The sequence below is a fragment of the Podarcis cretensis genome, assembly GCF_951804945.1.
Source record: "Podarcis cretensis genome assembly, chromosome: 3".
NCBI lineage: Eukaryota > Metazoa > Chordata > Lepidosauria > Squamata > Lacertidae > Podarcis > Podarcis cretensis.
In genome coordinates, this window is record NC_137172.1 from 7,124,237 (window position 1) to 7,196,325 (window position 72,089).

Here is a 72,089-nt window from a genome sequence, read left to right on the forward strand (position 1 = left end):
ATGATTTATGATTTTGTGGTTTGCCTCAGGTGCCAAAATATATTGGGCCCTTCCTCCACCTGAAGAACAGCAATACAAAACATGAAATGGAAGGGGAATTGAAGGAAAGCAGCAGCAAATTCCAGCCCAGTGCCATCCCTTAACTTGCCACAGGGGGGCACAGATCTCTTATAAATCCGGGTGACCTACAAATCCAGTTTTTCAGCGTTAACATGCCAAGAAAAACCCTAAAAACAAAGCAGTGTGTTGGTGTTTCTGACATGTAGCCAAAGGCTTTCAACTGCTGGCTTGAGGAGGTGGGAGAGAAGGGGTTGATTTCAATCACAACGGTATTTTAAAACACCACAGCATTCTCCTTTTGTGGACTGCCTCAGAGGAAATGAAAAACAAAACCTTCTGATGAATGCTATTAGAAGTGAAGACTTACATTTTCAGGAGTGTTGACAAAGTATCAGGATTCCTGTTTTGAATTCTAGGACTTACAGAAAATCTCTCCCTCTGCTGCAAAGTCTCGTTCATAGATCAAAGAGTGTGTGTCGGCTGGAGGGGTGTATGACATTTCTGCTATTTGTAGGGGTGAAATTTTAGGGAGAGATGTGCAAACCGCCAGCTCTCCTCTCAGTTATCACTCAAATCTGACACCATTTTTAATCCCCTGAATATCACGGACCATTTTAATTGGGGTTTTGGTGATTAAAACTGTGACCAGTATCAGCGAATAACCAAAATAGGGATGGGATGGGTTAGAACCAGTGATCTTTGGCCTCCCCAGCCTTAAGATTTCCTCTCCACTTTTGTTGAACGGACTTTCACCTCTTGCCGAAAACCTGTCAAATTTGGGCTAATCTTTTCCCCTGCTGAAAGATGCCACATTTGCAGACATCTTTGTAACACACAGTAGGTCTGCCAACAGGCCTGAGGCCAGAAGCCAGTTCCCCACAGAACAGATCCTTGGGGATCCTGCCTGCCATCTTCCATTCCAAGGACATGACCCAAGCCAGTACAGTGGTACCTTGGTTCTCAGACATCTTGGTACTCAAACAACTTGGAACCCAAACACTCCAAACCTGGAAGTAAGTGTTCTGGTTTGCAAACTTTTTTCGGAAGCCGAACATGCTTTGTTTTTAGTGTTACACTTTTGATTTGAGTACCACACTTCCGTTTTGAGTGCCACACTTCCATTACGCTGTTACGCTGTCTGTTTTTGCTATTTATTTTGCATTTTTGTTTTTGCGGCTCTTTTTGTGTTGTTTTTGTAACTGTGTGTAACCTATTTCAGCTACTGATTGATTGATTGATTGATTGCGTGGCTGAGGTACATTGTTTATTGCTTTCTAATAATAATAATAATAATAATAATAATAATAATAATAATAATAATAATAATAAATTTGTACCCTGCATATCTGGCTGGGCTTCCCCAGCCACTCTGGGCAGCTTCCAACAAAATATTAAAATACAGTAATGCATCAAACATTAAAAGCTTCCCTAAACAGGGCTACCTTCAGATGTTTTCTAAAAGTCTGGTACAGTGGTACCTCGGGTTATATACGTTTCAGGTTACATATGCTTCAGGTTACAGACTCCGCTAACCTAGAAATAGTACCTCGGGTTAAGAACTTTGCTTCAGAATGAGAACAGAAATCGTGCTCCGGCGGCGCAGCAGCAGCAAGAGGCCCGATTAGCTAAAGTGGTGCTTCAGGTTAGGAACAGTTTCAGGTTAAGAATGGACCTCTGGAACGAATTAAGTACTTAACCTGAGGTACCACTGTAGTTGTTGTTCTCTTTGACATCTGGTGGGAGGGCGTTCCATAGGGATCAATGGTCTCATTAAGACAGTAAAATTCATGTTAAATTTCTGTTTTAGGGGTTGTTTTTAAAAGTCTGGAACAGATTTATCCATTTTACATTATTTTCTATGGGAAAGCACGCCTTGGTTTTGGAACACTTTGGTTTTGGAATGGACTTCCGGAATGGACTTCCGGAATGGATTAAGTTTGAGAACCAAGGGACCACTGTATAGGCATTACCCAGACAGGAGTGTGAACATGCTGGGAATGTGGACTTGGGAGAGCATGTCTATCTTTGAAACTCTGTCCTGCTGTGTGATACCTAACCAGGAGATGTTATCAACCTCCAAACCATCAGAGAAATGGAGTGCCATAGGATTTTCACATGCCTTGTCCATAAAAGAGGAGGCAAACCTCAGCCAAACCCCAGCACTGTGCCAGTGAAAACAATCTGCATTCCTTTATTTCTATAGTTCAGTCTCTTTGTTATAAGTATTGTTTTGATTTTTTTAAAATGTATTTTTTTGGCAAGGGAACAAAACTGGGCTGAATTGCTAAGCCACCTCACCTGTCCTTTTTTTTATATATATAAATGTTTATTAAGATTTTTTAAATACAAATTCAAAAATAATCACCAATATAGCATATATCATAACATATTTTCAAAACCTCTTTGGACTCCCTCACATCTCCCGCTCCCACTTACATCATCTTAAATTTTAACCAGCAAATTATTGTCTTATTTAAAGTCTTAAATCCCATTCTTCTAAACATAATCTAATCGTTCTCCCAATGGTTTATATTTTCCTCGATCTACTTATCATCCTAATTCCATCTAATTTAGTGGTGGTCAATTATTTATGATCTAGCATCCTTCTTAACATTCAACCACACCTCACCTGTCCTTTTGTTGACTTTGTGTAATGGAGAAACCACAAATCAAACACAAATTGCAGCTTGCTTAAGCCCATAGAAACCAATAGCTTGTAAAGTGTCTCACCCTCTGTTGGGTTGTAGTTGGGGCATTTCCTCCTTGGATAAAAGCCAAGAAGTAACCGCATATCCCAAACCCACATTTTGTTAAGTGACCTGCCAACTTGTCCCCCCACCCCCAAAAGAGCCAGTGTGGTGTAGTGGTTAGGAGCGGTAGTCTCGTAATCTGGGGACCCGGGTTCGCATCTCCGCTCCTCCACATGCAGCTGCTGGGTGACCTTGGGCCAGTCACACTTCTCTGAAGTCTCTCAGCCCCACTCACCTCACAGAGTGTTTGTTGTGGGGGAGGAAGGGAAAGGAGAATGTTAGCCACTTTGAGACTCCTGAAGGGGAGTGAAAGGCGGGATATCAAATCCAAACTCTTCTTCTTCTTCTTCTTCCTTCCTTGTACAAAAGTGTGCCCAGAGCCATTCGATAGCTGAAGTCTTGGACATTTTGGCACATGGAATGAAATGTCTAAATGATTCACGCCCACCCATCTTGTTTTAGAAAGCAATTCCTTGTTGCAAAGAAAATGCAGCACCAGAAATCAGAAGTAAACATGATCATGATGACACTCTCATGAAATCTGCTGCCTGAAGCAGTAATGACTTAGGACTCAGCTACATTTGAAAAGATAAAGTGCTTTACAGTCGTACCTTGAATCCCAAATGCCTTGCGACTCAAACATTTTGCTCCTGAATGCTGCAAACCCAGAAGTGAGTGTTCCGGTCTGCGAACGTTCTTTGGAACCCAAACATCTGACATGGCTTCCGCGGCTTCCGATTGAGTGCAGGAAGCCTTGGTTGTCAAACATTTTTGGAAGTCAAATGGACTTCCAGAACGGATTCCATTCAACAACCAAAGTACAACTGTATATGCATTATAACACTATGGCACCAGATAGCACTGTGGAATCCTGTTTTTCGCCAGCGGAACTTCCCTGTGTTAAGTTTACAATGTGTTTAACCAAATTGCTTCTTTGATGTGTCTAGATCCAGCCTTAAACAGTGGCATAGTGTGGGTTGCCAGCACCCAGGGCTGTGCAGAGTGAGAGAAATGGACAGAATATGCATGTGCATTCAATTGCCTAATGGTGTCTGTGTTTTCCAGGAGATTGTGGCCACAGAGATAAGAAAAGAAGAGTTGTTCTGTTGTCTGGAGAGGTCACTTCCTGGTTTGCACGGAGAAGCCGCTTTCAACAGAAAGCAGCAATGAAAGCACACACCTGTATTGAGACAGCACCAGATGTTGAAACTTTGCACTCCTAACATTTTTCCGCCTGGGGCAACTGCCTTTGTGCCCCCTCCATGCTACACCACTGGGCTTAACCTAGTTTTATGATCCTGTTTTCCCATTGGACTTCCTTGTGAACATTGCCTCCTTGTCTGGCTTCGTAAGAATCACTGGTAGAGGAAGGTGGAAGAGCTTCAAGGTGAAAAGTCTGATAGGACTTAGGCTCAGAGAAGAAACTACCACCAAGAGAAGGAAGGCTGGTATTTTAATGTAGCAAAAGTTGAGCTCTGAGTAAAGTCCCTTCGAAGGGGGGGAAATCCTGCAATTGTAGCACTGATAGCACTGATAGAAGCTATTGTGAGAGCAGAGGAACTTTCTGTCCTGGAAAGAAAGAAATAAAGATGTGTTCTGGAGATTGGAGATTGCCAGAGGGCAGGATCAAACTGAGTAGCTCCACTAATGGGAGACAGTGCAAGGGCTCTGATTAGTGTGACGGGGGCTTCCCCACTTTCCTGACCTATGCACCTCCCCATCAAACTTCTGGATGACCCTGCAAAATTGACCATGCTGGGGGGCACCAATGGTACTTCTCTCCTGGCCAATCCACCCACCCACCCAAATTGAAACAAACTGTCTGCGACCCTGAGTGAAGTGGTTTGGGGCCTAATTTTCACCGGCTTAATTGGATTAGCCCCATATCAGGTAAACCTGCATTTACAGGAGGAAAGAATTGAGACTGGTGTTGTGAGACAGTGGCAACTCAGGTTAAGAACTTAATTTGTTCTGGAGGTCCTTTCTTAACCTGAAACTGTTCTTGATCTGAGGCTTCCTGCAGCCAACTGGAAGCCGCGGAAGCCCTGCCAGACATCTGGCTTCCAAAAGAACATTTGCAAACCTGAACACTCACTTCCAGGTTTGCAGCATTCGGGAGCCAAAACGTTCGACTGCTAAAGCATTTGTCAACCAAGGTACGACTGTACTAGTATAAATAACATACACAAAAATTAGAATCATGGAATCATAGAATCATAGAATCATAGAGTTGGAAGAGACCACAAGGGCCATCGAGTCCAACCCCCTGCCAAGCAGGAAACACCATCAGAGCACTCCTGACATATGGTTGTCAAGCCTCTGCTTAAAGACCTCCAAAGAAGGAGACTCCACTACACACCTTGGCAGCAAATTCCACTGTCAAACAGCTCTTACTGTCAGGAAGTTCTTCCTAATGTTTAGGTGGAATCTTTTTTCTTGTAGTTTGGAACCATTGCTCCGTGTCCGCTTCTCTGGAGCAGCAGAAAACAACCTTTCTCCCTCCTCTATGTGACATCCTTTTATATATTTGAACATGGCTATCATATCACCCCTTAACCTCCTCTTCTCCAGGCTAAACATGCCCAGCTCCCTTAGCCGTTCTTCATAAGGCATCGTTTCCAGGCCTTTGACCATTTTGGTTGCCCTCCTCTGGACACGTTCCAGTTTGTCAGTGTCCTTCTTGAACTGTGGTGCCCAGAACTGGACACAGTACTCCAGGTGAGGTCTGACCAGAGCAGAATACAGTGGCACTATTACTTCCCTTGATCTAGATGCAATACTCCTATTGATGCAGCCCAGAATTGCATTGGCTTTTTTAGCTGCCGCGTCACACTGTTGGCTCATGTCAAGTTTGTGGTCAACCAAGACTCCTAGATCCTTTTCACATGTACTGCTCTCAAGCCAGGTGTCACCCATCTTGTATTTGTGCCTCTCATTTTTTTTTGCCCAAGTGCAATACTTTACATTTTTCCTTGTTAAAATTCATCTTGTTTGTTTTGGCCCAGTTCTCTAATCTGTCAAGGTCGTTTTGAAGTGTGATCCTGTCCTCTGGGGTGTTAGCCACCCCTCCCAGTTTGGTGTCATCTGCAAATTTGATCAGGATGCCCTTGAGTCCATCATCCAAGTCGTTGATAAAGATGTTGAATAAGACCGGGCCCAAGACAGAACCCTGTGGCACCCCACTAGTCACTCTTCTCCAGGATGAAGAGGAACCATTGATGAGCACCCTTTGGGTTCGGTCACTCAGCCAGTTACAAATCCACTGAGTGGTAGCATAGTCAAGACCGCATTTTACCAGCTTCTTTACAAGAATATCCAGCTCTGACAGGCACCTTGTCAAATGCCTTGCTGAAATCAAGGTAGGCTACATCCACTGCGTTCCCTTCATCTACCAGGCTTGTAATTCTGTCAAAAAATGAGATCAGGTTAGTCTGACATGACTTATTTTTCAGAAATCCATGCTGACTATTGGTGATCACAGTATTCCTTTCTAGGTGCTCACAAACTGTTTGCTTAATGATCTGCTCCAGAATCTTCCCTGGTATTGATGTCAGACTGACTGGGCGGTAATTATTTGGGTCCTCTCTTTTCCCCTTTTTGAAAATAGGGACAACATTTGCCCTCCTCCAGTCTGCCGGGACTTCGCCTGTTCTCCAGGAATTCTCAAAGATGAGTGCCAGTGGTTCTGAGATCACATCTGCCAGTTCTTTTAATACTCTTGGATGCAGTTCATCTGGCCCTGGAGACTTGAATACATCTAGACTAGCCAAGTATTCTTGTACTATCTCCTTAGTTATTCTGGGCTGTGTTTCCTCTGCTGAATCATTTGCTCCAAATTCTTCAGGTTGGGCATTGTTTTCTTTATCGGAGAAGACTGAGGCAAAGAAGGCATTGAGGAGTTCAGCCCTTTCTGTGTCCCCTGTTTGCATTTCACCATCTTCTCCTCTGAGTGACCCCACTGTTTCTTTCTTCTTCCTTTTGCTACGAACATACCCATAAAATCCTTTTTTGTTGCTTTAAACCTCTCTTGCAAGCCTGAGTTCATTCTGTGCTTTAGCTTTTCTGACTTTGTGACTACACGTGCTGGCTATTTGTTTGAATTCCTCTTTGGTGGTTTCCCCCCTTTTCCATTTTTTGTACACATCCTTTTTTAATCTTAACTCAGTTAAAAGTTCTTTAGATAGCCACCCTGGCTTCTTTAGGCACCTTCCATGTTTCCGTCTCATTGGTATTGCCTGAAGTTGTGCTTTTACTATCTCCCTCTTAACAAACTCCCAGCCATCATGAACTCCCTTTCCTTTTAGTATTACTGTCCATGGGATCTCACCCAGCACTTCCCTAAGTTTTATGAAGTCGACCTTCTTAAAGTCAAGAAATTGAGTCCTAGTATGCTTGGCTGCTCCTTTCCGCTGTATAGTAAACTTCAGAAGAGCATGATCACTCGCACCTTATGATCCTTCCACTTCTACCCCACTAACCAGGTCATCAACATTGGTTAGGACCCGATCTAAAATGGCTGTTCCTCTTGTTGCTTCTCCCACTTTCTGGACAATGAAGTTGTCTGCAAGGCCAGTGAGGAATCTGTTTGACCTTATGCTCTTGGCTGAGTTTGACATCCAGCAAATATCCGGGTAATTGAAGTCGCCCATTACTACTATATCCCTTCCTTTTGCATGCTTGGCCATCTGTTCCAGGAAGACATCATCTATGTCCTCTGTTTGGCTTGGGGATCTATAGTAAACTCCCACAATGAGGTCCCTGTTATTCATCTCTCCCTTAATTTTGACCCAAATGCTCTCACTTTGGCTTTGAGGTTCTAAATCCTGGATCTCTTCACAGGTATACACATCCCTGACATATAACGCCACTCCTCCTCCTTTCTTGTCTGGTCTGTTTCTCTGAAATAGATTGTAACCCTCCATTATTACATTCCAGTCGTGGGACTTATCCCACCAGGTTTCAGTGATGCCTATTATGTCATATTTAGTTTGCTGTACCAAGAGCTCAAGCTCATCTTGTTTATTACCCATGCTTTGCGCATTAGTGTACAGACATTGAAGTCCATTAATCATTCCCCCGTGTCTCTTATTTAAGGACTTTTTCCTCCCACCACTAGGTCTGCGTGCTGTTTGCTCCATTTGGTCTATGACATTTGGATGATCATGTTCATCAATTGATAGACTCCTACCTTCAGGAGCACTGTCTCCCTCCCCCACATTAGTCAGTTTAAAGCCCTCCTGATGAGGTTTCTGAGATTTTTGGCAAAAACATTCCTCCCAACCGTTGTGAGGTGCAGCCCATCGCTTGCCAGAAGTCCATCTTCAAGAAACTGCAGTCCGTGATCTAAGAATCCAAACCGTTCCTGTTTACACCATTTGCGAAGCCAGCTGTTCACTTCCACTATTTTTCTCTGTCTCCCTGGGCCACGTCGTTCAACTGGGAGGACAGATGAGATGACAATTTGTGCATTTAATTGCTTCAATTTCCTGCCCAGAGCCTCATAGTCTCTTTTGATCTTCTGGAGGCTATTGCTTGCAGTGTCATTGGTTCCCACATGAACCAAGAGGAAGGGGTATTTGTCAGTGGGTTTTATGATTCCTTGTAGTGATTCCTTGTAGTAATTGCATACTTTTTGAGAAAAGTGCTTTGCAAAAATACATTAGTTGTGGAAAATTGTATACAAATGTGTGTGTTAGGAGAACGTTGATGCAAAGATGCTGATGAATTTTCATAAGAAAAGACTGCTGGCCCACATAGTCCAGCATCCTGATCTCACAGAGGCCTGTGGGAAACCATCAAGGAGGATTTGAGTTTCCAGCAGCTGGTATGATATGGTTAGGGCACAGCCTGACTCCCTCCGCTGGCAACCTGCACAGAAATTTGCTTAACGGTTGCCACCAATTTGATTTTAATTAATTTTTATAATGAAATGTTTTTAAAATGTTTGACTATTTGATTGTTTGATTATTTGATTGTTGTTAGCCGCCCTGAGCCCGGCTTCGGCTGGGGAGGGCGGGATATACATTAAAAATATTATTATTATTATTATTATTATTATTATTATTATTATTTCTTAACATCACAAACTGATGTGGAAATGTGGGAAGCTGAGAGAAATCAGATTTGCCCGGCCATTTTAAACAAACCAACAAACCAGACTTGGAGCAGACAGCCCTTCTGAAAGAGAACAGAGGAGCGTCTTCTGAAAATAAGACACATAGAAAAACAAGAAGGCATGAGTTAGTGTCCAAAGCTTCTAGTTAATTTTGTGTTCAGAATAGTTGTTGAGAGGGGAGGACACTATTGTGTGCCAGAAGTGGAATAGAAAGTGGTTAGCGTCGGGGTGATTTCAGCCTGAGGGCCACAGTCTCTTCTGGTGGCCACATGTCATTGGTGAGTGGGGCCAGAGGCGAAAGTGGATGGAGCAACAAATTGTTTTTACTTGCGCTGAAGCTGCAAAGCAACATGGGTGAGGGAGTGAGGCTGGGTAAGACAATGTGGCCTGAGGGAAATGCACCGGATCCTGATCCTGAGGTTCCCTGCCCCGGGGCTAGGAGATAAAGTTAAGAATGCTTTAACCATGTCTGAAGACCGGGGCTGTTGGATCAGATGGAAGCTAAGAAATTCTGAATTTCTGCATTTGCCAGTCCCATGGCTGCCATCCAAGATTGTATGCGGTTGATTGCAATCTTTGAGGAAGAACATAAAAATGTCTTTGATTGCAATCTTTGAGGAAGAACATAAAAATCATTTCCTGGGCATTTTGCCAGCTGAAGAAGAAGAAAACTCTACAAAAAACCCTACCAGGGACACACCAGCATTTCCTTCTTTCAGCCTTTTATTTCCACTGGCTTCGAGATAGTAGCCAGCCTTCAACCTTCCCTTTGCAGCTGTTTCCTGGTTTCTCAGGTGTGGGCCAAGCCATCCAAAGATGAACTAGAAGCCAAAGGTGTTCTGGGTGCTGTTATCAATTTGATAGGTTTGGTTGTCCAGCAAGTAGATTGTAAGTTGAGTGGAGCAACTGTGGATCTCTCAGGGGCTGTGGGAGGTTAGCTGGAAGAAAGACCCAGGGGATTCTTCTCTGGTCCAGCATCCTACCTCTCCTTTAAATCAGAACCAGCGAAGGCGGTGAAGGTCCTGTGTGAGTGCCTGGAGACGGTTGGAGGATGGATGGCGGCTAACAGATTGAGGTTGAATCCTGATAAGACAGAAGTACTCTTTTTGAGGGACAGGGGGCAGGCGGGTGTGGGGGATTCCCTGGTCCTGAATGGGGTAACTGTGCCCCTGAAGGACCAGCTGCGCAGCCTGGGAGTCATTTTGGACTCACAGTTGTCCATGGAGGCGCAGGTTAATTCTGGGTCCAGGGCAATTGTCTCCCAGCTCCGTCTGGTACACAGGCTAAGACCCTACCTGCCCACGGACTGTCTCGCCAGAGTGGTGCATGTTCTATCTCCCACTTGGACTACTGCAATGCGCTCTGTGAGTGGCTACTTTTGAAGGTGACCCGCAAACTGCAATTAATCCAGAATGTGGCAGCTAGACTGGTGACTTGGAGTGGCCACCGAGACACATAGCATCGGTCTTGAAAGACCTACACTGGCTCCCAGTACATTTCCAAGCACAATTCAAAGCGTTGGTGCTGACCTTTAAAGCCCTAAATGGCCTCAGTCCAGTATACCTGAAGGGACGTCTTCACCCCCCATCGTTCTGCCCAGACACTGAGGTCCAGTGCCGAGGGCCTTCTGGCGGTTCCCTCATTGTGAGAAGTGAGGTTACAGGGAACCAGGCAGAGGGCCTTCTTGGTAGTGGCGCCCACCCTGTGGAACACCCTCCCTTCAGATGTGAAGGAAATAAGCAGCTATCCTATCTTTAAAAGACATCTGAAGGCAGCCCTGTGTAGGGAGGTTTTTAATATTTAATGCTGTACTGTTTTTTTGATTGGGAGCTGCCCAGAGTGGCTGGGGAAACTCAGCCAGATGGGTGGGGTATGAATAAATTATTATTATTATTATTATTATTATTATTATTATTATTATTATTATATCCTGCTCTTACAGTGGCCAGCCAGGTAGGAAACCTGAAGCTGTATTCAAGCAAAAGAGCACTATCCCCTCCTGTGGTTTCCATCAACTGGGATTCAAAAGCATTCCTGCCTCTGACCATGGAGGCGGAACATAGCCATCGTGGCTGGGAGCTATTGATAGCTGTTTCCTCTATGAATTTGCCCAATCCTCTGTCACAGATGCTTCCGTAATTGAGAAGATCCATTTGGGGGTGCCATATTGTGGGCTTTCACAGGGTACCATAACGTCAAGGTTGCAGGTTCGTTTTCCATGTGGGACAACTGCATATTCCTGCATTGCAGGAGATTGTACTGGATGAACCTCGGGGTCCCTTCCAACTCTATACCATACTACACGTGGGTGGCGCTGTGGTCTAAACCACTGAGCCTCTTGGGCTGGCCGATTGGAAGGTTGGCAGTTTGAATCCCTGCAATGGGGTGAGCTCCCATTGCTCTGTCTCAGCTTCTGCTAACCTAGCAGTTCAAAAGCACACCAGTGCAAGTAGATAAATAGGTACCACTGCATAGGGATGTTAAATGGCATTTCCGTGCGCTCTGGTTTCCGTCACAGTGTCCCGTTGTGCCAGAAGCGGTTTAGTCATGCTGGCCACATGACCCAGAAAGCTGTCTGTGGACAAACACCTGCTTCCTTGGTCTGAAAGCGAGATGAGCGCCACAACCCCGTAGTTGCCTTTGACTGGACTTAACCGTCCAGGGGCCCTTGTACTTTTTTCTTTTTCTTTTTACCTTTTTACCATACGACAAAAGATTATCAAAGTCTGCCCCTGGTGATAGGGACAGATATAGCCATCAAGTTGTGGAGAAAATGGATGAGAAGGAACCTTCTGCATCGTACTAGAATTCAGGCAAGATTCAAGACAGAGAAAAGAAAATACTTATTCACATTGTAAAGATGCAATGATGACCACCAGTGTGGATGGTTATGCAAGAGAATTAGAGAAATTCAAGTAGGGCAAGGGTATTAGTTCTATCTGCACAGGCAGAGGCAGAATGTCTCTGAATATGAGTTTCTCTGAATCTGGGCAAAGCATTGTTGCATTCAAATCCTGCTTGTGGTCTTCCTTTATGCTGCAAGAAAAGGATGCTGGACTTCACAAGCCTTTGGCTTGGTCCAGCAGAACTCCTATGATGTTCTTAAGATGATTCTTAAGGACATCCTCTTAGACCTGTCTGGCCACAGTTGGAATACCAAAGCGGTCAGCTAAATAAGCAGTAGCTTGATTGGCCTTCTGTGTCAATATTCTATAACTCTCTTTGAACTTTGCACAGCCCGGAATGATAAAATTTAAGATAACCTTTCAACATTGATTGATCGATCCAAAAGCATGTTGTTGGCAACTGGACACGGCAATTAATCCACCCCATTCTGAATTTTCGTTCTTCTTGCAAACAAGGTCCCCCAGGCTGCTATACCTGCACATTTCTCTTTCCTTGTATAGCAAGCAGCCACAGGGTAACATTATCTTGCCCGCTTGTACAAAAACAAATATGCATTACTTCAAAAAAAGAAAAAGAAAGAATAGAGTTAACCAAACACCCTTATCATTCAATGAACTTGCCAACAACTTCCTTATGGCTTGGTACAAAGGCATCTTACGGGAATTGTCGCTAACCAAAACACAGCTGGAATTTGAGTATGTAAGCAACTTGAATAACAGCTCAGATTACTCAATTCTACAGTGACTGGGAGAGGGTTCTTGCACTCATTTAGTTCCTTAGCTACTTAATTACTTAGATTTAGGCCCCATTTTGCCTCCCAAAAGAACCCAGGGTGGGAAATGGTTTTTGTTGCTTTCATCCGTCTGTCTCGGGAGACCGAGTTGGTCTCAATGCCACAGGTGTCCTGCCACAGCCTCAAGTGATAGCAACTGAACCTGACCCACAAGAAAGGAATCTGAGGGTCCCCCCCACAGAAAAATAAATGTGCAACCCTAAACCTAAGAGAGGAGATGGAGAGCAGATTTTACTTGTTACTGCACAACGATATAAAGCTTATTTAAATCACCAAAGCATATTTATTGCTGAAACCTGTTTTTTCTTGTTAATTTTGTTCCTATTTATTGTATGATGAATTTGTATAATATATTCTTTTATGCTTACATTATGATCTTCCATGTTAACCTTAGAGGGCCTTCTTGGTAGTGGCACCTGCCCTGTGGAATGCTCTCCCACCAGATGTCAAAGTTGTTGTTCTAACAACTACCAGATTTTTAGAAGACATCTGAAGGCAGCCCTGTTTAGGGAAGCTTTTAATGTTTGATGCATTTCTGTATTTTAATATTTTGTTGGAAGCCGCCCAGAGTGGCTGGGGAAGCCCAGCCAGATGGGCAGGGTATAAATAATAAATTATTATTATTATTGTTATTATTATTACTATTATTTTCTAAAGTATTTTTTCTTCCCCCGACAGCTTAATATATTATACTACAATGACATGTTTTGTAAGTTTACACTTTTTTTGGTTATTTTATTTTTAGAAAATGAAAAATTACTTTTAAAGGAAACAGGACATCTATGTTTGGTTTATTTATTTAATATCGTTCACCTTTTGGTGCCTTATTGTAAATTCAGTTCAGTGTGCTTCATTGCCTCTATGCCCCAGCAAGGCCTTTGCTGGATGGGGTGAAATTCTGACCACACTATGGCCATTAAAAGTTTTGTCAATGAGTTCAGTACAGTCAGAATTTCAATTCTGGCCTCTGGAATGAATACTCACAAGCTGTACTGTGAGGCAATAAAATGGAAGACTGTTTGCTTCCTTTTTTTGTAAGTACTTAAAGAGAGGGAAAATGTACCCTTTGGTTTCAAGTGCCCATCAAAAAGCATTCCAAATGCTGCTTTAGTCTTTGCATTCATATATTCAAACAATAGAGTGATTCATCATTTAAGATAAACTTTACGACCACAAAGATACACATTGAATTTATTGTTCCCATTGCTACATTGCCTTTTTTCTTCCTTTGTGTGAGTTTATTTAAAATAATCTTTTGTAATGACTGCAGTTTAAATCAATAAACCCAAAGTGTTTTCTTTTTGAAAAAAAACAATGTGCCGCTTTGAGCAAATAAGATTATAGCTGCCTTTTTAAAGACCACACTTTTGACAGAAGAGTCCTATTTGCAGAAGAGCGAGGAAATTGAAACTAGAACACAGCCGGGCCAAGAAGCAATAAGAGGTGCACGCAAACTTTGCGGTTGCAAAGCTAAGAAACAATACAGTGGTACCTCGGGTTAAGTACTTAATTTGTTCCGGAGGTCCGTTCTTAACCTGAAACTGTTCTTAGCCTGAAGCACCACTTTAGCTAATGGGGCCTCCTGCTGCCGCTGCACCGCCGGAGCACAATTTCTGTTCACATTCTGAAACAAAGTTCTTAACCTGTAGCACTATTTCTGGGTTAGCAGAGTCTGTAACCTGAAGCGTATGTAACCTGAAGCATATGTAACCCGAGGTACCACTGTATATGTTTGTCCCAAGACCAATGTAGCATTTTGCAATATTGCACTGTTGAAACAGAAAGTGCTGTGGGCTGATGCTTTGGAAAGGTGTTGGAATAGCTGTGCTGGACTAGGGTTGCCATACTTCCAGGAAACCCCAGACATGTTCTCTTTTGGAGGAGGGCAACATGCCTGTCCGATTGGATTTTTACATTTTAAAGGAAACGTCTGGGGTATTTTGGGTTCAGGCTCTGGTGGCTCTCTTTTTTTGCTCTTCAAAATATAACAACCCTATACTGGACAGACTGAAAGCCTGAGACATAAAGATAAGATGTTTATGCCATATAATGTATTTGAAGATGGTTTCTAAGTTCAGATATTCAGAACAAGGTGTTTCTTAATTTAAGGGATTTGCAAGTTTTTCAAGCTCCTGAAGAATGCACCACCAAGCACAGAAGTTTGTTCTCCTCTTTGTTCTGAGAGAAGCCGGTCTGGTTCAGCATCCTGTTCTCACAGTGGCCAACCAGATAACCCAATAAGAAGCTCACAAGCAGAATCTGGGCACAGCAATGCTCTCCCCTCTGTGGTTTCCAGCAACTGGTATTCAGAAATGTACTGCTTCCCACAGTCAAGGCAGGTAAAAAAGGTAAAGGTAAAGGTCCCCTGGACAGTTAAGTCCAGTCAAAGGTGGCCATGGGGTTGTGGCGCTCATCTCACTTTCAAGCCGAGGGAGCCGGCATTTGTCCACAGACAGCTTTCCAGGTCATGGGTCCAGCATGACTAAATCGCTTCTGGCACAACAGAACACCGTGACGGAAACCAGAGCACATGGAAATGCCCTTTACCTTCCCGCTGCAGTGGTACCTATTTATCTACATGCACTCGTGTGCTTTCGAACTGCTAGGTTGGCAGGAGCTGGGACAGTGCAATGGGAGCTCACTCCGTTGTGGGGAATCAAACAGCCAACCTTCCAATCAGCAAACCCAAGAGGCTCAGTGGTTTAGACCACAGCGCCACCTGTGTCCCTGCTGAATGCTTAGTTCAGTATGTCTTTCTTTCCATCTCCTGGTCTCCTACTCTGCTGCTATGAATGCCACCCGGTGCCAACTCCAGATTTTGGAGAGTCCTTGGGAAAGCATAGTCACCAGGGTTAGTAGCCATTGATAGCCTCCTTCTCCTCCAAAACTTTATCTAATCCTCTTTTAAAGACATCCAATTTGGTGGCCACCACTGCCTCTTGTGGGAGCAATTTCCATGCTTAACTGCTATGCACTGCAGAGGGAATTGCCTGGCTAATTTCAATTTAAGGGCTCTTCCACACTTCCATTCGCCCCACTCATGGTTTAGCGCTGAATCAAAACAAAGGGCAATTTCCAAGGGCCTTCTGGCGGTTCCCTCACTGCGAGAGGTCAAGTTACAGGGAACCAGGCAGAGGGCCTTCTCGGTAGTGGCACCCACCCTGTGGAATGCCCTCCCATCAGATGTCAAAGCAATAAACAACTACCTGACATTCAGAAGACATCTGAAGGCAGCCCTGTTCAGGGAAGTTTTTAATATGTGACATTTTAGTGTATTTTTCATCCTTGTTGGAAGCCGCCCAGAGTGGCTGGGGAAACCCAGCCAGATGGGCGGGGTACAAATAATAAATTATTATTATTATTATTATTATTATTATTATTATTATTATTATTATTTGTTCTGATTTAGCTTTCAAGAGCAAGGGTTTGGGGTTTTTTGGAGGGGGAGTAGTGGAGCAAAGGCAGAACTGCTTGGATCCATGTCTAGAAAGTATGGGAGAAGTGGAAAACCCCACGGAAGCACCCAAGCTGAGCTTCATTGGATGGCCCCACTGAGTTCTATTATTAATAATAATATTTATATCATCGTCCAAGAAGGTAAAGGTAAAGGTAAAGGGACCCCTGACATTAGGTCCAGTCGTGGCTGACTCTGGGGTTGCGGCGCTCATCTCGCTTTATTGGCTGAGGGAGCCAGCATACAGCTTCTGGGTCATGTGGCCAGCATGACTAAGCCACTTCTGGCAAACCAGAGCAGTGCACGGAAACGCTGTTTACCTTCCCACCTATTTATCTACTTGCACTTTGACATGCTTTCGAACTGCTAGGTTGGCAGGAGCTGGGACTGAGCAACGGGAGCTCACCCCGTCACAAGAGCAATTTCAGAGATTGGCTAATCAGAGCTTCAAAGAGAAAGCTGCAGAGTGAAAAGCACAATGCTGGCAGCAGTCTCAGACAGCAAGGTGGAGGATACAAAGGGCCTTCACCGTCACATGGTGCCCACAATCTCAGTACCAATGGAAGCCAAAGGCGGAAGGAAAGGATAGTTGGAGAAGCTTTGAATGCCTTACTCCAGATCACTGATATTTATACAGTTATTCCGATTCTGGCAAAAGGATGAGGAAATAACGAGGGGGAATTGTGTTTCATCTCTGAGATCGCCACCAGCATTGTTGAAACTCTGCTATAATGACCCTTGAAACCACTTGGAACCATTTTGAAACCATTTCTGTTTGCACTTTACCCAATCCTTCATTGAACTGCCATCCTCTTTCTGACTCCCTCATGATTTCCCCACCTCTTTGAAGCTCTGATTAGCCAATCTCCCTGTACAGGTGCTCTGAAGTTGCATCCATAGAGAAAGGCAGTAACTGCATCCATCAAAACATGCACCTCCTTCAAACCTTCCCACTTGAGATGGTGGTTCAGGCAAGTTGAAAAGCAGATATGAAAGACAGAGATGCATGAGAAGATGTTTGAAGAAAGCAGACTGAGAGCAGAGATGTCATTAGAGAGTATGTGGGACCCTCCCTCCCCACGAACTAGGTGGTCTGACTGTTTAGAGAGCAAAAGACACAGAAAGGAGAAGGAGCTTCCAGTTGGCGCCTTGGCTGCTGCGGAAGGGGGATGATTAGAGTAGCCAACTGCTTTCCTTGGGGAGGGATGTAGATATTTGCTTGCAACCTGATGCCTGAATAAAAAGGGACTATAAAATATAAAGGCAAAGGCAAAGGGACCCATGACCATTAGGTCCAGTTATGGCCGACTCTGGGGTTGCGACGCTCATCTCACTTTACTGGCCAAGGGAGCCGGCATAAAGCTTCTGGGTCATGTGGCCAGCATGACTAAGCCTCTTCTGGCAAACCAGAGCGGCACACGGAAACGCTGTTTACCTTCCCGCAGGAGTGATACCTATTTATCTACTTGCACTTTGACATGCTTTTGAACTGCTAGGTTGGCAGGAGCAGGGACTGAGCAACGGGAGTTCACCCCGTCGCGGGGACTCAAACCACTGACCTTCTGATCAGCAAGTCCTAGGCTCTATGGTTTAACCCACAACACCACCCGCATCCCTCATTAATTCTTATCTTTGAAGTTACTGAAGGGCGGGGGCAGGCTCTAAAAACATGGCACTTGTGAACTTCAACGGATGGAATTTGGGTCATTATTCCAGACAGTCTCTCCCCCACTGCTTTTCGTTTGAGAACTGGGTAGCAATTCAAGCTTTTAGACTGTAAAGAGGAAGTCATCCTACAGCAGGGTAATGGCCCCATTCCTGGTGTCAGCTGTCCAGATGGGGCCTCCATTAAGAGATCTCAGAGGGAATTCATTGGATGCCGGCATGCATCCTTCCTTTCCTTCAATCCCTGACATGTGATGTGCAGTTGACCCCATCAAACCTTTATGCTGAACCAGAAGCCATTCCTATCCAGTTCTATCTTGTGCCACCCAGTCCACTTTCTGTGTACATTATGAGCAAATGCCATAACCCCTTTTGAATTTTAGCATTGCTTTCTGAGAGTTAAGAAGAGGTGGTGCCTCACGTGTTTTTCCTGAAATTTAGGAGAAAGGAACCTCATGGGGAAAGGTTTTGCACTACATTTCTACATCCTACATTTACTTAGAAATGTAGAAAGCCAATTGATATGGGATCGGACCACTGGTCAGGATCTCAGGATTGCCCACACTGATTAGCAGTAACTTTCCAGGATTTCAGACAAGGATTATTTCCAGCCCCACCTCAAGATGTCAGGGATTGAACCAAGGCATGCAGAGCTATAATCCTCCCTCCCCACTTTCCTGGGAGTAAACCCCAGCAGACATAATGGGACTTCCTTCTGAGTAAGCATGCAAAAGGCTGTGTCAGTTTAAGCCAACCTTCATGGAAAACATGCCCCAACCAAAGCATAATAGAAAATTAATTAATAACACAAGGATTCCAGATTCCCCAATCATGCACATATGCAAAAAGAGAAAAACAAAGAATAACCACTTGAGTGGTGGGTGGATGTAGTTAATCAGAGATTTATTGAAGGGATAGTGACAAATCATCCAATGGTTTTCTGAAAGGAGTGGAATCAATTAACCAATGCTTTATTTGAAAGGAGCAGACTGTGCTCATTCTTCCGGGTGGTTGTAAAAACTTCTGCCAAGGAGTTTCTTGGAACTTCACCATTTCTTGCCTCAGCGCACACAGCACAGCAGAACATTGCGATATGGACAGTTGTTATATTTCTCCTCCCACTTCAAGCCATTGTGGCACCGGTAGCCCCGTGGCAGGCAATATCCTTTGTTTCCAAAGCAGCCGACGACCGCAAGTCGTGAAGAAGCCTTTGGCCCAGAGTCTGCATATAACAGAGGAGGGAAACATTCTTCAATATACTTGAAGGGCTGTGAGACACATAAATGACCCAACACCCCATGGGCTTAAGATCAGGACCGATTTCAGCTGAACAGTAGGAGGAGCATCTTGATGATAAGAGCAGTTCAGCGATGGCTGCTCGATTGGGGTAAATGGGGCACTCCCCTACCAACATGAGTTTTCCTCCAGGCAGCCCCCACCTACCTGCCCTCTCACTCACAACTACCTATCAGCTTTATCCTCCTGCAATCCCTGCAGAGCTCAACAGAGAGAGGAGGGTGATATTCCTTCTGAAGAATCCTCAGCGTTTTACTCCTAGTTACTCTTTTTGGTACCTGTTTGTAACTCTCCTCTGTTCTCAGGCATCTGATAGCACATTATGAGCTGTTTTAATGCTTTTCCATCTTTATTGATTTATTGCTAATTGCCTGTTACCTTTTATGGGTTTCCTGTTTTCATTATATGGCTTCACTGTTGTCTGCTCTCTGGTTATAGACTCTGTATGATGCATATATTTTATATTAGTCTTAAATATTTCTGTATTTTTGTAAGTTGCCATGGGTTATGATTAAATATGTTTTGGGATTTTGCATGCAGTTTTGCCTAATATAAACACTGTTGTAAACGATTTTACACAACGAAATGCATTTATGTGATTAACAACAACAATATGATCATGCTCATAATCCTTATTCTCCTAATCCTCATCCTCCTAAAGGCACACTTTACCCTAATACATGCCTCTGATGTCTAGTTGAAACCCTACAAGGTGGGCATTACCAACCACAACAGGTCGTGCTAGAAATTCTCAAGCTTGAGGTTCTGCAACTTCTTGGCTACTGTGAAGTAGCATCTCACTCAACCACTCATCTAGAGTGTGTTTATATCGGTGACTTGATGCAATGCAAAGACAATCCTATCTAAGAGTACGTAGAGACAATTGTCCACCACGGATCCAGCATATCTCTATCAAGAATGGTGATGCTGACCAGAGCATGCATAACCATAATCAGGGCATGTTCCAGCCAAAGAGAAGCATTTAAAGAGATTTCAGTGGAAGAGTGAATCCCTGCACCCCAGTGAAATGCAGAACCTGTCCACCATGGAAGGTGTAGGCGATCATCTTCCATGTACATAACAATTACCTTCATCCTGCAAACCTTGATCGTCACCAGCAGGGTCTTCCCCCGGAAGGAAGTCTTTCAGGTCCTCTCCCTCTTGCTTCTCCATTTTGGCCAGATCTGCTTCATCAGCCTGGGCACTGCAAAGGAAGACCAATGCAAAGAAAAGACAGACAAACTTCATGGCTCTTAGAAATTTGTTGGTGCCACTGCAAGGAATCCCAAGGATGGACTGGCAGTGGTGATGCCTTGACAGAGTTCATGTCTATATATACAGGTTGGAAGCCAAGAAGGCTGCCCTAATGGGCTGCATTTCATTGACTTTGAAGTAGCACTTTAGGGAAGGGAGCAAGATAAGGCCACATAGGACATCAGAGATTATTTAATTCTTAATGACAAGATTCTCTTTGATGTTGCCCCCAGTCTGCAGGGCTTTTCTTTGGAGTTGAAATAATTGTATTTACCTTGTTGCTGTTGCTAATAACCCCTTTGCTCCTCATATGCTTGCGTCCTCATCTCCCCATCAGGCAGCTGACACATCATCTTAGGCTGCATACAGATCCTGAATGGTAATAAGGTAGGTCCTGTTTTGGGTGCCCTCTTGATAAATGGCAGCGTGTTCAGAGGAAGAAGGCCAGGTTTTCAAGGGCATCTCTTAAGAACAAACATCTTTAAACTGCAAAAGCGTAAGACATAGGAAAAACAAGCAGCTCTTTTGAAGTATCTGAATGGCAACTAGTAGAATTGGAGCAGGATGAGTCAGCCACGTGTTGGTGAGGAAACAGGTTGACAGATGGGAAGCCAGAGGGTAATTAGGAAGGAGGTTAAGGTAAATAGGTGCTGTAATCCTAATGAAAGGGCCAATATCATAGGCTTTACACCTTTGATCCATCTAGCACAGTATTGTGCACACTGATTGGCAGCTCTCTGGGGTTTCATGTAGGGAAAATCCTAGCCCTACCTAGAGATGTCAGGGACTTATCCACAGTAGGAGGCAGTGATGCTTTTGAATACCACTTGCAAATTACAGGAGGGGAGAGGGTTTGCGCTCATGTCCTACTTGAAAGTTTCCCACAGGCATCTGGGTGGCCACTGTGAGATCAGGGTGCTGGGCAAGAGTCACTGGCCTGATCCAACAGGGCTCTGTTGTTTAGTCGTGTCCGACTCTTCGTGACCCCCTGGACCAGAGCACACCAGGCACTTCTGTCTTCCACTGCCTCCCGCGGTTTGGCCAAACTCATGCTGGTAGCTTTGCAAACACTATCCAACCATCTCGTCCTCTATTGTCCCCTTCTCCTTGTGCCCTCCATCTTTCCCAACATCAGGGTCTTTTCCAGGGAGTCTTCTCTTCTCATGAGGTGGCCAAAGTATTGGAGCCTCAGCTTCAGGATTTGTCCTTCCAGTGAGCACTCAGGGCTGAATTCCTTAAGAATGGAGAGGTTTGATCTTCTTGCAGTCCATGGGACTCTCAAGAGTCTCCTCCAACACCATAATTCAAAAGCATCAATTCTTCGGCGATCAACCTTCTTGATGGTCCAGCTTTCACTTCCATACATCACTACTGGGAAAACCATAGCTTTTACTATACGGACCTTTGTTGGCAAGGTGATGTCTCTACTTTTTAAGATGCTGTCTAGGTTTGTCAACAGGGCTCTACTTATGTTTACATGTCATTTTGAATGCCAAGCAAATAGTCTCTCACTGTGGTACAGTCCTTCTCCTAAAAGTAGGCTTTAGTTGCTTAGATGAATGCTTCCAGTTGCTTTTCTCTCATCCTGCCTGATTCAGAGTAGAATGAGGACTGGCCCATCTTCAACTTTCTGCAAAAAGAAAAGCAGAGAACTTTTTCTTCTGTTGGTAGCTTGCTCTGGGCCCTGCTTAGTAGCTTTGTAAATATTAAAATGCCTCTTAGGTATGCCTTTAGCGTAGGGATAAAGAGGGCCTGGAAGCCAACATTTGGCCCACAGGCCTGAGCTCCCACCCTCAAGTTTTTTTAAATCTTGTGGCAAAGCTGAACAGTCAAGCAAGACCTTTAAAAAATAACAACAACTAGATCCTAATTCTATTTTGGCAAGATAGTATTTCCTGGTCCCCTCCCCCCCGGTTTTTCTTCTAACTCCTCTTTTTCTATCCTCTTCCTCCTCCCCTACCATTTTAGTTTATGTTGTCTCTTCCCCATAATTCACAAATGTGCCCAAGTAACCACCAGGCCTATAGACCTGCTAGACCTTCCCTTTGGCGTTCTGGTCAAGATGTCTCCCTCCACTGAATTACAGGAAGGGATGTTAACCCAACGGGCTGTTCTTTCTATGTCTCTCTACCTGCTTTGCTTGCCCGCCACCTGGAGGATGCCAGAATGCAGAGCACATCCCTGGAAGCAACTGATAGCTAATGTTGGCAGCAGTCTCAGAAACCTAAAACTTTTCGAGTCGTTTCCTGGTATAAGTGGTATAAATACCAGCAACGCTCCCAAAGATTCTCCATCCCTTACTTCATTGAGCCTTGTCTTCCGGCTAGCATTGCAAGCGCAGCCAATCGACAGCCATGAAGGCGCTTTGTGTTCTCTTCGCTGTTGCCTTCTTGGTTTTCCAGGTCCAGGCCAATCCCAAACCACCATCTGAGGATGAAGTGGAAGTCAAGGAGGCTGATGTGTCTCGTGCTTATAAAGACGGTAAGTTGGGCTGAACAACAACATTCCACTTAGGTACCGCAGGCTGTGCAAGAATCCTAGAACTGCAGTTGGAAGTGCAACCCTAGGTCAGCTCCTGTAGGGTGTGGTGGAAAAAGGATTATCTAGAATTACAAACCCCTCAAACTGTTCCGGAACATCCCAGAATTACAGAAGTCTTCCCAGCTTCTGATCTGGGATGTCCTGTTTGTGGCCCCGAAAGGCGTGCATCCCAATTTTCCTCTGGGTCATGTTGAAGGGCATGATCCAGCTACTCAGGACTTTCCAGCTTCACAGGAAGGACACGAGAAAACTGTTTCATTGCCCAGCTCTTACTCGGATGATGGCATGCATTCAGTCCCAACACCTACTGAGTTTGGTGGTACTGTGCCTTTTAGCACTGCTGCCTAGGATTGTAGCATGGACCTGTTCCTTCAAGGTCTGGGCTGGGAAGTCTTTATTTATATTCCCTCAGGGGCAGCCTGTAAGGAGCTGTATAGCAGTGGTGGGTGAGACTACAGTCAAATGAAGGTAGGACAACCCTCCCTCTCTCTGCCATCCTCTTCTTTCCTCTCCCTCTCTTTTCCGTCACTTTCTTCACTCTTTTTGACACCCCCCCACCAATTCCTGAAGGGGACATGTGGTCATTGTGAGAGCAGGATGGTGGGCTAGATGGGGCATTGGCCTGATCCAGCAGGCTTTTCTTATGTTCTTAATATGCAAAACTGAAACACAACTAACATTTGAAATTAAGCCTTCTCTGATTCTTTAGAAGGCGGTTCTGCAGCCAAATAACATGTACAAACGTGCATCTATTAGGTAGAAATGTGTCTAAAAATAACATGAAAATGCATCCCGGTGTTGTTGACAGCGATGTTTATATTGGGCAAAGGTGCGTACATTATTTAATTAATAGTCGTACCTTTTTCAAAATGAACAAAGGCAACTTATAAAAATACTGAAATATATAAAGCAGATATATGCATATATAAAATATACAGAGTCTAAAACAAAAGAATAAAGAACAGTCAAGCCCTGCAGTAATGGAAAACCACAACCCATAAAAAGTAACAAAACCAGCATAATATACAATTCAGCAAAATGAGAAATTAACAGTAAAAAACTGAGTTATTTTTAGGATGATTAAAAAAGAAGAAGAGTTATTTATTTACAGGGTGGTTGCAATACCACCAGGTAAATGACTTGCTAAAAGAAGACAAAAAGAAAGTAGGATTTGAAGATAAAAAATCTAAATTTAATGTAGAAGTTATTGAAGGTAAGAACAAAACACTGTCAAGAATATATGATATTTTGCTGGAGTGGCACACAAAAGATGAGGAGGTGAAGGAGGTTATGACTAAGTGGGCGATAGACATTGGATATAACATCGATTTTGAGAGATGGTTGGAACTATGGAACAAGAATATGAGATTTACGGCATGCACGGCACTAAAGGAAAACCTGTGGAAAATGATCTACAGGTGGTATCATACACCAGTGAAACTAGTGAAGATTTATAAGTTGAAGGATAAAAGATGCTGGAAATGTAGAGAGGTAGAAGGCGACTTCTATCATATGTGGTGGTCGTGTTGCAAAGTGAGAGGCTTTTGGGAATTGGTTTATAATGAACTTAAAAAAATCTTGAAATATACATTTCCCAAAAAGCCAGAAGCTTTTTTGTTAGGAATGGTCGGCAATGAAATTAAAAAAGACGATATGCTACGACAGCTGCAAGAATTATGCTAGCACAAAATTGGAAATCAGAAGTAATACCCAACATAAGTGACTGGCAGGTTAAAATGATAAATTATGCGGAGCTTGATAGAATATCAGGAAGATTAAGGGACCAAGACGAACAGAAATTTCATGATAATTGGAAGAAATATTAAACGTATATGGAATCTAAATCTCAGGTGACACTGGCGGGGTTGAAATAACTCTAACAGCGGGAAAGACCTAGGTAAAAGAGGTAAAAAGTACACGACTATATAATTTATTCAATACTTACCAAAGGAGTGGAGGGAAGTCCAAGGCTTGGTTTAGACTAACTCAGTTATGTATTTTATTTATGAAGTGGATATAATTATTTGTGAAGTGGATATAATTTGTATAAGGTATGTGGTGGATTTTTTGTTTATGTTTTTTCTGTGTATATGTGCAATATGAATAAAAATTGAGCAATGAAGAAAAAAAAAAGAAGAGTTAGTATGCAAATGTGGGAAACTGAATTTAAGATGTAAGAAGTGAGACATTGAGGGAAACCGAAATTGCCAGATTATTCACCAGTTGTTTGTTTAGAATGCAATCCTATGCATATCTATTTGGAAGCAAGCCCTACTGAAGTCAATGGGGCTTATTCTGAGGCTGCGTTGAAGTGGATCCGCCCGGCATTCTAGTCCAACCCTGTGTTGGATAGTCCATACCTAGACCACCCCCACCAAATGATGCCAAGCCACTGCTTGAAAACTTCCATCCTGTGAGGGAAAGCCCATTAGCCCATGGGTAGGCAAACTAAGGCCCAGGGGCCGGATCTGGTCCAATCGCTTTCTAAACCCGGGAATCAGCATGTTTTTACATGAGTAGAATGTGTCCTTTTATTTAAAATGCATCTCTGGGTGCATAGGAATTCGTTCATTATTTCCCCCCCCAAAAATATAGTCTGACCCCCCCCACAAGGTCTGAGGGACAGTGGACCGGCCCCCTGCTGAAAAAGTGTGCTGACCCCTGCAGCCAACAGCCAAAGCCAATGAGAAGCAGAACCAACCGATTCTCATTTTATCCCCATCCTTCCCTTTGTCAAGATGTACAGGAGGAGGAAGCTGAAATGGGCCCCATTCAACCCTACTGACCAGCCATCACTGATCTACTCTCACCATTAAGTTTTTCCTCCAACCGAAATCGACCCTCCCATAAATGAGTGCTTTGCTCATTTTTATGTCCGACAATATTTTCATGAATGCTTCTTTTTTACATTCAGACCCTGGGCTGAAGAAAGAACCAAAGGATTCTTCAAGGATTACGGTGATCCTCTGTGCTTCAATGAACAAGGGTTACTGCCTGCCAAAGGATTTTCAGTGTGATACAGGCATGGTGTTCATGGATGAAGAAAATAACTGTCCATACCCTCACATTCTGAAGTGCTGTGTGCGCTGATACAAGATTTGGCGAAGTGCCGTGAAAACCCCTGGAAGAAGTTTTTAGAGCCATCAGGAAGAATGAACCACTCCATTCCTTTCGAATAAATCACCGGTTAATTATTTCTAATCCTTTCAGCAAATCATTGGTTAACTAACCTCCCCTTCCCTTCAATAAATGACCTATTAATTGCACACAAACTCTGCTCAAATTGTTTTTCCTTAAGTTTCTTTTTTGCATACATGCAAGAACATGGAATCTGAAATCCTCGTGCATTACTTAGTTACAGTGGTACCTCTAGTTACAAACGTAATTCGTTCCATAGGTCCGTTCAAGAGCCCATATAGAGTCCTTACATAGGTTCCCTATTGATAGGAGAAAATAACAGAGGCCAACCAGAGAATATTGAGAAGCAAAGCAGCTAGTAAGCTTGATCTTGCAACAGGGTGCTCCCCTCACCTGCAGGAGAGGAGGAGGAACCCAGAACACTGGCCTTATAAATACTTTTGAAATTGCCACCCTGTAGATCAAGACCACCCCCAGAAACATCATACATACATCACAGAAGGGGTGTAACCTAAGACCACCCTCCCAGATACATCACACCTACATCACAAAAAAGGCAGTCTAAAACAGAAATTTGAATGTTGTTTTTCTCCTGTCATTGTTTATCTCCTGTCTGGCTGGTTACTTGATTGGATTGCCTGGGGAGCCTGGCAGTCTTTTGTAATGATAAATACTTAGTTCCTGGGCCAGGTCACAGACTCACACCCTATTCATATCTTAAATGTGCCCTTAAGACAGGATTTGTGAGGAAAGAGACAATGGGGAGGTTTCCCACTTTGACCTTGCAGAGAAAACATTTGCTCAGTTTAGGAATCAAAATGGTTCCAGGTTGGTCTTCCTGTGCTGATCTATGTACGTGCTTGGTTGGTACACTTATGAACATTACCATATATCTAAGACCTCAAAATTCCTATCACACCACTTTAGCTAATGGGGCCTCCCACCGCCGCATGAATTCTTTTCCCATTCTGGGGCAAAGTTCTTAACCTGAGGTACTACTTCCAGGTTAGCGGAGTCTGTAAACCGGAGTGTTTGTAACCCAAGGTGTTTGTAACCCGAGGTACCACTGTATTTGCTATATTTGTATTATGCATCGGTTGGGGCAGTTTTCCCATGAAGGTTGGCTTCTAATGACGCAACCTTTTGGATGTTTACTCAAAGGAAGTCCCATTACATTTATTGGAGTTTAGACCCAGGAAAGCGGAAATGAAGGAGTGGAGCTCATTGACGTCACAGGCACATGACACAAACCCTCCAGTGTTGGTTCCCAAATGCTGCCTCTGGATTCAGTCATAAACTGAGAGCTTCCCCAGGGGGGGCTTGCAGGGCAGCAGCTGAAGAAGGAGCAAAAGAGTTTTCTTGTGTGTGTGTTTCTTTGTGGCTGATCAGCTGCTCTCCCTGTGCAAAGGTCAGAGGGGGCAGAGTTTCTGTGGAGTCAGGTGATTAGCTGTGGGAGGAGCTTATCAGAGCTTGAAGGGCAGTGGCACACGCCTAGCGGCGCGCACAGTTTGATACATCTTTTAGATTTAGGGGAGCTAGTCTCAAACGTTTGTTGGGGGAGACCTAGGTTTTTTTGAGGGGGGATATTTCTCCTGTCTTCACGCTTTTTAAGATGGAGGACCACGGTAGCCACCCCCAATGACACGTTTTCAAGATGGAGGGTGAGGGAACAGCTGCAGTCGCCTGCGGTTCCTGCGCAATGTTTGCCATCTTGCCAAAGGTTGCAGGCAGCTTTACCTGCAGCAATTGCATGTTGATTGCCCTCTTAGAAGACAAAGTCCAGCAACTGGAGGAACGTGTAGCTACGCTCCAAAGAATTAGAGAGCTGGAGCTCTTCTGGAAGCAACAGAGAACACCATCTCCACCAAGGAGGAGACAGGGGACACCCCTGAGAAGGAGGCTAGTTCACCAACACAGGTGCCAGATATATGTAGAAATGTGACTCAAAGAAGTAGGAGGCCCAGGGTTCACTCTGATTGTTTAGAAATACACAATCGCTTTGAAGTCCTCTCCCCTAGCATGGAAGATGAAGAACAGACTCCATTTGAGGATCTCTCCCTCATTACAGTCGATCAGGTATATGAAGACGAGCAACAAAGTCAGTCCTCAGGGAATGTGCAGGCGACCTTGGAACGGACAGCTCACGGAAGAACCCCGACCAAACCTAAGAGGAGGAGTGTAGTGGTGATAGGGGATTCCCCACTGAGGGGAACAGAAGAAGTGATCTGTGGGCCTGACAAGATGTCTCGGGAGGTGTGCTGTCTCCCCGGGGCTAAGATCCAAGATGTAACTGAACGACTACAAGGAATCATAAAACCCACTGACAAATACCCCTTCCTCTTGGTTCATGTGGGAACCAATGACACTGCAAGCAATAGCCTCCAGAAGATCAAAAGAGACTATGAGGCTCTGGGCAGGAAATTGAAGCAATTAAATGCACAAATTGTCATCTCATCTGTCCTCCCAGTTGAACGACGTGGCCCAGGGAGAGAGGGAAAAATAGTGGAAGTGAACAGCTGGCTTCGCAAATGGTGTAAACAGGAACGGTTTAGATTCTTAGATCACGGACTGCAGTTTCTTGAAGATGGACTTCTGGCAAGCGATGGGCTGCACCTCACAACGGTTGGGAGGAATGTTTTTGCCAAAAATCTCAGAAACCTCATCAGGAGGGCTTTAAACTGACTAATGTGGGGAAGGGAGACAGTGCTCCTAAAGGTAGGAGTCTATCAATTGATGAAGATGATCATCCAAATGTCATAGACCAAATGGAGAACTTCCTGACAGTAAGAGCTGTTCGACAGTGGAATTTGCTGCCAAGGAGTGTGGTGGAGTCTGATGGTGTTTCCTGCTTGGCAGGGGGTTGGACTCGATGGCCCTTGTGGTCTATTCCAACTCTATGATTCTATGATAAATGATGCTGTGAATGAGCCCCAAGCCAGCTTTCAATCTTCTAAAACAGGTGCACCAAGGAGGGAGGGGCTGGGGGTGCCAAGGACCCCTGAATATTTTCAGTGAAGGGGCGGGTCACCCTCGAAATTATGTGGTGGCTGTGCGAACATGCCACATAGCTGTGGGACGTCCACATGACACATCAGCACACTCTGGCAGTGTGCGTGCGTGATGTCAGCATCGATCACGGGGACAAGGCGGTGTGTGTCCCCCTAATGCATAAATGTCAGCCTGCAGACTGCAGAATACGACCACTGCAAAAGTGACGGAGGAACCTCACAGCTGTAAACTTTGTGGGTCTCATTTTAAAAGGTCACAGAGATAATTAACAACAGTAATGCCATTAAGGGAAGAATTTATTCCTATATACAGGACTGCCACCAGGCTATGTTCCACTGGCTTTAATTTGCACCCGTGATAAGGGTGCAATATAACATCACATATGGCATTTGAGATCATTTAATTCTTCATGGCTGAGTTATCTTTGAAGTTGCCTCCAAATATATTGGCCCTTTCATCAGTATTGCAGCACCTATTTACCTTAACCTCCTTCCTAATTACCCTCTGGCTTCCCATCTGTCAACCTGTTTCCTCACCATCCCGTGGCTGACTCATCCTGTTCCAATTCTATTGGTTGTTATTCAGGTACTCGAAAAGAGCTGCCTTGTTTCTCCGATGTCTTACGCTCTTGCAGTTTAAACATGCTTGTTCTTAAGAGATGCCCTCGAAAACCTGGCCTTCTTCCTTTGAACGCACTGCCATTTATCAATGGGGCACCCGAAACAGGACCCACTTTATTACCATTCAGAATTTGAATGCAGCCTAAGATGAGTCAATTTTAGCAGGCATCTGCTGCCTCATTTTTAGCTTCAAATCAGCTAAGACAACTAGATAATTTCACCTCCGTGCCGGATTTATGTATAAGCTAAAGAAGCTATAACTTAGGGCTCCACTCTCTTGGGGCCCCCCAAAAAAATAAAGAAAAAAAATCTGGATGTGATGTACATTTCCAGAATATAAAATGAAAAACAAATAAAATAAAACCAACATACGGCAACAGTGTTTTATGTTGAGTAGGCTCCTATGATGTAAATAATGGGCCCCCAATCATTTTAAGTTAGAGCTTAATAATTATTTCACTATTATTATTTTACTTATAATTATATAATTAATAATTATATAATTATAATTTATAATTATTTTACTTCTTCTTAATTGTATTTCACTAGTAATATACTTCTTCTTAATTGTATTTCACTATTAATATACAGTGGTACCTTCGGTTAAGAACTTAATTCATTCTGGAGGTCTGTTCCTAACCTGAAACTGTTCTTAACCTGAGGTACCACTTTAGCTAATGGGTCCTCCCACTGCCGCCACACGATTTCTGTTCTCATCCTGAAGCAAATTTCTTAACCTGAGGTACTATTTCTGGGTTAGCGGAGTCTGTAACCTGAAGCATATGTAAACTGAAGCGTCTGTAACCCAAGGTACCACTGTACTTCTTCTTAATTGTATTTCGGTTCAACATTTACTTTGATAAAATACATATTTTGTTATGTGCAAATGGCTTTAGGTACCTATTAGGTCCATAAATTACCACATAGCATATATTCAACACAAAAAACAGTGACAATTTGTTGTTGACAAAGGACAGCTGGACATATCAAGGGCCCCATTACCTTCACTAGCTTAGGGCCTCATCAAACCTAAATCCGGCCCTGTTTCACCTATACGGCTCCTAAGATATTCCACTCATCCAACTATGAATTATTAGGAGATCCCCTCACCAATCTGCCCCCCTTCTAGACATACCGTATTTTTTGCTCCATAAGATTCACTTTTTCCCTCCTAAAAAGTAAGGGGAAATGTGTGTGCGTCTTATGGAGCGAATGCAGGCTGCGCAGCTATCCCAGAAGCCAGAAGACTGTGCAGCAATCCCTCTTGCTGTTCTGGCTTCTGAGATTCAGAATATTTTTTTTCTTGTTTTCCTCCTCCAAAAACTAGGTGCATCTTGTGGTCTGGTGCGTCTTATAGAGCGAAAAATACGGTACTTCTGTATCTCAATGTGTTGTCCAAAACTTGACACAGTATCCAAGATGGGTAGAAAAGTGTAGAACAAATACCATTCACTATAGTTTCCCCTCTTCTGCTGTCAATCTGTGCATTCCCTGTGTCTTTCTTTTACAACTGAAGCAGTGATGTAGATTTATATCAGTTGATTCTCATGCTGTCAGTTTCAATCAAAGGTCCCAGACTGTCAAGTTCATTCTGAATCTTCATACTGCCATCAATGATGTTAACTGTGCTTCCTGGTTTTGTGTCATCCGCCAATTCAAGGAGCAACTCTTCCGTGTCCTCATCTTATTCATGAAAATGTTCAATTATACAGGGCTTAGGTCAGAGCCCTGCAGCACTCAAAACCTCCATCCTGAATAACACAGAGACAAAAATGACCCAACTAAATAAAGAGCAGAATAAGGATGGGGGAAGAGTTTAATTTTGTTTGCGTTTAATGAGAAACTGCCTAATTTGCAATTTCAGACCAGTCCGCATAAGAAAAACAAGCTGTACATCAAAATGCAGATTTTCAGTTCTTTCAATCCATTTTTCCCCAACTCCAAAAAGGACACAAAGTGCAGATATTAGGCAGAAAGCACACAAGCAGTAAGAATAACATGCAATATGCATCATAGCATAAAAATTGTTTGAAAAAAAGGTCCTTTGTCAACCCTGCATACAAAAATTGGAAGAAATGCTGTTGAATTCTCCTGAGGGTTATTTTCTTTTGAAAAATAAAGTGAAATTGCCAGGAAAAAAAATTATAACTGAATTTAAAGATTGGAACCCTGAGAAACTGAGAGAAAGCCACATTGCTATGGCAGTTCATTCCTATAGCAGAATAAATAAATTATTACAAGATTTTGGGAAATGGTGGTAAATGAACTTTGAAAATCATGAAATAATATATATATATATATATATATATATATATATATATATATATCTAGACAGTCTCCCAAAAGGGCGTTGAAGAATACCACAAATGCCAAGTTTTTCCCCACACTCAGAGCCCAGGACCATCAAAATAAATATTGCTTAGTAGATTATGGCAAGGATGTGTCAGCTGCCTGGTGGGGAGATGAAAAGGCAAGCATATGGGGAGCGAGAGGGTTATTAGCAACAGCAACAGGGCAAATACAATTATTTCAACTCCAAAGAAAAGGCCTGCGGACTGGGGGCAACATCAAAGAGACTCTTGTCATTAAGAATCAAGTAATCTCAGATGCCCTCTGTGGCCTTATCTTGCTCTCTTACCTGAAGTGCTACTTCAAAGTCAATGAAATGCGGCCCAGCCTTCTTGGCTTCCAGCCTGTATATATAGACATGAACTCTGTCAAGGCGTCACCACTGCCAGTCCATCCTTGGGATTCCTTGCAGTGGCACCAACAAATTTCTAAGAGCCATGAAGTTTGTCTGTCTTTTCTTTGCATTGGTCTTCCTTTGCAGTGCCCAGGCTGATGAAGCAGATCTGGCCAAAATGGAGAAGCAAGAGGGAGAGGACCTGAAAGACTTCCTCCCGGGGGAAGACCCTGCTGGTGACGATCAAGGTTTGCAGGATGAAGGTAATTGTTATGTACATGGAAGATGATCTCCTACACCTTCCATGGTGGACAGGTTCTGGATTTCACTGGGGTGCAGGGATTCACTCTTCCACTGAAATCTCTTAAAATGCTTCTCTTTGGCTGGAACATGCCCTGATTATGGTTATGCATGCTCTGGTCAGCATCAACATTCTTGATAGAGATATGCTGGATCCGTGGTGGACAATTGTCTCTACGTACTCTTAGATAGGATTGTCTTTGCATTGCTTCAAGTCACCGATATAAACACACTCTAGATGAGTGGTTGAGTGAGATGCTACTTCATAGTAGCCAAGAAGTTGCAGAACCTCAAGCTTGAGAATTTCTAGCACGACCTGTTGTGGTTGGTAATGCCCACCTTGTAGGGTTTCAACTAGACATCAGAGGCATGTATTAGGGTAAAGTGTGCCTTTAGGAGGATGAGGATTAGGAGAATAAGGATTATGAGCATGATCATATTGTTGTTGTTAATCACATAAATGCATCTCGTTGTGGAAAATCGTTTACAGCAGTGTTTATGTCAGGCAAAACTGCATGCCAAATGCCAAAACTTATTTAATCCAGCTGCCCTGCTCAGCTTTTTCCAAATAACCCAAGGTGACTTACAGAAATAAAGAAATATTTAAGACAAATATAAAATATATGCATCATTCAGTGTCTATAACCAAAGAACTAACAACAGTGAAACCATATAGGGTAGTTCCTTGGTCTTCAAGTGAATTATCTTCTGGAACAGATTATGTTCAAGAACTGAGGTACCACTGTAATAATGAAAAAAAGGCTACCCATAAAAGGTAACAGAAAATTAGCAATAGATAAATAAAGGTGGAGAGGCATTAAAAGAGCTCATCACGTGCTATCAGATGCCTGAGAACAGAGGAAAGTTGCAAACAGGTACCAAAAAGAGTAACTAGGAGTAAAACGCTGAGGATTCTTCAGAAGGAAGATCCCCCTCCTCCTCTCTCTGTTGAGCTCTGCAGGAATTACAGGAGGATAAAGCTGATAGGTAGTTGTGAGTGAGAGGGCAGGTAGGTGGGGGCTGCCTGGAGGAAAACTCATGTTGGTAGGGGAGTGCCCCATTTACCCCAATGGAGCAGCCATCACTGAACTGCTCTCATCATCAAGATGCTCCTCCTACTGTTCAGCTGAAATCGGCCCTGATCTTAAGCCCATGGGGTGTTGGGTCATTTCTGTGTCTCACGGCCCTTCAAGTATTTTGAAGAATGTTTCCCTCCTCTGTTATATGCAGACTCTGGGCCGAAGGCTTCTTCACGACTTGCCGTCGTTGGCTGCTATGGCAACAGAGGATATTGCCTGCCACGGGGCTACCGGTGCCATAATGGCTTGAAGTGGGAGGAGAAATATAACAACTGTCCATTCCGCAATGTTCTGCTGTGCTGTGTGCGCTGAGGCAAGAAATGGTGAAGTTCCAAGAAACTCCTTCGTAGAAGTTTTTACAACCACCTGGAAGAATGAGCCAGTCTGCTCCTTTCAAATAAAGCATTGGTTAATTGATTCCACTCCTTTCAGAAAACCACTGGATAATTTGTCCCTATCCCTTCAATAAATCTACATCCAGCCACCACTCAAGTTGTTATTCTTTATGTTTTTCTCTTTTTACAAACATGCAGGAATCTGACATCCTTGTGCATTATTGCTATCAATTAATTTTTTAATTATTCTTTGGTTGGGGCACGTTTTCCATGAAGGTTGGCATAAACTGACACATCCTTTTGCATGCTTACTCAGAAGGAAGTCCCATTTTGTCTACTGGGCTTTACTCCCAGGAAAGTGGGGAGGGAGGAGTATAGCTCTGCATGCCTTGGTTCAATCCCTGACATCTTGAGGTGGAGCTGGAAATAATCCTTGTCTGAAATCCTGGAAAGCTATTTCTAGTCAGTGTGGGAATCCTGAGATCCTGACCAGTGATCTGATCCCATATCAGTTGGCTTTCGACATTTCCAAGTGAACGTAGAATGTAGAAATGTAGTGCATAAACTTTTCCCATGAGGTTCCTTTCTCCTAAATTTCAGGAAAAGCACAAGAGGTACCATCTCTTTTTAACTATCAGAAGGCAGAGCTAAAATCTGAAAGGGGTTATGGCATTTGCTCATAATGTACACAGAATGTGGCCCTTGATAGAACTAGATAGAAATGGCTTCTGGCTCAGCATAAAGGTTTGCTGAGAACCCCTCCATCACAGGTTCAGCTTGTATATATGTGTACACAAACCATATATCATGAAGACTCACAGTCCCTGCTGTGCCTCATTCCTCAAAGGAAACACAAACCCGGGGTAAACGCCTCGAACCTTTTAAATCTCACACCGCTCAGAGATTGGGGTGACATGCAACAGTGTGTGTGTATCTGGACTGCTTGCATTGCTTGACAGCCCTGTCTACCTGCCAACCAACCCACCCCCTTCCCTTCGTACTTCAACCTAACCTCCCTTCCCTCACAGATCCTTCATGTCCTTCAGCCCCTCCATCCTCGAAAATGACACATACAAATTCATTATACGAAATATTGCACTGACTGGGATAAAAAAACTCAACTTAGAAGGCCTCATTGAAAGGCAGAAGTCATCAACAAGCACTGAAAATATGCCAAAAGGGTTTCCAGATGTCTGCAGCCACAACCAGCAGCTCAACACTCTTAAAATCGGCCGTGTTCCGCAAAATCACAACACTGTCATGTCGCCAGTCAGATCTGGATATGTTTCAGCATGATGAGACATACAACTGGGTAAGGTCAGACTGCCTAATCTGATTGGCAATGGGAGCCTGACATTCTTTCTGATTTCTTTTTTGAATAGAGAGAGAAATAAGTTGCAAAGAGTTGCATGCACACTTCTTCAGATACACAGATTTCTGCTTGCACACCAAAGCTTGTAGCCAGAACAAACTTAGTTGGTTTCTAAGGTGCTACTGGATTTTTTATTTTATTCAGACCAACACGGCTATGTACCTGATTTTGAGAGAAGAGAATATCCTTTAACATTTCTCCAATGAAAGTGGGAAAATGTCATCCTATTCAATAATAATAATAATAATAACAACAGCAACAACAAACTATTACTTATTACTTATTAAAGGTAAAGGGACCCCTGACCATTAGGTCCAGTCATGGACAACTCTGGGGTTGCGGCACTCATCTCACTCTATAAGCCAAGGGAGCTGGTGTTTATCCGCAGACTACTTCCGGGTCATGTGGCTGCATGACTAAGCCGCTTCTGGTGAACCAGAGCAGTGCATGGAAATGCTGTTTACCTTCCCGCCGGTGCGGTATCTATTTATCTACTTGCACTCTGACATGTTTTCAAACTACTAGGTTGGCAGGAGCAGGGACCGAGCAATGGGAGCTCACCCCCTGGCGGGGATTCGAACCGCCAACCTTCTGATCAGCAAGTCCTAGGCTCTGTGGTTTAACCCACAGCACCACCCACGTCCCTTATTACTTATACTCTGCCCATCTGACTGGGTCACCCCAGCTACTCTGGATGGCTTCCAGCATATACAAGAACATAATAAAACATTTTAAAACTTCCCTATACAAGTCTGCATTCAGATGTCTTCTAAAGCTTGTGTAGTTGCTTACCTATCTCCTTGGGACATAAGTGGGACATCCCAGGATCAAATCAGAAACTGGGACAGTTTCTGTAACTCTGGGACTGTCCCTGGAAAATAGGGGTGCTTCGGGGGTCTGGAAGTGATTAACACTGCAGGATTCAGGACAAGCAAAATGAAGCCCATTTCTACATAGCACAACTGTGGAGTTGACATCCTCAAAGTGCAACAAATCGGATGGCTTTGAAAGCGTTCTGGGCAAACTCCTAAAGAGGCTGCCAATGGTTGCCAGCCATGTCTGCTATATACTCCCACCACTTGCCTGTCCTGTTTGGGCTGGGGACCAATACATGGGTTCAAGGTTTATTTCTCCCCACTCTGGGTTCTGAGAAACCATTTTTCCAGTTCTGCCGCCTCTTCCAGCAACAGTTCAGGCAAAAGGCCACAGCCAAGCCAACGTTCTACACCTTTTTTTGGAGTAAGAGGAAATGAACGTAGGGGATTTCGAAAGCGACTGCAGTTAGGTAAATGTTTCAGGAAATCACTTTTATCTTCTTACAGGAAAACACCAAACTTAAAACCATGGAGAGACCTGGTCTGAACAAAGACATTGGATTCTTATCTCATTATACACGAGAAAGCCATTTTTCACCTTCTCACCCCTTGCTTTTTCCTGTAAAACCTATTGCAGTCGTTAAGAGTCGTCAACAGGCTCATCACAGCTATCTGCCAATCACCCAATCCCACCACCCTTCTGAGTAATACCCCTCCCCACCTTCTCACTATATAGAAGGGCCTGGTGACTTCTGTTTCAGTGTATCTGAAGAAGTGTGCATGCACACGAAAGCTCATACCAAGAACTAACTTAGTTGGTCTTTAAGGTGCTACTGGAAGGAATTTTTTAATTTTGTTTTGACTATGGCAGACCAATACGGCTACCTATCTGTATTTGGAGATATGTGATTTCAGCAAATGCTCAGAGGTGATTGATTAGCAAAATAAGCTTCAGCTGATTATTCTTGTTGAATACATCCTTGCAAATGAACCTTGAAGGGAGGGGGGAATGCAGGAATTTGCCTTTGGCAGGAAGTCAGGCTGGGCTGCTCACATTTCTGATTTTCATATTTTGATCACATCATGTGTTTGGATCTGATGTGTTGTCATGAACTGGATCCGGTAATAGCAGTGCTTTTTTCCCCCCTAAAAGAAATGTTTAGGGCTACTCTCATTTTCCTACTCATATTGAAATGCTGCCCCTCAATGAGGCCAAACTTAGATTCACAAAATATTTAGGAGTATGCATACCCCTGTGTACCCACAGAAAAAAAGGACCGGGTAATAGTAACAGTTATAATAGTCCTTTGCAAATTTTGTTGCATGTCGAGGTCCCCAATACACCCCAAAGGAAAACACAATTGACACTTATTTTTTGTTTATTTTTTTTGGCATAATTTTGGCCACAACTTTATTCAAATACAGCAATGTGAGTGGTTGCTTAGGAATTGGTAGCACTAACTGCCCCCGCACGGGGACAGCTCTGACATTCACACCCCCCACGAAGTCAGGAAGGGTAAGTCACCTGGGGAGAGAGACGGGACTGGGAACCATGCCTCACCTCTCCCCAGCATGCTCCCAGGGGCTTGCGTGGCCCTAGCCCCTTGCCAGGGGGTTTCGGACAAAAGCATGGGGGAGCCCCTGGGTTCCTTTAATGGTAAAACCCTTCAGCAGCAGCAGCAGCAGCATTTTGGAGGGGCAGGCACAGCCAAATCCGTAACCCCCCAGCAACCAATTCCAGACCAATGCCTAACCGCAAACCTTACAAGTTGTGACGATTTGCTACGCGGTAGGCGGAAACCAAGTGGCACACACTAATCAGCCAAATGGCAAAATTCCTACCGGGCCCCTGCCCCAAAGCAGACGACCCCATGACAGGCAATAGCAAGGTCAAGCAAACAGCCTAACATTAGGGAAGGGAGGGCGGGTGATCCGAAGCACGCAGCGAAAGAGGACGTCCGTTGCTGCGTGCCTTGTATTTAACAAATAGGGTTGTCAATCACTAAATGGCAACATGTAATTTTCCCCAGTAACAGCCCGCCCCTGCTTACGAGTTGGCCAAACCATCTGCCCAGAAACAGCAAGGTGTCTTGGAATCCCCAAGCGCAACACGTGCTCTCCGTGATGGAGAACACACTTTACCAATTCCTTCTGGTCAAGTAATGATGCTTGGAAATATATAACAAGTTGAACAAAAAAAGAAGAAGAAGTTTAAAATAACTTTTTCTAAAAAAAATCAAAAAATCCGAGGCCTTCCTTTTAGGAATTCTAGGTGCCGAAATCCCAAGGGAGCAGATAAGACTAGGAGGAGGAGGGAAGTCCAAGGGAATCCTTGGAATCTTGTTTTTATGTTGTAAGTTGGACATGTGACTGTATAAAGTTAATTTAAAAAACCAAATAATTTTTTTATTTTTTTTTACAAAAAAATGATGCTTGGGCATGTTCAATTGATATAGTTGCTATATAGTGTGTGTGTGTGTGTGTGTGTGTGTGTGGAACATTCTTGAGCAAATGTAAGTTTTTATATGTTTGAGCTTTGAGAAATACATTTGCCACCAACACTGGAAGTTTGAGATGTTTCCTTAGAGCAACAGAAACGTTAGGCACATTATCCAGGAGTTTTTGTTGCACTATGAAGAATAGTACTCCTTGTATAGACTTTGGAAGTCTTTGAGCTATTGCTAGAAATTCACGACACAGATATTCAGCATCACTATCTTTGTTTCCACTGAGTATGAATTATTTTTCCAAATTGTAGCAGGTCTTAAGTATGTACATCTTCAGCAGATTTTTCTGTTGATGCTCTGTATATCACACAGGTAGCCAAACAGGCCATTATATAGTTGCAGCTGTTGGAATCTCTCTTCAACAGATTGTATGAGCGTGTCTAAGACAGCATAGTAGAAACTTATTTCGAATTTCTGCTTTGGAACTCGTGGCACCTCTTCTCAGGCCATGTACTCAAACTACCGTTTCATTTTTTCTAATTTGCTCTTTCTCAAAGTTTGCATACCTCCCAAGCACCCTGGAAAAAAGGGACATCCCAGGCACAACAAATCAACAACATCAAAGTGATTAATTTAATTAATTTAATTCTCCCGGGGTATTTTGCAACTTCATCCCAGTTTTTCACAGAACGCAGCACTTCAGGGTGCGGGTATTTGGGCAGTTGTTGAATCTCTCCTTCATCACAAAGCCTGAGGCACACCGGAGCTTCCGCAGTAAGCAGTATCCCCAAGGCCAGAGGCAAGAGATTTTCCCGTCCGGTGGTGGTGCAACTGCCTGCCCGTTCTCTGCTGGAAAGGGGAGGGGGGGAAGGCAACAATGATAGTGTTGGAAACATGCAAAGGACACACAGGGGAGGAGAGGAGAGGAAGTGCTTTGGTGGGACTCATGAGTTGAATCCCTTGCAATCACTGCAACAAAACATGTATGCAGCAAAACATATGTAGTCATACAACAAAACATATGCAGTCATTAGCAGTCGTCAACAGGTTTACCATACCCATTGAGTCAATCACCCATCTCCCACTACCCTTCTGAGAAAATCCCCACCCCACCCTCCCACTATATACAGTGGTACCTTGGGTTACAGACGCTTCAAGTTACAGACTCCGCTAACCCAGAAATAGTACCTCGGGTTAAAAACTTTGCTTCAGGATGAGAACAGAAATCGTGCTCTGGCGGCGCGGCGGCAGCAGGAGGACCCATTAGCTAAAGTGGTGCTTCAGGTTAAGAACTGTTTCAGGTTAAGAACGGACCTCCGGAACAAATTAAGTACTTAACCCGAGGTACCACTATATAAGGGTCTGGTGACTTCTGTTTCAGTGTATCTGAAGAAGTGTACATGCACATGAAAGCTTATAGCCAGAACAAACTTAGTTGGCCTCTGAAAAATTATTTATTTATTTATTATTTATTTTGACTGTGTCAGACCAACACAGCTACCTACCTGAATCCACAAAACATATAATTATTATTATTATTATTATTTATTATTTATACCCCGCCCATCTGGCTGAGTTTCCCCAGCCACTCTGGGCGGCTCCCAATCAGTGTTAAAAACAGTACAGCATTACATATTAAAAACTTCCCTGAACAGGGCTGCCTTAAGATGATTTAATGTATCATCTATCTATCATCTGTCTGTCTGTCTGTCTGTCTATCTATCTATCTATCTATCTATCTATCTATCATCCATCCATCCAAGAAGTCTTGTTGGAAATGGAATATTTTCAACAGGTGCCAACAGAACAACGAAAAAGTTGCCTGTTGAATATATAATTTAATGGAAGGGGAGTCCAAAGCATAGGTGTTGCCACATTAATGTCCAATGCTGATATCACGCAGATCATATCTCCTGATGGGATCACAGAATCGTAGAATCATAGAATTGTTGAGTTGCAAGGGACCCAAAGGTCATTTAGTCCAACCCCTGCAATGCACAAATCTTTCACCCAACGTGGGAACCACAGTTCCTCAGTGAAATACACTCTTTTTGTTGTTGTTGTTGTTGTTGTTGTTGTTGTGAAAGAACCCCTCAGCTTACCATCTGCCTGATAAGCAGCACGCTCAGTCTCAGGATCCTTGCTGTCCTTCACTTTGCCTGTAGACCACAGATCTAGCCTGGCTTGGCTATGGAGAACCAAGAAGAGGACTACAAAGATGAAGTGAAGTGTCTTCATACTTGAGATTGAGCTGTGTCCCCAATTTCTGGTGGAAGTAAAGAGTCCGAGAGTTTCTGGAACTTCTGGAAAGGTGTGCAGAGATCTTACTATTTATTCAATCCCCCCCCCCCTTCTCGCTAAACACCAAGAAATTAGTAACAGGATTGAGTCAATTCTATGTCGTCATTCTTGAAGGGCAGCTCACGTTGGCCACTCAGAAGCTCTTGAAATGCTTTTGGGTTACAGTTTACTTTAGGAAGACTGGAAGCTTCCTTGTAAAAGGCTCCCCCCTCATCTAATCTGACTGGCAGCAGCTCCCTCCATAGTCTCAGGAGGGGAAGGGTTTTTCTCCCAATTCCCTGTTTTGTAAATAATAATAATAATAATAATAATAATAATAATAATAATATTTATACTCCACCCATCTGGCTGGATTTCCCAAGCCACTCTGGGCGGCTTCCAACAGAATATTAAAATACAATAATCTATTAAACATTAAAAGCTTCCCTAAACAAGGCTGCCTTCAGATGTCTTCTCAAAGTCTGGTAGTTGTTTTTCCCCTTTGACATCTGGCGGGAGGACATTCCACAGGGCGGGCGCCACTACCGAGAAGGCCCTCTGCCTGGTTCCCTGTAACTTGGCTTCTCACAATGAGGGAACCGCCAGAAGGCCCTCTGCCTCAGTGTCCGGGCAAAACGATGGAGGTGGAGACCCTCCTTCAGGTATACTGGACCGAGGCCGTTTAGGGCTTTAAAGATCAGCACCAATGCTTTGAATTGTGCTTGGAAATGTACTGGGAGCCAGTGTAGGTCTTTCAAGACCGATGCTATGTGTCTCGGTGGCCACTCCAAGTCACCAGTCTAGCTGCCACATTCTGGATTAATTGCAGTTTCCCGGTCACCTTCAAAGGTAGTCCCACATAGAGTACATTGCAGTAGTCCAAGCGAGAGATAACTAGAGCATGCACCACGCTGGCGAGACAGGTAGGGTCTCAGCCTGCGTATCAGATGGAGCTGGTAAAGAGCTGCCCTGGACACAGAATTCACCTGTGCCTCCATGGACAGCTGTGAGTCCAGAATGACTCCCAGGCTGTGCACCTGGTCTTTCAGGGCCACAGCTACTCCATTCCGAACCAGGGAGTCCTCCACACCTGCTCGTCTCCTGTCCCCTCAAAACAGTACTTCTGTCTTGTCAGGATTGAACCTCAATCTGTTAGCTGCCATCCATCCTCCAACCACCTCCAGACACTCATACAGGACCTTCACCGCTTTCACTGGCGCTGATTTGAAAGAGAGGTAGAGCTGGGTATCATCTGCATACTGATGAACACCCAGCCCAAACCCCCTGATGATCTCTCCCAGTGGCTGCATGTAAATGTTGAAAAGCACGCGGGAGAGGACAGAACCCTGAGGCACCCCACAAGTGAAAGCCCAGGGGTCTGAACACTCAGCCCCTCACTTTCTGAACGCGGTCCAGGAGGAAGGAGCAGAACCACTGTATAACAATGCTCCCAGCCCCTCTAGACGGTCCAGAAGGATGTTATGGTTGATGGTGTCCTCTGCAAATAAAAAAAAAAATGCACACACACACACACACACACATGAATCATAGAATTCTAAAGTTGGAAGGGACCCCAAGAGTCAAAGCCCCTACAATGCAGGATTGGGTTACGTCACATATTTCTTTCTGAATATCTGTCATTGACAATAATAAAGAGAGTGATTGATTGAATCTGGCCGCATTCTGTAAGGCCTGTAAGATAGTCTGTAAGCTTGGGTGTTAAGTCAATAGATAGCTGAGATGACAACAAAGAGAATAATAGTTTGGGGAATCAGAATTTCAGTGCCCACAAACATTTCATAAAATGCAAAATGAAAGTATTTCAAATGATTTGGATTGTTGAGTGACAACAGTTGATTTGGCAATCACCCCACAAGTGACAGCCTAGGGGTCTGAACATTCAATAGTTTGGGGAATCAGAATTTCAGTGCCCACAAACATTTCATAAAATGCAAGGTGAAAGTACGTCTGGGCAATTCTATACCTGAGAGGAATTCAATTGCACTTACTCTCAAGTAAACATAGAATCATAGAATCATAGAGTTGGAAGAGACCACAAGGGCCATTGAGTCCAACCCCCTGCCAAGCAGGAAACACCATCAGAGCACTCCTGACATATGGTTGTCAAGCCTCTGCTTAAAGACCTCCAAAGAAGGAGACTCCACCACACTCCTTGGCAGCAAATTCCACTGTCGAACAGCTCTTACTGTCAGGAAGTTCTTCCTAATGTTTAGGTTGAATCTTCTTTCCTGTAGTTTTTGAAATGATTTGGATTCTTGAGTGACAACAGTTGTTTTTGGCAGCAGTCTCAGAAACCTGCTTTTCCTGGTATAAACCGTATAAACCGTATAAATACCAGCAAAGCTTCCATAGATTCTCCACCCTTCACATCATTGAGCCTTTTCCTTCCATTAGCATTGCGACTGCAGCCAATCTTCCACCATGAAGATGCTCTACGTTCTCTTTGCTGTTGCCTTCTTGGTCTACCAGGTCCAGGCCAATCCCACACCACTACCTGAGGATGAAGACGATGAGCCTATTCAGCCTGAAATTATGTTTAAAGAGGGTGAGTTGGGCTGAAAATGGTCATTCTTTCATATTGCAGCTTGTGGAGGAATCCTAGAATCACGCTTAGAAGTACAACTCTAGGTTGTTGTTGTTTAGTCGTTTAGTCGTGTCCGACTCTTTGTGACCCCATGGACCAGAGCACGCCAGGCACTCCTGCCTCCCGCAGTTTGTCAGACTCATGTTTGTAGCTTCGAGAACACTGTCCAACCATCTCGTCCTCTGTCTTCCCCTTCTCCTTGTGCCCTACATCTTTCCCAACTCTAGGTTAGCTCAGCCATATTATTGCAGAAAGAGAATTCTTTTGACTTACAAGCTTTAGTTATCATGGACTTTCCAGCCTCATAGGAAGGACCTACGCAATCTGGTTCAATGTCCAGCTCTTCATGATGCATTTACTTCTTACTGAGTTTGATGGGACTTTGTGTTTTAGGACTTTTGTCTTGACCTTCCTTCAGAGTTTAGGATGGGCTGTCCCCCCCCCCCCCCAGAATCCTTCAGAAGCAATCTGTCAGGAGCTTCTTTGTGGCAGTGGCTGAGACTGCAATCCAAATTTGCAGGGCATCCCTTTTTCCATGTCCTCTCTCTCCCTCTCTCCCAAACCCTTTCCCTAATCTCAGTGCCATCAGTCTTGCCCTAGTTCCTGAGAGGGACATGCGATCACTGTGAGAACAGGATGCTGGACTAGATGGGCATTCCATATGGGCATAATTCATTTAATGGGATGCCTTACTTGCCTTTTTCATAATGACCAAAGGCAAAATATAAAAATACAGATACAATGGTACCTCGGGTAAAGTGCTTAATTCATTCTGGAGGTCTATTCTTAACCGGAAACTGTTCTTAACCTGAAGCACCACTTTAGCTAATGGGACCTCCCACTGCCACTGCGCTGCTGGAGCACGATTTCTGTTCTCATCCTGAAGCAAAGTTCTTAACCCGAGGTAATATTTCTGGGTTAGCAGAGTCTGTAACCTGAAGCATATGTAACCTGAAGCGTATGTAACCCGAGGTACCACTGTAGATATAAAATAGATGTAAAATGTATAAGTCGTACAGACTCTAAAAGCAAATAGTTGAAACCAGCAAGGGCATAAAACAATAAAAGGAAGCAACACACACAACCCCCACAAAAAAAAAATATTTAAAAGCCAGTAGAATATTGATTGAACTGCTCCATTGGTGGTTGTCACCTACTAGAACTGGTAGGGCAGAAGGCAAGGAAGCCAACAGTGGTTGAGTTCTACAGGGGCTACAGGAGGAGGAAAGCAACTAGCAGTTTGAAATAAGAAGGCAGGCAATAAGAAGTTCACAAAAGTGGAAAGATAAAGATAAACCAACCAAGGAAGATTGGTTGAATAAACTGACAGCTTATGTTAAGTTTGGCAAGTTTGACAACGAGAATCAGAGACCAGGAGGAGTCTGTGATTAGAGAGGGGTGGAAGTTTTGTGGTATTTGAAGAAATGTAATAACAGACACGGGTGGAGCTAGGGATGCGGGTGGCGCTGTGGTCTAAGGCACTGAGCCTCTTGGGCTTGCCGATCAGAAGGTTGGCGGTTCAAATCCCCATGATGGGGTGAGCTCCCGTTGCTCGGTCCCTGCTCCTGCCAACCTAGCAGTTCAAAAGCATGCCCAAAAGTGCAGGTAGATAAAAAGGTACCGCTTCCGTGGGAAGGTAAACAGCGTTTCTGTGCACTGCTCTGGTTTCAATCTTCCATTGCGCCAGAAGCGGCTTGGTCATGCTGGCCACATGACCCAGAAAAACTATCTGCGGAGCGGACAAATGCCGGCTGCCTCAGCCTGTAAAGCGAGATGAGCGCCGCAACCCCAGAGTCGTCTGAGACCGGACTTAACTGTCAGGGATCCTTTATCTTTACCTTTTAATAACAGATTAATACACAAGTAGGATTTGAACTGTAATCAGCAGTAAAGCAATGTAGATATTAAGTAAGGATGAAGAAGGATGTTAGGTGTAATATGCATCAGAACAAGGGGGAACAAGGAAACAATGGAGGGTTGGAGGGGAAGTTTGAATTTGTTAAAAAATATTGGGGGAAACCAAATATGTAATTAATTTTGAAAATCAAAAGAAAATTGTAGAAAAAAGGGGGGGCAGGCAGGCAGGCAGATGGAGGCAATCTGAGGTTTGGGAGTGGGGAGTGCCCAGTTTGCCCTAATGGAACAGAACTACTTTCACCATCATGATGTTCTGCCAGACAGGATCTCCCCTCACATAAACTTAAGTTCCTGAGGTCTTTGCAGTTTTCTATGTCTATTGACCCTTGAAGTATTTTCACGAATGTTGCTTTTCTCTTTTATATGCAGACCCTGAGCTGCCAATCCTATGCCAAGGCGGCGATGGATACTGCCTGCCCCAGGGCTTCTCATGTCCCAGTGGCTTGGTATTCAGGGAAGGGCTTAACAACTGCCCATTTACTGCAAATCTGAAGTGCTGCATGCGCGGATGTCAGATGTCAGAGTTCTGAGAAACCCAGTGGCAGACCTTTCTACAATCACCAGGAAGAATGTGCCACTCCACTCCTTTCGCAGAAGTTGCTGATTAATTGATTCCACTCCTTTCACCAAATCATGGGTTAATTCTCTCTCCTTCTTTCAATAAACGACTCATTAACTGCACATAAACCTGGCTCAGGTAGTTTTTCTTTATGTTTTCTGTTTGCCTACGTGAAAGATTGGGGAATCTGAAATCCTTGCTTATTTAATAATAACAATAACAATAACAATAACAATAACAATAACAATAACAATAATAATAACAATAACAATAATAATAATAAAGGATGGCTAAGTTGGGGCAAGGGGTGTGGATGGGACTATAGGTTAAACCACAGAGCCTAGGGTTCGCCGATCAGAAGGTCGGTGGTTTGAATCCCTGCAATGGGGTGAGCTCCCGTTGCTCGGTCCCTACTCCTGCCAACCCAGCAGTTCAAAAGCACAAAATGCAAGTAGATAAATAGGTACCGCTCTAGCGGGAAGGTAGACAGTGTTTCCGTGTGCTTCTCTGGTTTGCCAGAAGCGACTTAGTCATGCTGGCCACATGACCTGGAAGCTGTACATCGGCTCCCTCGGCCAGTAAAGTGAGATGAGCGCCTCAACCCCAGAGTCGTCCGCGACTGGACCTAATGGTCAGGGGTCCCTTTACCTTTACCTTTTTAAGTTAGGGCAGGCTTTCCACAAAGCTTGGCTTCTAATGACACAACACTTTGCATGTGTACTCAGGGATCATTGCCATTATGTCTACTGAAGTTTAATCCCAGGACAGTGGGAAAGGAGTACTCTAGTTCATTGGTTGGGTGTTTCCAACCAGCATGGTAAGTGTTCAGAGATATTTTCCTCTCTATTTCCTCCCCCACCTTTCTCTTTTAAGACTCAGGACATTAAATTGATAGTTCATCTTCTGTTTTTTGTGTTACACTCAGGGGGTAAACTACTCCCAAACATGGAGGTTTTAGATGAAATGACCTTGTCTTGCGGAAGGGGGAAAAAAAGGTTTTTATATATAACTGTAGGTACAGGAAAAGGACCCCTGGACGGGTAAGTCCAGTCAAAGGAGACTATGGGGTTGGGGCGCTCATCTTGCTTCCAGGCCGAGGGAGCCGGCATTTGTCCACAGACAGCTTTCTAGGTCATGTGGCCAGCAGAACTAAATCGCTTCTGCTGCACGGAGCACTGCGACAAGTGCCAGAGAACATGGAAACACCATTTACTTTCCCACCAGAGTGGTACCTATTTATCTACTTGCACTGGAATGCTTTTTGAACTGCTAGGTTGGCAGGAACTGGGAAAGAGTGATGGGAGCTCACCCCATCGCAGGGATTCAAACTGCCAACCTTCTGATCGGCAAGCCCAAGAGGCTCAGTGGTTTAGACCACAACATCACCTGCGTCCCTATATAACTATAGAGTTGGAAGGGACCCTGAGGATCATCTAGTCCAACCCCCTACAATGATAAGTAGATCTCCATGACGGGGATCAAACCTGCAACCTTGGCATTATCAACACCAGGCTCTAACCAACTGAGTTTGCACTGAAAGTAAAGAACTTCTGCTTGAACACTCCAGAGACAGGGCTGACTTTCTGAGAATGATGGGTGATGGGGGGGGGGGGCAGAATTCTCTGATAAATTATGACTTCACTTCCACACGATCTTGAGTTGGTTTAAGAAGTTTCACATGCAACCAATGGTATCTAATAGCATGGGAAACAGCCATATTAGAAAAACTAACCAATAAACTGAAACTGACACGCGGACAAATAGAAGAAGATGTCTTCACCCCAGTTTGGTTCCCCTTTCTCACATACACAGCCCAACAAGACAACAACAAGAATCCCCTGACAGCATACAAATCAATCTGGCTAACCTGATTGAAAAATACACACTCGCACCCCACTCTCACACAAAAACAACTCTCACTACAGCCAACCAAAGACAACTAACCACACCCTAAGCCACACCCAACCTCTCCCACCACCAAGGAAATACAAGAAGTGAATAGTAAGAAAACTCATACAAGTAACGCTGATGCAACCCGTCTCACACACTAAGTAGAATAATAGGAGCATAACCACCTCACCTGCCACTCCCCCTTTTTTCTTTCTTTTTCTTTTCTCTCTTCTTCTTCTTCTTCTTCTTCCTAACTGCTTAAACCAATTCATAAACCAAGAACTTATCCATTGACCACTAATAATGAAATATGTGTTGCAGATATTTTCCCACATTTATTATGCTATTTTTGTAGTATGCAAATGACATGAGAAAACGTGGTATACTTGTTTGTATAGCATTATTCTTGTTTATAAAACCCAATTTTAAAAAAGAAGAAGTTTCACATGCAGGAGACAGAAGAATATGTCTTGTCTGTGTATGCTGCAACAAGATACCCCCACCACTAGAAACATCCAAAAGGTGAAGAAAAGGAAAGACCTAATGGATCGAATGGTTGGAGCAAATCCCTTTTGAGGTTGTTTTTTTTTTGCCACATTTGGGGGCTATTCAGCTTAGAAAAAATTGGGGGACTCAGTAGAGGTGTGCAAAAGTATGCATGGAGTTGAAAAGGTAGAAAGGGAGCTGTTTTTGTCCCTCAGGCAAGAGCTGACGGGAAAAACCCTTCTCCGTCTGAAACTCTGGAGAGAGCTGTTGCCAGTCAGAGTAGACCATATTGGGCTAGATAGGCAAAAAGCCTTTTACAAGGAAGCTGCCTGTCTTCCTAAAGTTGGGTAAACCTTCAGTCAAAAGCATTTCAAGAGCTTCTGAGTGGGCATTGAGAGCTGCCCTTCAAGAGCATTGGCACAGAGTTGACTCAATCCTGCTCCTAATTTATTGGTGCTTTGCCAGAGAAGAAAAAAATATTTGAATAAATACCAGGGACTCTGCATACCTTTCCAGAAGTTGTGAGCACCTCTTGGGTTCTTTACTTCCATCAGAAATGGTGGACATATGCAGCTTACCTTTGAGTATGAAGTCCCTTCGCCTAGTCTTTACTGTCTCCTTGGTTCTCCATACATTCGAGTATGAAGGCCCTTCACCTAGTCTTTACTGTCTCCTTGGTTCTCCATACATTCGAGTATGAAGGCCCTTCACCTAGTCTTTACTGTCTCCTTGGTTCTCCATACATTCGAGTATGAAGGCCCTTCACCTAGTCTTTACTGTCTCCTTGGTTCTCCATACATTCGAGTATGAAGGCCCTTCACCTAGTCTTTACTGTCTCCTTGGTTCTCCATACCTTTGAGTATGAAAGCCCTTCACCTAGTCTTTACTGTCTCCTTGGTTCTCCATACATTCGAGTATGAAGGCCCTTCACCTAGTCTTTACTGTCTCCTTGGTTCTCCATACATTCGAGTATGAAGGCTCTTCACCTAGTCTTTACTGTATTCTTGGTTCTCCACAGCCAGGCCAAGCTGGATCTGTGGTCTGAAGGCAGACTGAAAAACCACATGGATTCCGAGGCTGAGTGTGCTGCTTATCAAGCAGATGTTAAGCTGAGGGGTTCTTTCAGAACAAAAAGTAAAGCAGTGTTTTTCATTTAGGAACTGTGGGGGGTGTAAAAATTCTAGAAGGAATCGAATTTAGGAGGAGGCCTGTTGGTAGAGATGGGGGAGAAAGTTGATTCAGTTCACATCTAAAGGCAAATATACCAACGTTGCACTTTCTGAGGCAATATATTAGCTGAACCACGGCCATCCCTCAAAAGCAACACTTGTCTGCATATACCAGGGCAAAATGTACACACAGGTGCATATATTGTTAATATATGAAACTGCATTATCTTAGGGGAAATCTTTATATTTTATCCAGACATTATATAGTGATTTTCTAATTACATGATTTTTAAAGCCATTATGGGCCTTTATCTTGTCATACCATAAATAAGCATGCCATCCGAACACATTGTCAAATCCCTCCAAGTCAAGAACATCCAAATTATCTAGCTGTATCCATTCCTTTACCCAAACAGCTGCAGCTTCAAAATATATCTTCAAATCTGGCAGGGAAAACCCCCCTCTTTCGTCTGAATCTGTTAGAAATTTATATTTAATTCTGGGTGTGTCCCCCCCCCCAGATAAATCTAGATAAAGTTTTCTGCCATTCTTTAATGCATTTCCCATTATCAATGATTGGGAGGGCTTGAAACAAAAACATCTTTGTCAATACATTCATCTTAACCACAGATATCCAGCCCATTAATGACAATTTTAAATTTGACCAACTCTCTAGATCTCTCTTAATTTCATTCCATAATTTCTCATAATTATCTTTATATAAATTCAAATTTTTCACCGATGAATTTACACCCAGATACTTAACTTTTTTCACCAAAACTAGGCCTGTTTTTTTCTTGCAATATTTTCCTTTCCTCATTGTCCAGATTTTTCTCTAATATTTTGGTTTTCCTCTTATTTAACTTAAATCCTGCTACCTGTCCGAAGTCCTGTATCAGCTCCAGTGCTTTTGCTGCACTGGAGTCTGGATCTGTCCAGCTTCCTGGTTCATTCATTGGCCAGCTGTTATTAGCTTATATGAAGACAGAACATAGCTCTCAGGGGCAGCTGAGGCCATGTTACTGCCTGCTGCAATGGACAGGCTGGTGTCCTCTCCATACTACATGCAGAATCTTACAGGTCTAGCACTTGAATCCTACTTAACACTGCTCCTGGGACCACACTAAGCATGAGGCTAACTTAGTCTGCTGCTGTCTCTCCCCTGCCAACAGAGGCAGCTGCCCTGTGCTGTCCAACGGGAGAGTTGGCCCTGAAAACATGTCCCACAGCATTTTGCAGTTTCTCAGGGAGGAAATTGGTTGAAGCTTGATCCCTGCATCTTTAGCTGTCAGACCAATGCAATGATTATATGGTGCAAGGCTTATAGCAGGAAACAATACATTCATTCTAACACCCCCAGCTCCACTGATTACAAAAGCCCCACCTTTCTCTCGCCAGTTTCCCCAGTTTCAACAAAAAACATTTGAGGTGCCTTGTGAAAGATGTCCGCAGTTTAGGTAATGGTGAATCAATTGATGCTGAATTGCCTTGCTAAGGTGAGAACAGAGAATCAGCGTTTGAAAGAAGCAGAATTCTAATCCCAGCAATTGTTGGATTAACTGTAAAGTGAAATAATTTCAGGTGGTTTCAACCAATAGTTGACAATGGATATTTGATGTTGGCAGCAATCTCAGAACACTATTCTCCCCGTTTCCTGGTATAAACTGTATAAATACCAGCAGTGCTTCCAGAGATTCTTCATCCTATATGTTGAGCCTTTTCCTTCCATTAGTATCAAGGGTGCAGCAAATCTTCAACCATGAAGATGCTTTACGTTCTCTTTACTGTTGCCTTCTTGGTCTTCCAGGTTCGGGCCAATCCCAAACCACCCTCCAAGGTTGAAGGGGAAGCCAAGGAGCTTCTCGAGTCTCGTGCTTATAAAGATGACGGTACGTTGGTCTGAAGAACCTAGATTTCAGTGTATCTATGTGGGGTTTATTGTCTGTCAGTTTGGTTGTTGGGTTGTCCCAAGCAAGATGACGTGATGGACTAATTTAATTAATAAATTAACCCCCTGTAGTTATTGAGAGGTGAGAAATAATTCTAGAATCCCACATGGATGTGCAATCCTAGGTTAGCTCAGCAATGGGGTTGCATAAAGAGAATTCTTTAGACTTACAAGCTCTAGCTGCCATGGACTTTCCAGCCTCGCAGGAAGGACCTAGGCAAACTGGTTCATTGCCCAGCTCATATTGGGATGAGGGAATGCATTCAGGTTCATTGCTTACTGAGTTGAACAGGACCGTGTCTTTTAGGACCTTTTCCCTGACTTTCTTTCAATGGCTGGGGTGGGAAGTCCCCCCCCCCCCAGATTCCTTTAGGGTCAATCTGTCAGAAGTTGCATTGTGGCAGTGGCTGAGACTAGACTCAAAAGTGGGCGAGCCATTCCCTCTCTCTGTGACCCCCTTTTCTCTATCTCCCACCCCTTCTCTCTTTCTCTCCTCCACCCTTTTGTTTGTTTCACTCCTCCCCCGCCAGTTTCTGAGGCCCCTGGACTGCAAGTTGCTCACCCATACTCTAGGGCACGGCTGAAAACTCATCCCACCCATTCCTTTTTTGGGAGGTGGGGAATTGCTGAAAACAGTTTCTGCTTAAGTTACCCTCAATGTTATCCTCTGTAAGAACAACTCCCATCATCCCTAGCTAGCAGGACCAGTTGTCATGGATGATGGGAACTGTAGTCCCAAAATTTCTGGAGGGTCGAGTTTGCCCATGCCTGAAGCAAGATGTTCAAAGAGGCATGCTGTTTGTGCATCTGCACCTACATATTTCTCTCTGGAACTTTGTGTGCTTAATGTTGCAGCCCTGCAGCCATTTACCTGGTGGTAAAAATGAGGGAGAGATTCTATTCAGTTTGCGCCCCAGCCATTGTTTCACCCCTTCTGTGAATTTTGCAAGGTAGTTCCCAACTCAACTATGTGTACAAAAATGCATCTGTATTTTCTACTGAAATCTGCCCTTCAAGAAGTCCTTTGCTCTTCGAGAGCTCTTCAAGTATTTTGAAGATTGCTGCCCTTTCTTTCTTTTTATATGCAGGCCCTGGACTGAACCCAGAACCAAAGGATTCTTCACGGTTTCAGGTGGTTCTGTGCTCCGACAACGATGGCTATTGCCTGCCACGTGACTTCCAGTGTCACAATGGCTTGGCGTTCAAGGAACCATGGAACGACTGCCCGTTTTCTAATGTTCTGAAGTGCTGCATGCGCTGATGCAAGAGAAGGTGGAATCCCGAGAAAGCCCCCAGCAGAAGTTTCTGCAAGCACGAGGAAGAATGAGGAACTCACTTTGAATAAATCATGGGTCAGTTGATTCCAATCCTTTCAGCAAACTATTGGTTAATTTGTCACTCATGTTTCAATAAACAACCTATTCATGGAACACACAGCCTCCTCAAATTGTTTTTCTTTATGTTTCCAAACTAAAAGGTAAAAGTAAAGGGACCCCTGATCATGAGGTCCAGTTGTGGCCAACTCTGGGGTTGCGGCGCTCAACTCGCTTTATTGGCTGAGGGAGCCGGCGTACAACTGCCGGGTCATGTGGCCAGCATGACAATGCCGCTTCTGGCGAACCAGAGCAGCACACGGAAACGCCATTTACCTTCCTGCCAGAGCGGTACCTATTTATCTACTTGCACTTTGATGTGCTTTCGAACTGCACGGGGATTTGAACCACCAACCTGCTGATTGGCAAGTCCTAGGCTCTGTGGTTTAACCCACAGCGCCACCCACGCCCCGCGTTTCGAGTCTGTGGAGTTTGGAACTGACAGGGTTAAAACTCCGTGGTGTTCTGTATCTGGGAGGAGCTTAACGCAGAGAAGTGCGTCACAGTCTGTGTCACTGTTCAGACTTGCTTTCACTTCTGCCTGAGACGCAGCTCAGCTCAGAGGCTGCGTGTGTGTGCTTTTGGAGCACGGAAAATGCCGGAGGTTTCTGATCGATTTACTGCTTTGTAAATAAACGCTTCTAGAGATAAGAACTGAACTGTCTTTGGACTTGATTTATCCCTCATCTCACACGGACGCAGGACTGCTGCTACTCTGCTCTCCTGCGAGGTCAGCTCCCCAGCAGAGCCCATGCAGGGAAGCCTGACTGGACACAGGTTTTGTTTACCCAAAAGAGTCTAGATCCGTGTACATGCAGCAACTGTGCTCCTTTCCCCCCAGTTTATTGGTACGAACGATAAAATTGCACCACGCTGCGGTGAAAGTGTGCTTCTTTCCTTGCATTAATCTGAATTTATGAGAAAACTTCCCTGCCAATGCAGCTTGGCATCATTTGGCATCTTATAAGGCTAATATAGCCTCCTGAAGGTTTGCACAGATTTTCTGTTTCCCACTGAATGCCAAGGGTTTCCGAGAAAGTAACAGGCATGCATATGTGTGCATGTGCCTGCTTAATCCCTTGGTTTCCCATTTCCCATATCACAATGAAACCAGATGAAATGCTCTCCTTCCAGTACTGGAGGCTGTGGAAAGGGAGGGAGGCTCCTTTCCTCTCTCACCCTCACCTAGCCAGGTCCTTCAGGTATACTGGACCGAGGCCATTTAGGGCTTTAAAGGTCAGCACCAATGCTATGAATTGTGCTTGGAAATGTACTGGGAGCCAGTGTAGGTCTTTCAAGACCGATGCTATGTTGTCTCGGCTGCCACTTCAAGTCACCAGTCTAGGTGCCACATTCTGGATTAGTTGTAGTTTCCCGGTCACCTTCAAAGGTAGCCCCACATAGAGTGCATTGCAGTAGTCCAAGCGAGAGATAACTAGAGCATGCACCACTCTGGCGAGACAGTCTGCAGGCAGGTAGGGTCTCAGCCTGTGTATCAGATGGAGCTGGTAAACAGCCGCCCTGGACACAGAATTGACCAGCGCTTCCATGGACAGCTGTGAGTCTAGAATGATTCCCAGGCTGCGCACCTGGTCCTTCAGGGCCACAGTTACTCCATTCAGGACCAGGGAGGTCTCCACACCTGCCCGTCTCCTGTCCCTCCAAAACAGTACAATCTGTTATCCGCCATCCATCCTCCAACCGCCTCCAGACACTCACACCTTCACCGTCTTCATTGGTTCTGATTTGAAAGAGAGGTAGAGCTGGATGTCATCCGCATACTGATGAACACCCAGCCCAAACCCCCTGAGGATCTCCCCCAGTGGCTGAATGTAGATGTTGAAAAGCATGGGTGATAGGACGGAACCCTGAGGCACCCCACAAGTGAGAGACTTGGGGTCTGAACACTCATCCCCCACCACCACTTTCAGAACACGGTCCAGGAGGAAGGAGCGGAACCACTGTATGACAGTGCTCCCAACTCCCAGCCCCTCTAGACTGTCCAGAAGGATGTTATGGTCGATGGTGTCCTCTGCAAATAAAAAATAAAATAAAAAATACATACACACACACCAGACACACACATGAATCACAGAATTGTAAAGTTGGAAGGGACCCCAAGAGTCATCTAGTCCAAACCCCTACAATGCAGGATTGGGTTACATCACATGTTTCTTTCTGAATATCTGTCATTGACAATAATAAAGAGAGTGATTGATTGAATCTGGCCGCATTCAGTAAGGCCTGTAAGGTATTCTGTAAGCTTGGGTGTTGTTAAGTCAATAGATACATAATCACATATTTGAGGTGACAACAAAGAGAATAATAGTTTGGGGAATCAGAATTTCAGTGCCCACAAACATTTCATAAAATGCAAAATGAAAGTATTTCAAATGATTTGGATTGTTGAGTGACAACAGTTGATTTGGCAACAGTCTCTAACACCATTCTTCCCTTTTCCTGGTATAAACCGTATAAATACCAGCAAAGCTTCCATAGATTCTCCACCCTTCACATCACTGAGCCTCTTTCTTCCATTAGCATTGCAACTGCAGCCAATCTTCCACCATGAAGATGCTCTACGTTCTCTTTGCTGTTGCCTTCTTGGTCTACCAGGTCCAGGCCAATCCCAAACCACCATCTGAGGATGAAGCCAAGGAGCCTCAGGACCCTGAAATGAAGTTGAAAGAGGGTAAGTTGGGCCGAAAATGGTCATTCTTTCATATTGCAGCTTTTGGAGGAATCCTAGAATCACGCTTAGAAGTACAACTCTAGGTTAGCTCAGCCATATTGTTGCAGAAAGAGAATTCTTTTGACTTACAAGATTTAGTTATCATGGACTTTCCAGCCTCAGAGGAAGGACCTGCACAATCTGGTTCATTGTCCAGCTCATCATGATGAATTTACTTCTTACTGAATTTGATGGGTCTTTGTGTTTTAGGACTTTCGTCTTGACCTTCCTTCAGAGGTTGGGATGGGCTGCCCCCCCCCCGAATCCTTCAGAAGCAATCTGTCAGGAGCTTCTTTGTGGCAGTGGCTGAGACTGGAACCCAAATTTGCAGGGCATCCCTTTTTCCATGTCCTCTCTCTCCCTCTCTCCCAAACCCTTTCCCTAATGTTAGTGCCATCACTCCTGCCGGCTCCAGTCTCAGACGACTCTGGGGTTGCAGCGCTCATCTCACTTTACAGGCATTTGTCTGCTCTGCAGACAGTTTTTCTGGGTCATGTGGACAGCATGACCAAGCCGCTTCTGACGCTACGGAACACTGAAACCAGAGCAGTGCACAGAAACGCTGTTTACCTTCCTGCGGAAGCGGTACCTATTTATCTACTTGCACTTTTTGGCATGCTTTTGAACTGCTAGGTTGGCAGGAGCTGGGACCGAGCAACGGGAGATCACCCCATCATGGGGATTTGAACCGCCAACCTTCTGATCAGCAAGCCCAAGAGGCTCAGTGCCTTAGACCACAGTGCCACCTGCATCCCTTGCACCACCCGTGTCTTTTATTACATTTCTTCAAATATCACAAAGCTTCCACCCCTCTCTAATCACAGACACCTCCTGGTTTCTGATTCTTGTTGTCAAACTTGCCAACTCCACATAGTGTATGAGGAAGGATGTTAGGTGTAATTTGCAGCAGGATAAGGGGAAAACAAGGAAACTATGAAGGGTTAGAGGGGAAGTTCACATTTCTTAAGAAATATTGGGGGAAACCAAATATGTAATTAACTTTTGAAAATCAAAAGAAAATTGTAAAAAAAAAGGGGGGGGAGGCAGGCATATGAAAACTGTCTGGAAGCAATCTGAGGTTTGGGAGTAGGGAGAGCCCAGTTTGCCCCAATGGAACTGAACTACTTTCACCATCATGATGTTCTTCCAGCCAGGATCTCCCCTCACATAAATCTAAGTTCCTGAGGTCTTTGCTCTTTTCTATGTCTATTGACCCTTGAAGAATTTTCACGAATGCTGCTTTTCTCTTTTATATGCAGACCCTGGGCTGATGCCTCAGCCAGACGATTCTGAACGACTTAAGGTGGTCCTGTGCCAAGGCTTCAATGGATACTGCCTGCCCCGGGGCTTCTCATGTCACAATGGCTTGGTATTCAAAGAAGTGTTTAACAACTGCCCATTTTCTGCAGTTCTGAAGTGCTGCGTGCGCTGATGTCAGATGACAGAGTCCTGAGAAACCCAGTGGCAGACCTTTCTACAATCACCAGGAAGAATGTGCCACTCCACTCCTTTTGCAGAAGTTGCTGGTTAATTAATTCCACCCCTTTCACCAAATCATGAGTTAATTCTCTCTCCATCTTTCAATAAATGACTCATTAACTGCACATAAACCCTGCTCAGGTGGTTTTTCTTTATGTTTTCTGTTTGCCTATGTGAAAGATTGGGGAATCTGACATCCTTGCTTATATAATAATAATAATAATAATAATAATAATAAAGGATGGCTAAGTTGGGGCAAGGGATGTGGGTGGCACTGCGGGTTAAACCACAGAGCCTAGGGCTTGCTGATCAGAAGGTCGGCGGTTCAAATCCCCGTTTTTCTTTATGTTTTAGTCCAGATCCCTGTATATGCAGCTACTGTGCTTCTTTCCCCCCAGTTTGTTGGTGCGCATGATAAAATTGCACCACGCTGCTGTGAAAATGTGCTTCTTTACTTGCATTAATCTGAACTTATGAGAAAGCTTCCCTGCCAATGCAGCTTGCCATCATTTGGCACCTTATAAGGCCAAATATAAAGCAGGTGGTGTTGTGGGTTAAATCACAGAGCCTAGGACTTGCCAATCAGAAGGTCGGCAGTTTGAATCCCCGCAACGGGGTGAGCTCCTGTTGCTCAGTCCCAGCTCCTGCCAACCTAACAGTTTGAAAGCACGTCAAAGTGCAAGTAGATAAATAGGTACTGCTCCGGCGAGAATGTAAATGGCATTTCCGTGCACTGCTCTGGTTCGCCAGAAGCAGCTTAGTCATGCTGGCCACATGACCCAGAAGCTGTACGCTTGCTCCCTCAGCCAATAAAGCAAGATGAGCGCTGCAACCCCAGAGTCGGCCACGACTGGACCTAATGGTCAGGGGTCCCTTTACCTTTACCTAAGGCTAATATAGCCTCCCGAAGTTTTGCACAGATATCCTGTTTCCCACTGAATGCCAAGAGTTTCCGAGACAGTAACAGGCATGCATATGTGTGCATGTGCCTGCTTAATCCCTTGGTTTCCCATTTCCCACATCACAATGAAACCAAATGAAATGCTCTCCTTTCAGGACTGGAGGCTGTGGAAAGCAAAGAAACTCATTCCTGTACTACAGGGGCCTAGGCATTCCTTCCAACTCTACAATTCTATGAGTTTAGGAATATAACCCTTGACTGATTCCTGACAGGGAGGGAGGCAAAACAGTTTAAATAGGAGCTGAAAAGTGTTCAGTGAAGGTGTCTGCCTGGTGTCAAAATGCGCTGAGGTTCAAATAGTAGGGGGCACCACATTCAAACACTGATTTTTCAAATAACTTCGGGACAAGTATTCTTCTTCTTCACTAAATAATAAATTTGGTTAATCACTTTATCTTGCCCATAGCATTATAGTGAGTAATTGGGACTTCCGGTTTTCGTCGCGAACAGAAAGGGAGCGCGGAAAACCCTCAGAGAGGTTTTCCGAGTAATACAGGGGCTTGGGGGAGCCGCAAAGGCACTGCGCCCCCCAAAAATCTCAAGGGGGGTACCACTGAGGGATAAGACATCCAGCCGCGTGGGAGCAGTTTCGCTGCTTTTTCAAGTTTTTTTATGGAAGAACCCGAGGGCGGCGAGACTGCAAGCGCAAAAGGGAAAGTATCGACTCTGTGTTATGATGCCTCTGGCTCTCTCTGAAGAATGCGACGAACCTCCAAAATTGCAAGAACGGAACCCTTAGTGTGAGTAGAACCTTTTTATACCATAAAATTGGAAAATACACTAAGAGAACGTCAGATGTTAAAGGATTAAACAAGGAATTCAGTTCAGTAGAGGATTAAAATGGCGCAGGCTACAAAGTTGCAGGGAGGAGGAGGAAGTTTTATTTTGCCTGACTGAGTGAATACAAAGTAAAACGTTCTTGACATCATTGTCGAGACTAGCGAATTTGAAATACAAAGTAACAAACATCAGACTGTCTGGAAACTTTGTTATACCTTTTTGGGGGAATAAAGACTAAAGAATAGATATGGAATTAGATAGAGCCATTTAAAAGAACAGCGTGAAAGAGCAGGGAGGAAAAGAGAGACAGAAGGAAAGTTTGAAAAACGGCTCTAAGACCAAAAAGTTGTGCAAAAGGCACAGAAGAAATTGAAAGAATACTTTGAGGACAATTGGAAAATACACTAAGAGAATGTCGGATGTTAAAGGATTAAACAAGGAATTCAGTTCGGTAGAGGATTAAAATGGCACAGGCTACAAAGACGCAGGGAGGAGGAGGAAGTTTTATTTTGCCCGAGTGAATACAAAGTAAAACGTTCTTGACATCATTGTTGAGACTAGCGAATTTGAAATACAAAGTAACAAACATCAGATTGTCTGGAAATTTTGTTATACCTTTTTGGGGGAATAAGGACTGAAGAATAGATAATGGAATTAGATGTTGTTGTTGTTGTTTAGTCGTTTAGTCGTGTCCGACTCTTCGTGACCCCATGAACCAGAGCAGATAGAGCCGTTTAAAAGAACAGCGTGAAAGAGCAGGGAGGAAAAGAGAGACAGAAGGAAAGTTTGAAAAACGGCTCTAAGAGACAAAAGAGAAAGCTGGAAAAGGACTTCCTTTTCTCCACTCTGGGATATTTTTTTCTTTTTTACAAGCGTTGGAGCGGCTTGGATAAAAGATTTAAGAACTTTTTGAACTTTAAAAGACATCCAGAACACATTGCAAAGTTCTCAGTATTGTCTGGTCCCCAAGGAGCTGTTTCCTTCCATTCCCTTTCTTTTCTTTCTCTCTCACTTTTTATTCAACTTACAATTTTCCTTATATAATTTTTTGAATTATTATGTTACCCTGCCTTTTCTTTTTGGTACCAAATCTGAGGGGGGATAGGTTTGTTCTCTTCTTTTTTCCCCTTTTCTTCTTTCTTCCTTTTCCTCCCCCTTTGTTTTCCATCTTTATAACACAATATTAACAACTCATCCTCCCTATTCTCAGTCCTGACAGCAACACAAAGATTTATAAAATTTAAGTTGATCTCACCAAGTTTGCCAGGATCTGCATTCAAGCCAGGAGGGCTCTTCTCACTCCAGGTTGAACTATTATTTGAACTTTAATAAATCTGAAAGGCTGCAATTAACAGTCATGGAGACTATATACTGAATAACTTTAGGTCTTGAATAACTTAGGTCTTGAAAGCTGTGCCGTATCTGACTATCTACTGGAGATTTATTTAAATACATTTTCTCCCCCAGGACCACAAAGATTGAAAATAAGGGACCAGATTTAATAATAAAACCTGGGACTTGAGATACAAGACTGTAGTAAACGCCGAAAACGTCGGGAAATCCCTTTGGTTTAAGCCCACAAGTGGCTGAAGATTATAAAAACTTGTTTGGGACTGGACACTCTTCTTTAGACTTTAAAAAGAAAAAAAAGAGACCACTATTTTTTGCTTTTTTGTTTTTTGTGTTTGAAAACTTGTCTCCTTTGCTTCTTGCGTATGAAAACTAACACACTAACACACTAATATAATTTAGATTTAATATGATATAAGGACATTGACAAGGTTACTGGGCATCCGACAAGAGGAAATTAAAGACTTAGACATTCTGTGGTTAAAAATTAAGGAGGAATTTAAGCAAAGTGAATTACATATGGAAAGCAAACTAGGAGAGATCCAGGAACAGATAGATAGAAAGATAGAAGGTGCTGTAGGAGAACTCTCTAGCAAGATACAAGATTTGACAGTTAAATCAAAAGTTTTTGAAGAGACAAATAAAAAAAATCAAAAAGAAATGAGAGACCAAAGGAAAGAGACAGAAAAAATAAAGGAAGAGATAAAAGATTTAAATAAAACGCAAGACCAAATTTGGGATAATTTAGCCATGGCAGAAATGCGTCAGAAACAACTTAATTTGAAATTTAGAGGCGTGGGAGAAGAAGTGAATGAGAATATAAAAGAAAAAATGATTAAAGAACTTGCAAAATGGCTGGAGATAAAAGAAGATCAGGTAGCATGCACGGTAGAAAATGCTTTCAGAATAAGAGCAAAATCCCAACCAATAAAGTCAAAGAAACTTCCTGGTGACTGTTTAGTCATATTTAACTCAATTGAAATGAAAAACATAATATTAAGAACAAGCTATCAAAAAAAATTAATGATTGGAGGCCGACCAATTATTATTTTTAAAGAAATTCCAATTAGGATTCTGCGCAAAAGGGAATGATATAGATTAATAAAAAGAAATGTAATACAGTATAGATGGGAGTTCCCAGAAGGAATTTCCTTCTATTACAAGGACACAAGATTCAAACAGACAGACACTCAAGAAGTGAAAAAGGTTTTGAGAAGATATGAAAAGGAACTTGGAAAAGAAGAAGAAAGACCTGGAGGAAGAGAGATGGAGCATGGAGGAGAAGAGAGGAAGAAAGGGAAGGGAAGCTGAGGGGATGGAGAGGAGAGAGAGAGAGGCGGAGGAAGATGGAGAGGAGGTGGAGACGGGGGAGGGGGAAGAGGAGGAAGATGAAGAAGCCACTGAAAGTAGAAGTACTAGAATATAAGTTAGGAAAACAGGGTAAAGCGAGCACTGGTTAAATTTAATAATGACCCTTAAGTTCTTGTCCTGGAATGTGAATGGTTTGGACGAAAAGTCTAAGAAAAATAAAATTCAGAAGGTTTTAAAGAAAAAGAATATTAACGTGATTTGTTGTCAAGAAACACATGTAACCAAAAGACACAAACATATTTTAATAAACAAAAAGTTGGGAACAGAGTTCATTAATTCAGATACAGAAAAGAAAAGAGGGGTAGTGATTTATGTAAAGGAGAAATTGAAACCTAAATTAATATGTAAAGATGAGGAAGGAAGAATCTTAGGAGTACAAATTAATCATCAAGGAGAAAAACTCAATGTGGTAACGGTCTACGCGCCAAATGCCAACAAAATGGACTTTTTAAAGAAATTGGAACAAATAGTATTAGATCTAGAGAATAATAAATTGATTCTACTTGGAGATTTAAATGGAGTGCCATCACCAGAACTAGACAGAAGTGTGAAAAGAAAGAATTTAGACCAAGGGAAATTACCAAGATCGTTTAATGACCTTGAGGAAAATTTAGATTTAATAGACATATGGAGGCATAAAAATCCAACGACGAAACAATTTACTCATTTCTCAGAGCCACACCAGAGTTGGAGTAGGCTAGATCAGATATGGATCTCAAGAGAATTAACAATAAGAGTGATGAAATGTGAGATACAACCCATAACCCTATCTGATCATAGCTCAATAGTGTTACAGCTAAAATGTGGAACTCAGGGAAAGTACAGATGGAGAATGAATGATTATCTATTTGAAAATGAGGTGATTGGAAAAGCTAAATCCATCTTGAAAGAATATTTTGATTTAAACATTAATAAAGAAATAAATATGGATATAGTTTGGGATGCCAGCAAGGCAGTTTTAAGAGGTTTCTTGATCCAACAAAACAGTTATAAGAAAAAGATGAGAGAACAAAAAAGAAGAAGAGATACTTACCCAACTAAGAGAATGCGAAAAGAATTTAATAATGAAACCAAATGAAGAAAAAAACAAACAACTGCACAAGATGAGATGTTACAAACACAATATTCAATTTTAATAATTCAAGAAGTGGAATGGGGAATTAAATCAATGAAACAAAAATATTTCGAGTCAGTGAATAAAACTGGGAAATTTCTAGCGTGGCAACTAAGAAAAAGGAGAAAACAAAATGTAATTAACAAAATAAAAATAGAAGAACAACTCTTGGAGGACCCTAATGAAATAAAAAAGAGCTTCCTTAACTTTTATGAAAAACTATACAAAAGAGAAGAAGAAGAAGATGCAACAGAAATAGGAAGGTATTTAGAAGACAACAGAGTTAAAGGTATTGGAAATTATTGCAAATAAGATAAGGAAAACTTCAGAGATACGTGGAATAAAAATTGGTATAAAAGAATATAAATTGAAAGCATATGCTGATGATTTGATGTTGTCATTAGAGGACCCACAAATAAGTGTTAGTAAAGTGCTAGATTTGCTTGAGGAATTTGGAAAGTTATCAGGCTTCAAATTAAACAGAACAAAAACTAAAATAATGACCAAAATATGAAAGAAGAGTAAAAAAACTACCTTGAATTACAGACTGGTATCAAAGCAAAAATATATTTCAAAATATACCAATATTTCAATATTTCAAAATATACCAATATTTCAAAATATACCAATAATTAAGGGAACCTCAGTATTCAAAGATTGGCAGAAATTACTCTCTAATTTCATTTGGCATGAAAAAGGCCAAGAATTAGATTCAAATTACTAACGGATCAAAGAGATAGGAGAGGATTTGCGGTTCCAAATTTGAAGCTATATTATGAAGCCTCATGCCTTTGCTGGGTTAAAGAGTGGATTGTTATAAAAAACATAGACCTGTTGGATTTAGAAGGTTTCAATATAAGATTCGGTTGGCACGCATATTTGCGGCGTAATAAAGAAAAGATCCACAAAGGTTTTTCTAACTATATTATTAGAGGGCCACTGTTGGAAGTATGGGAGAGAAACAAAAAATTACTGGAAAGAAATGTGAGATACAACCCATAACCCTATCTGATCATAGCTCAGAAAGAAATACCCCTTGGTGGTTATCACCAATTGACATCTTAACAGTAAAAAAAATAAATACTGAAGGAGAAAGATGGACATATGAAGATCTGTTAGTAAAAACAGAAAATGGATGGAAGATTAGGTCATATGAAATGATAAAGAATAAACTAACAGGCTGGATCCAGTTTCATCAAATCAACGCTTTGTGGACTGAAGATAAAAAGGTTGGGATGAACGAAAAAAAATCTAGATTCCAGGTAGAAATCTTGGAAAGCAAATCAAAACTCCTATCAAAAATGTACAGCCAGTTACTAGAATGGGACACCAAAGATGAAGAAATAAAGGAGGTAATGCTGAAATGGGCGATGGACTTTGGATACAACATAGAGTGTGATAAGTGGAAAAAACTTTGGAATAAAGGCATGAAATTCTCGGCTTGTACAACACTTAGAGAGAACATGGAAAAAATGATTTACAGGTGGTACATCACGCCTGTAAAATTAGAAAAAAATGTACAAAACCGGAGACAAATCATGCTGGAAATGTAAGATTAAGGAAGGCAATTTTTATCACATGTGGTGGTCCTGTGAGGTAATTAAAAAGTTTTGGGAAAGTATTTACAATGAACTAAAAAAATATTTAAATATACCTTCACAAAAAAACCCGAGGCCTTCCTTCTGGGGACAATTGGAGAAGAAATTAAAAAGGAAGATCAAACACTTTTCCAATATGCAACGGTGGCTGCTAGAATATTAATAGCACAAAACTCCCAACAGACATCAAAAATCCCAACCATAAATGATTGGCAATCTAAATTATTTGAATATATAGAATTGGCAAAAATGACACAGAAAATAAGAAACCAAAAAGGTACAAAGTTTAATAATGAATGGAATAAATTTATGACATATATTGAAACAGATGTAAAAAATTTAAAAATCACAGTAGGCTCGATATAACGCCTGCGATGTAAAGAGACTTAAGAAAACGAAACTGCAGATAGAAAACCTTTTGTAACATATTCTGAAACCGAGTTGAAGGGAAGTCAATTATTGTTAATTTGTTGGTGTTTTATGTTCTGTAATGTCTTTTTTATTTTTCTTTTTTTTGTCTTTTTTGTTGTTTTAATGTTTGGTGTTGTATGATGAATTGAAATTAATAAAAAGATTTTTTTAAAAAAAGCATTATAGTGAGTAATTGGAAAAATGCAGAAGAGCTAGGGGTGAACCAATGGAGGGAAAAATTGAAAAATATTAGAATCTTAGAATATCTGACTGTGAAGATACATAAAATGAAAGGGTCTAAGGTTAGTGAGGAAGAGGAGGAGGATTGGTTTCAGAAGATATTGAATTATCTGGGTAGGTTTGAACAATTTGGGACAATTAAAATGTTCAAAGTTAAATAAACCTTGTGGAGGGAGGAGTGTTAATGTATATAGAATTGTACATATGGTTGATTTGAATATGTTGTTATTGATTATAAATACCCAATGTATCAGCCGCCTGGGGTTTTTCACTGTTTTCACTGTTTGTGTTTTGGTTGTTGGTAAAAAATTATTATTTTTTAAAAAGTCTTACCCAGAACAACCCACCAAGGAGGAGACAGGGGACACCCCTGAGAAGAAGGCTAGTTCACCAACACAGGTGCCAGATATATGTAGAAATGTGACTCAAAGAAGTAGGAGGCCCAGGGTTCACTCTGATTGTTTAGAAATACACAATCGCTTTGAAGTCCTCTCCCCTAGCATGGAAGATGAAGAACAGACTCCATTTGAGGATCTCTCCCTCATTACAGTCGATCAGGTATATGAAGACGCGCAGCAAAGTCAGTCCTCAGGGAATGTGCAGGTGACCTTGGAACGGACAGCTCATGGAAGAACCCCGACCAAATCTAAGAGGAGGAGTGTAGTGGTGATAGGGGATTCCCTACTGAGGGGAACAGAAGCAGTGATCTGTGGGCCTGACAAGATGTCTCGGGAGGTGTGCTGTCTCCCCGGGGCTAAGATCCAAGATGTAACTGAACGACTGCAAGGAATCATAAAACCCACTGACAAATACCCCTTCCTCTTGGTTCATGTGGGAACCAATGACACTGCAAGCAATAGCCTCCAGAAGATCAAAAGAGACTACGAGGCTCTGGGCAGGAAATTGAAGCAATTAAATGCACAAATTGTCATCTCATCTGTCCTCCCAGTTGAACGACGTGGCCCAGGGAGAGAGGGAAAAATAGTGGAAGTGAACAGCTGGCTTCGCAAATGGTGTAAACAGGAACGGTTTGGATTCTTATATCACGGACTGCAGTTTCTTGAAGATGGACTTCTGGCAAGTGGTGGGCTGCACCTCACAACGGTTGGGAGGAATGTTTTTGCCAAAAATCTCAGAAACCTCATCAGGAGGGCTTTAAACTGACTAATGTGGGGAAGGGAGACAGTGCTCCTGAAGGTAGGAGTCTATCAATTGATGAAGATGATCATCCAAATGTCATAGACCAAATGGAGCAAACAGCACGCAGACCTAGTGGTGGGAGGAAAAAATCCTTAAATAAGAGACACGGGGGAATGATTAATGGACTTCAATGTCTGTACACTAATGCGCAAAGCATGGGAAATAAACAAGATGAGCTTGAGCTCTTGGTACAGCAAACTAAATACGACATAATAGGCATCACTGAAACCTGGTGGGATAAGTCCCACGATTGGAATGTAATAATGGAGGTATACAATCTATTTCAGAGAAACAGACCAGACAAGAAAGGAGGAGGGGTGGCGTTATATGTCAGGGATGTGTATACCTGTGGAGAGATCCAAGATTTAGAACCTCAAAGCCAAAGTGAGAGCATTTGGGTCAAAATTAAGGGAGAGATGAATAACAGAGACCTCATTGTGGGAGTTTACTATAGATCCCCAAGCCAAACAGAGGACATAGATGATGCCTTCCTGGAACAGATGGCCAAGCATGCAAAAGGAAGGGAGATAGTAGTAATGGGGGACTTCAATTACCCGGATATTTGTTGGATGTCAAACTCAGCCAAGAGCATAAGGTCAAACAGATTCCTCACTAGCCTTGCAGACAACTTCATTGTCCAGAAAGTGGGAGAAGCAACAAGAGGAACAGCCATTTTAGATCGGGTCCTAACCTATGTTGATGACCTGGTTAGTGGGGTAGAAGTGGAAGGATCATTAGGCGCGAGTGATCATGCTCTGCTGAAGTTTACTATACAGCGGAAAGGAGCAGCCAAGCATACTAGGACTCAATTTCTTGACTTTAAGAAAGCCGACTTCATAAAACTTAGGGAAGTGCTGGGTGAGATCCCATGGACAGTAATACTAAAAGGAAAGGGAGTTCATGATGGCTGGGAGTTTGTTAAGAGGGAGATAGTAAAAGCACAACTTCAGGCAATACCAATGAGACGGAAACATGGAAGGTGCCTAAAGAAGCCAGGGTGGCTATCTAAAGAACTTCTAACTGAGTTAAGATTAAAAAAGGATGTGTACAAAAAATGGAAAAGGGGGGAAACCACCAAAGAGGAATTCAAACAAATAGCCAGCACGTGTAGACACAAAGTCAGAAAAGCTAAAGCACAGAATGAACTCAGGATTGCAAGAGAGGTTAAAAGCAACAAAAAAGGATTTTATGGGTATGTTTGTAGCAAAAGGAAGAAGAAAGAAACAGTGGGGTCACTCAGAGGAGAAGATGGTGAAATGCAAACAGGGGACACAGAAAGGGCTGAACTCCTCAATGCCTTCTTTGCCTCAGTCTTCTCCGATAAAGAAAACCATGCCCAACCTGAAGAATTTGGAGCAAATGATTCAGCAGAGGAAACACTGTCCAGAATAACTAAGGAGATAGTACAAGAATACTTGGCTAGTTTAGATGAGAGGCACAAATGAGACAAAAAATGAGAGGCACAAATACAAGATGGGTGACAACTGGCTTGAGAGCAGTACATGTGAAAAGGATCTAGGAGTCTTGGTTGACCACAAACTTGACATGAGCCAACAGTGTGACGCGGCAGCTAAAAAAGCCAATGCAATTCTGGGCTGCATCAATAGGAGTATAGCATCTAGATCAAGGGAAGTAATAGTGCCGTGCCACTGTATTCTGCTCTGGTCAGACCTCACCTGGAGTACTGTGTCCAGTTCTGGGCACCACAGTTCAAGAAGGACACTGACAAACTGGAACGTGTCCAGAGAAGGGCAACCCAAATGGTCAAAGGCCTGGAAACGATGCCTTATGAGGAACGGCTAAGGGAGCTGGGCATGTTTAGCCTGGAGAAGAGGAGGTTAAGGGGTGATATGATAGCCATGTTCAAATATATAAAAGGATGTCATATAGAGGAGGGAGAAAGGTTGTTTTCTGCTGCTCCAGAGAAGCGGACATGGAGCAATGGATCCAAACTACAAGAAAGAAGATTCCACCTAAACATTAGGAAGAACTTCCTGACAGTAAGAGCTGTTCGACAGTGGAATTTGCTGCCAAGGTGTGTGGTGGAGTCTGATGGTGTTTCCTGCTTGGCAGGGGGTTGGACTCGATGGCCCTTGTGGTCTATTCCAACTCTATGATTCTATGATTCTATGGAAAATGATGCTGTGAATGAGCCCCAAGCCAGCTTTCAATCTTCTAAAACAGGTGCACCAAGGAGGGAGGGGCTGGGGGTGCCAAGGACCCCCAAATATTTTCAGTGAAGGGCGGATCACCCTCAAAATTATGTGGTGGCTGTGCGCACATGCCACATAGCTGTGGGACGTCCACATGACACATCAGCACACTTTGGCAATGTGCGTGCGTGATGTCAGCATCGATCATGGGGACAAGTCGGTGTGTGTCCCCCAATGCATAAATGTCAGCCTGCAGACTGCAAAATACGACCACTGCAAAAGTGACAGAGGAACCTCACAGCTGTAAACTTTGTGGGTCTCATTTTAAAAGGCCACAGAGATAATTAACAACAGTAATGCCATTAAGGGAAGAATTTATTCCTATATACAGGACTGCCACCAGGCTATGTTCCACTGGCTTTAATTTGCACCCGTGATAAGGGTGCAATATAACATCACATATGGCATTTGAGATCATTTAATTCTTCATGGCTGAGTTATCTTTGAAGTTACCTCCAAATATATTGGCCCTTTCATCAGTATTGCAGCACCTATTTACCTTAACCTCCTATTGGTTGTTATTCAGGTACTCGAAAAGAGCTGCCTTGTTTCTCCGATGTCTTACGCTCTTGCAGTTTAAACATGCTTGTTCTTAAGAGATGCCCTCGAAAACCTGGCCTTCTTCCTTTGAACGCACTGCCATTTATCAATGGGGCACCCTAAACAGGACCCACTTTATTACCATTCAGGATTTGAATGCAGCCTAAGATGAGTCAATTTTAGCAGGCATCTGCTGGCTCATTTTTAGCTTCAAATCAGCTAAGACAACTAGATAATTTCACCTCCTTGCCGGATTTATGTATAAGCTAAAGAAGCTATAACTTAGGGCTCCACTCTCTTGGGGGCCCCTAAAAAAATAAAGAAAAAAAAATCTGGATGTGATGAACATTTCCAGAATATAAAATAAAAAACAAATAAAATAAAACCAACATACGGCAACAGTGTTTTATGTTGAGTAGGCTCCTATGATGTAAATAATGGGCCCCCAATCATTTTAAGTTAGAGCTTAATAATTATTTCACTATTAATATACTTCTTCTTAATTGTATTTCACTAGTAATATACTTCTTCTTAATTGTATTTCACTATTAATATACAGTGGTACCTTGGGTTAAGAACTTAATTCATTCTGGAGGTCCGTTCTTAACCTGAAACTGTTCTTAAGCTGAGGTACCACTTTAGCTAATGGGTCCTCCCACTGCCGCCACGCCACCACCACACGATTTCTGTTCTCATCCTGAAGCAAAGTTCTTAACCTGAGGTACTATTTCTGGGTTAGCGGAGTCTGTAACCTGAAGCATATGTAAACTGAAGCGTCTGTAACCCAAGGTACCACTGTACTTCTTCTTAATTGTATTTCGGTTCAACATTTACTTTGATAAAATACATATTTTGTTATGTGCAAATGGCTTTAGGTACCTATTAGGTCCATAAATTACCACATAGCATATATTCAACACAAAAAAACTGTGACAATTTGTTGTTGACAAAGGACAGCTGGACATATCAAGGGCCCCATTACCTTCACTAGCTTAGGGCCTCATCAAACCTCAATCCGGCCCTGTTTCACCTATACGGCTCCTAAGATATTCCACTCATCCAACTATGAATTATTAGGAGATCCCCTCACCAATCTGCCCCCCTTCTAGACATACCGTATTTTTTGCTCCATAAGATTCACTTTTTCCCTCCTAAAAAGTAAGGGGAAATGTGTGTGCGTCTTATGGAGCGAATGCAGGCTGCGCAGCTATCCCAGAAGCCAGAACAGCAAGAAGGATTGCTCCTTTCACTGTGCAGCAATCCCTCTTGCTGTTCTGGCTTCTGAGATTCAGAATATTTTTTTTCTTGTTTTCCTCCTCCAAAAACTAGGTGCATCTTGTGGTCTGGTGCGTCTTATAGAGCGAAAAATACGGTACTTCTGTATCTCAATGTGTTGTCCAAAACTTGACACAGTATCCAAGATGGGTAGAAAAGTGTAGAACAAATACCATTCACTATAGTTTCCCCTCTTCTGCTGTCAATCTGTGCGTTCCCTGTGTCTTTCTTTTACAACTGAAGCAGTGATGTAGATTTATATCAGTTGATTCTCATGCTGTCAGTTTCAATCAAAGGTCCCAGACTGTCAAGTTCATTCTGAATCTTCATACTGCCATCAATAGTGTTAACTGTGCTTCCTGGTTTTGTGTCATCTGCCTATTCAAGGAGCAACTCTTCCGTGTCCTCATCTTATTCATGAAAATGTTCAATTATACAGGGCTTAGGTCAGAGCCCTGCAGCACTCAAAACCTCCATCCTGAATAACACAGAGACAAAAATGACCCAACTAAATAAAGAGCAGAATAAGGATGGGGGAAGAGTTTAATTTTGTTTGCGTTTAATGAGAAACTGCCTAATTTGCAATTTCAGACCAGTCCGCATAAGAAAAACAAGCTGTACATCAAAATGCAGATTTTCAGTTCTTTCAATCCATTTTTCCCCAACTCCAAAAAGGACACAAAGTGCAGATATTAGGCAGAAAGCACACAAGCAGTAAGAATAACATGCAATATGCATCATAGCATAAAAATTGTTTGAAAAAAAGGTCCTTTGTCAACCCTGCATACAAAAATTGGAAGAAATGCTGTTGAATTCTCCTGAGGGTTATTTTCTTTTGAAAAATAAAGTGAAATTGCCAGGAAAAAAAAAATATAACTGAATTTAAAGATTGGAACCCTGAGAAACTGAGAGAAAGCCACATTGCATTGGCAGTTCATTCCTATAGCAGAATAAATAAATTATTACAAGATTTTGGGAAATGGTGGTAAATGAACTTTGAAAATCATGAAATTATATATATATATATATATATATATATATATATATATATATCTAGACAGTCTCCCAAAAGGGCGTTGAAGAATACCACAAATGCCAAGTTTTTCCCCACACTCAGAGCCCAGGACCATCAAAATAAATATTGCTTAGTAGATTATGGCAAGGATGTGTCAGCTGCCTGGTGGGGAGATGAAAAGGCAAGCATATGGGGAGCGAGAGGGTTATTAGCAACAGCAACAGGGCAAATACAATTATTTCAACTCCAAAGAAAAGGCCTGCAGACTGGGGGCAACATCAAAGAGAATCTTGTCATTAAGAATCAAGTAATCTCAGATGCCCTCTGTGGCCTTATCTTGCTCTCTTACCTGAAGTGCTACTTCAAAGTCAATGAAATGCGGCCCAGCCTTCTTGGCTTCCAACCTGTATATATAGACATGAACTCTGTCAAGGCGTCACCACTGCCAGTCCATCCTTGGGATTCCTTGCAGTGGCACCAACAAATCTCTAAGAGCCATGAAGTTTGTCTGTCTTTTCTTTGCATTGGTCTTCCTTTGCAGTGCCCAGGCTGATGAAGCAGATCTGGCCAAAATGGAGAAGCAAGAGGGAGAGGACCTGAAAGACTTCCTCCCGGGGGAAGACCCTGCTGGTGACGATCAAGGTTTGCAGGATGAAGGTAATTGTTATGTACATGGAAGATGATCTCCTACACCTTCCATGGTGGACAGGTTCTGGATTTCACTGGGGTGCAGGGATTCACTCTTCCACTGAAATCTCTTAAAATGCTTCTCTTTGGCTGGAACATGCCCTGATTATGGTTATGCATGCTCTGGTCAGCATCACCATTCTTGATAGAGATATGCTGGATCCGTGGTGGACAATTGTCTCTACGTACTCTTAGATAGGATTGTCTTTGCATTGCTTCAAGTCACCGATATAAACACACTCTAGATGAGTGGTTGAGTGAGAT

General features: G+C 43.1%; 1 protein-coding gene and 5 long non-coding RNA genes across 6 annotated transcripts in view; 4 read left to right on the forward strand and 2 right to left on the reverse strand.

Moving 5' to 3' along the window:
- Window positions 1-18,630: 18,630 nt before the first annotated feature.
- LOC307213297 lies at window positions 18,631-20,758 on the reverse strand. The gene is made up of 2 exons (XR_013837467.1): window positions 20,129-20,758; window positions 18,631-18,966 (listed from the first exon to the last, which is right to left on the reverse strand). It is a non-coding gene; the product is annotated as an uncharacterized lncRNA (long non-coding RNA).
- A 1,814-nt stretch (window positions 20,759-22,572) lies between these two features.
- On the forward strand, window positions 22,573-26,107 carry LOC307213239 (uncharacterized protein). The gene is made up of 2 exons (XM_079971003.1): window positions 22,573-22,775; window positions 25,750-26,107. The coding sequence occupies exons 1-2, from the start codon at window positions 22,649-22,651 to the stop codon at window positions 25,923-25,925; spliced, it is 303 nt and encodes a 100-aa protein (XP_079827129.1). The 5' UTR covers window positions 22,573-22,648; the 3' UTR covers window positions 25,926-26,107.
- A 5,846-nt stretch (window positions 26,108-31,953) lies between these two features.
- On the forward strand, window positions 31,954-34,086 carry LOC307211956. The gene is made up of 2 exons (XR_013836640.1): window positions 31,954-32,548; window positions 33,816-34,086. It is a non-coding gene; the product is annotated as an uncharacterized lncRNA (long non-coding RNA).
- Window positions 34,087-39,261: 5,175 nt separating this feature from the next.
- Window positions 39,262-41,062, reverse strand: LOC307211958. Its single transcript, XR_013836642.1, has 2 exons — window positions 40,736-41,062; window positions 39,262-39,482 (listed from the first exon to the last, which is right to left on the reverse strand). It is a non-coding gene; the product is annotated as an uncharacterized lncRNA (long non-coding RNA).
- Window positions 41,063-55,220: 14,158 nt separating this feature from the next.
- LOC307211954 lies at window positions 55,221-57,201 on the forward strand. Its single transcript, XR_013836638.1, has 2 exons — window positions 55,221-55,552; window positions 56,851-57,201. It is a non-coding gene; the product is annotated as an uncharacterized lncRNA (long non-coding RNA).
- A 14,299-nt stretch (window positions 57,202-71,500) lies between these two features.
- LOC307211957 overlaps window positions 71,501-72,089 on the forward strand; it is a 1,833-nt gene continuing 1,244 nt past the window's right edge. Inside the window, exon 1 of the long non-coding RNA XR_013836641.1 lies at window positions 71,501-71,795. This is a non-coding gene — a long non-coding RNA (uncharacterized lncRNA). The remainder of the gene's footprint in view (window positions 71,796-72,089) is intronic.

Coding starts and splice junctions, on each gene's coding strand:
- LOC307213239 (XM_079971003.1), top strand. CDS start 22,649: ATGAAGGCGCTTTGTGTTCTCTTCGCTGTTGCCTTCTTGGTTTTCCAG. Junction 22,776..25,749: donor GTCTCGTGCTTATAAAGACG/GTAAGTTGGGCT, acceptor TTTTACATTCAG/ACCCTGGGCTGAAGAAAGAA.